This window comes from Misgurnus anguillicaudatus, chromosome 23 (assembly GCF_027580225.2).
Source record: "Misgurnus anguillicaudatus chromosome 23, ASM2758022v2, whole genome shotgun sequence".
NCBI lineage: Eukaryota > Metazoa > Chordata > Actinopteri > Cypriniformes > Cobitidae > Misgurnus > Misgurnus anguillicaudatus.
The window spans coordinates 27,314,318-27,377,255 of NC_073359.2; the positions used below are offsets into that span (position 1 = coordinate 27,314,318).

At 35.0% G+C, this 62,938-nt stretch overlaps 5 protein-coding genes and 1 long non-coding RNA gene across 6 annotated transcripts; all 6 read right to left on the reverse strand.

The window, feature by feature from the left end:
* Positions 1-25,472: 25,472 nt before the first annotated feature.
* On the reverse strand, positions 25,473-26,452 carry LOC141359272 (uncharacterized). Its single transcript, XM_073861444.1, has 2 exons — positions 26,123-26,452; positions 25,473-25,818 (listed from the first exon to the last, which is right to left on the reverse strand). Exons 1-2 carry the CDS (start codon positions 26,406-26,408, stop codon positions 25,496-25,498), a joined length of 609 nt encoding a protein of 202 aa, XP_073717545.1. The 5' UTR covers positions 26,409-26,452; the 3' UTR covers positions 25,473-25,495.
* A 6,239-nt stretch (positions 26,453-32,691) lies between these two features.
* Positions 32,692-35,121, reverse strand: LOC129452938 (natural killer cell receptor 2B4-like). Its single transcript, XM_073861768.1, has 5 exons — positions 35,086-35,121; positions 34,066-34,441; positions 33,188-33,490; positions 32,958-33,068; positions 32,692-32,753 (listed from the first exon to the last, which is right to left on the reverse strand). Exons 1-5 carry the CDS (start codon positions 35,119-35,121, stop codon positions 32,692-32,694), a joined length of 888 nt encoding a protein of 295 aa, XP_073717869.1.
* A 422-nt stretch (positions 35,122-35,543) lies between these two features.
* Positions 35,544-37,266, reverse strand: LOC141359268 (uncharacterized). Its single transcript, XM_073861434.1, has 3 exons — positions 36,951-37,266; positions 36,238-36,558; positions 35,544-36,089 (listed from the first exon to the last, which is right to left on the reverse strand). Exons 1-3 carry the CDS (start codon positions 37,234-37,236, stop codon positions 35,887-35,889), a joined length of 810 nt encoding a protein of 269 aa, XP_073717535.1. The 5' UTR covers positions 37,237-37,266; the 3' UTR covers positions 35,544-35,886.
* A 681-nt stretch (positions 37,267-37,947) lies between these two features.
* Positions 37,948-38,978, reverse strand: LOC141359278 (uncharacterized). Its single transcript, XR_012365691.1, has 3 exons — positions 38,681-38,978; positions 38,272-38,334; positions 37,948-38,187 (listed from the first exon to the last, which is right to left on the reverse strand). It is a non-coding gene; the product is annotated as an uncharacterized lncRNA (long non-coding RNA).
* Positions 38,979-39,570: 592 nt separating this feature from the next.
* On the reverse strand, positions 39,571-60,437 carry LOC129453815 (uncharacterized). Its single transcript, XM_073861769.1, has 8 exons — positions 60,404-60,437; positions 58,119-58,451; positions 57,824-57,857; positions 56,008-56,264; positions 50,734-51,066; positions 50,355-50,654; positions 43,345-43,363; positions 39,571-39,891 (listed from the first exon to the last, which is right to left on the reverse strand). Exons 1-8 carry the CDS (start codon positions 60,435-60,437, stop codon positions 39,759-39,761), a joined length of 1,443 nt encoding a protein of 480 aa, XP_073717870.1. The 3' UTR covers positions 39,571-39,758.
* LOC141359271 (uncharacterized) lies at positions 40,043-41,115 on the reverse strand. The gene is made up of 2 exons (XM_073861439.1): positions 40,463-41,115; positions 40,043-40,382 (listed from the first exon to the last, which is right to left on the reverse strand). Exons 1-2 carry the CDS (start codon positions 40,815-40,817, stop codon positions 40,051-40,053), a joined length of 687 nt encoding a protein of 228 aa, XP_073717540.1. The 5' UTR covers positions 40,818-41,115; the 3' UTR covers positions 40,043-40,050.
* Positions 60,438-62,938: the final 2,501 nt, after the last annotated feature.

Genomic DNA, 62,938 nt, shown 5'->3' on the forward strand with positions numbered 1-62,938 from the left:
ACCGACTCTTCTCTAAAAGCATTGCAACAGTGTTTTTGCTTGTAGCAATTACAACTTGTTTGTTGCTTGAGGAAGGAGAATTGTCTGTGATGTCATATAAGCTTAGTTGTTTTTATGTTATGCTGTCTAACATTTAAATATGCAATGATAAAATAAGAATAATGAACTGAAATGTATAAGAGTGAGACTGTATGCTGATCTAAAAACACAATGTATTGAATAAGATGGCTGAAAATGTGTCGGCTGTGGTTTTTGCTTCAGAGATATCAACACTTTGGATACAAATCTCAACAATGGTGAGAGTAAATGTTAAGAAAGAGCTTTCTACAATCCTGGTACCCAGCATGCATTGCGGCATGAAGCTTTGTGGTTGATTGTCACCATTGTTGCGTTTCATAGGCAGATTGAAGTGTCCATAAAGGTTACGGACAATGTTCTGTAAATCTACGGACAATGTTCTATAAATCTACAGACTGATCAGTTTTTGAATAAACGGAAATGTCTGTAAACATAACGGAAAAGGTACCGGTAATTTTCTGCCAGGACATTATCCGTTTTTTTACGGATTATTTTTTTAGAGTGTATATGCAATGCATGATATCATACAGTTTACAGTCCACAATTGTAAATTTACAATAAGACCACCGGACAAAGTACTGTGTAAATATGAAGGAATTTTCCGTATTTATGTTTTACAGGCATTTATCTGTTTTTTTTTAATAACATGTTGCATTATGGGTGCAATAACTCCTGCTGCAATCTTTCACTTTTGCCTCTCTATCACCATCTCTGTTTGAAACCTAAAATTACAACTTGCTAGCAGAGTTATTTTCTAACATGGATGATGTTTAACTTCTAAACAAATGCTGTCAGAACAAGATACAAGTGTTAAACTATTCCAGCATCGACACATGTGATTTAGGCTTAGTCCACACGGACACGGGTATATTTATAACCAGAGTTTTCTCTAAAAAAAATCCCGTCCACACATGCTCGGTTTAAATTAAATATCCATCCACACGATAAAGCAAAAGCACTATCGCTATCAAGCGCTGTCAAGAGCATGCCACACCAGCAGGCGGGGATATAACCCAAATCGTGTTCCGCAATATAGTGAGATAACTGAGCATCTATCTGTATACATGTTAGAAGGCCTGTTAGCACAGTTATTATTAGCAAGATACGTCCGCAATTGCACAGAATCATCAACAAAGCAGTCAGCGGCGCACAATCTTGACGTCAAACACAGTGGATAACGGCGCACACACTGACGTCGAAAGGCAAAACCCCCGGTTTTACTCTTAACACGACACCACTGTAACCGGGGTTTCTTAAAAAGCTCACCCTGGCCGGGGTTTTCAAATATGCTCGGTTTCAGTGCCCTGATACTGCGGTTTTATGTGGACGAACGGCCGAACCGCGTGAAAAAACTCACGGTTATAAAAATACCCGTGTTCGTGTGGACTAGGCCTTAGTAGACGAATCTTCTTTCTGACGTGACGTGTAAGTCAAATGGATATTTGCCACAACATTTATCACATTAAATCTTCAGTTTGTGTTTGTTTTAGATTCATTTGAAGTCACCACTATGGTGATCAGTGTTCCCTTTAGTTAGGCATTTGTCCCTTGACCTCACAGAACTGACTCTGCTCTTTTAGCATTACAACAGTGTTTTTGCTTATTATAATTACAACTTGTTTGTTGCTTGAGGAAGGAGAATTTTCTATGATGTCATATAAGCTTGCTTGTTTTTATGTTATGCTGCCTAACATTTAAAAATGAAATGATAAAATAAGAATAAAGAACTGAAATGTATAAGAGTGACACTCTATACCAGGGTTCCCCAAATCTTACCCTGGAGGGCCGGAGCACTACAGAGTTTAGGTCCAACCGTAATCAAGCTTACCCACCTGTGATTTTCGAATGATCATGAACAGAGGCGGGTAATCCATGTGCCATGAGTAAAAGTCCTCTCCATTATTTTGTTCCAATCAGCTGGATTTGCTAATTAGCACAGTTTTTCAGCAGGAGGTGACCTCCTGACTCGTTGGTGTTTTAAGCCCTCAACGAAGCCTTCAAGGCACTCCCCGCCCCCCAAGTGTTTCAGCCAATCACAGCACTGGTGCTAGATATCGAGCCTTCCGCCAGCTTCTGGCAGTTCGAGCTCACCGTTGGTCAGGTGAGTAGTGCAGATATGGTAAGATAGGAATGTGACTGAATTTGAATTTAGCTCTAAATGTTTTGAGGGTTTAAGTGACGTGTTTCTGTGTTTACATGTGTCCGTGGCGCAACTTTTCCTCGTGCCAGTTTCATATATTGGTTACTCAATTGTTTTTCCTTTTTTCAAACCCTTGTTGCTAAGTATTGGTGTTAGATTTGTGGGTTTTGTCTGATTTTTAAACTGTTTTCACGCAAGGATAAAGTTGTGTTTGGCATAAGTGCAGATGTCATTTAAGCATTGGTTTATATTTTAATTTGTCAGAATTTTAAACTGTCTTCGCTTGGGGTTAGAGTTGGGTGAGGATGTTATTTTATGTAAAAGAAAGTTGTTTTAACCCCAATGCCAAGCTACAATGGTAAAAGAATTGGGAAAAAAATTGAGTAACCAACAGTGACACTGGCACGCAAAAGAAAGTCATGCCACAAAAACGTGGAAACATGTCTCTCAAACATTTGAATTGAATTCAAATACAGTCACATTCCTATCCTTCCACATCTGCGCCACTCACCTGACCAACGGTGAGCCCAAACCGCCAGAAGCCGGCGGAAGGCCCAACATCCAGCACCAGTGCCGTGATTGGCTGAAACACTCGGGGGACGGGAAGTGCCTTCCAGGCCTGCTGCCTTGAAAGCTTCGTTGAGGGCTTAAAGGGGTCATATTATGACATATTTTTAAGATGTAAAATAAATCTTTGCTGTCCCCAGAGTGTGTATGTGAAGTTTTAGCTCAAAATACTCCACAGCTAATTTATTATAGCATGTAAAAATAGATAATTTGTAGGCCTGAGCAAAAGTGAGCCGTTTTTGGGTGTGTCGTTTAAAATGCAAATGAGCGGATGAAGTGCAAACACTGATCACAATGATGGTGATTTGTTGTAATTGAAACTCAATTGTGCTGTCAAGTACCTTTTCCTTTCTCTCTTTCTCTCTGCACTATGGCAGTGCTGTGGTTGGATATTGCAGATAAAGGGGGCGGTATTATTGTAATTCGCCTTACTACCTACCTCACAAAACAGGCAAAATCTGAACGACCTAATTTTTCACACGCTTGCAGAAAATGGCTTACCCAAACAAAGTTACTGGGTTAATCTTGATTACATTTTCTAGGGTGACAGAAGCACTTGGGACCCAATTATAGCACTTAAAAATGGAAAAAGTCTGATTTTCACGCTATGACCCCTTTAAAACACCAACAAGTCAGGAGGTCACATCCTCCCGGAAAACTGCGCTAACCAGCAAATCCAGGTGATTGGAACAAAACACCGGAGAGGACCCCCACTCATGGCACATGGATTACCCACCTCTGATCATGAAGACCTTGATTAGCTGCATCAGGTGTGTTTGATAAGGGTTGGAGGTAAACCCTGCAGTGCTTCGGCCCTCCAGGGTAAGATTTAGGGAACCGTGCTGTAGCATCACATTACTGAGAGAGACCAATACATCTGCTAAATGAGCAAACACTAAATGAATTTAATCATTTTCTAGATGTTCAACATTACGTATCAACCAACATAACAGAATTGCAATATGGTCTCTTCTTTACCATAACAAATACAACACACAAAGTTATAGCAGGCAGAAAAAATAAACAAAGATTCAAGAGTCCAAATAAAACAACCACTGATCACAATAATGGTGACTTTAAATAAAACATCTAAACCTAACCCTGCAAGTAAGCTTACGATGGGCCTGTATGGGCAAAGCCTGGGGGCCCCGCGCGGGTTTGCTCACTGGCGGAGCGTTGGCCCCTTGGCGCTGGCCCTGCATGGGCGGCCCTCGCTTGGCCCCCGGGGGGCCCTCGCGTAGAGAAATCCCCAGAGTTAAACAAACACTGCTGGATGTATATATTGTCCCATCTTACAGAGTGTTAAAAAGTAACAATGAAGCAGAATTTAAAGCTCTGTTATCCTCTTTCTCAACATCTCTGTCTGAAACCTAAAATTGCATTTTACATCTTACTTGTAGAGTCATTTTCTTACTTTAGGTTGAGATTTTGTGATCACTATTGTGATCAGTGTTTGTTTTAGTTGGAATTGACTCTTGACTCTTGCCTTGTTCAGTCTTTTGATTGCTATAACTTTGTGTGTTTAAAGGGGTCATATGATGAAAATGTTAGCATTGCCACCCTGCAGGTGTGAGCAAAAACAGGTCATTGAAATTTGGCTTTCATTATGATGTCATAAGGATATCTTATTAGAATAATACCGCCTCCTTAATCTAAACTCTCCAACCACTGCACTGCCGTTTAGTGCAGAGAGAAAGAGAGAGAAAAGAAGGACTTGACAGCACAATTGAGTTTGAATTACAACAAACCACCATCATTGTGATCAGTGTTTGCACTTCATCCGCTCATTTGCATTTTAAAAAACACACCCAAAACGACACATTTTTGCTCAAACCTACAAAGTGGCAATGCTAACATTTTCATCATATGACCCCTTTAAGACATGTTTGTTATGGCAGCATGTGATCCTTTGGTGGTGGTCAGTTCAGTAAATAAAGTCTAAACATCATCACATAAAAACTTATGTATTAAAGGGGTCATATGATGAAAATGTCAGCATTGCCACCCCGTAGGTTTGAGCAAAAATGTGTCGTTTTGGGTGTGTTTTTTAAAATGCAAATGAGCGGATGAAGTGCAAACACTGATCACAATGATGGTGGTTTGTTGTAATTGAAACTCTATTGTGCAGACAAGTCCAAAAATGTGTCGTTTTGGGTGTGTTTTTTAAAATGCAAATGAGCGGATAAAGTGCAAACACTGATCACAATGATGGTGGTTTGTTGTAATTCAAACTCAATTGTGCTGTCAAGTCCTTCTTTTCTCTCTCTTTCAGAGTTCAGATTAAGGAGGCGGTATTATTCTAATAAGATATCCTTATGACATCATAATGAAAGCCAAATTTCAATGACCTGTTTTTGCTCACACCTACAAAGTGGCAATGCTAACATTTTCATCATATGACCCCTTTAAATTATTGCTTGCACACTTATCAGAAGTATCTTTCTCTGACAATGTGATAGTATAGTATGAGATCGAGCTCTCTCTTAGCAGTTTGTCTTTCTGAAGAATTTTGAAACACTGACACTTAAAATTAACTGCTCTACAATGTAGACACACAAATATCAAGAATCAGAGTATGAATCACAATGATGGTGACAATAAAATGAAAAGCTTCATGCTGCAATGCATGCTGGGTATCAACAAATTACAAATCTCATCCAGGACTCCCAGAATGCACTGCGGCATGAATAAATAATGACCTTTTTTACCATTTTCTTTGTCACCATTGTTGAGATTCATACTCTGATTCTTGATGTCTGTGCATCTACATTGTTCAGTGGTTAATGTTTATGTGCACACTATCAAAATCCTTTAGAATGATAAACTGCTATGAGAGTTCTGGACCTTACACTGAGTATTTCATTATTAACAGAAAATGATGCATCTGATGAGGGGGAAAAACTATATTAATAAATTAGTTCATTAAATGATTATGTTTGACAATGTTTTTGTATCAACCATTAATATTCAATCACAATTGCCTTTTCTTTGCTATAACAAGTGTCTTAAACATACTTAGATATAGCATCCAGAAAACACTTACAAGCCAACAGTCAAGAGTCAAAGTCCAATTAAAACAACCACTGATCACAATAATGGTGACTTTAAATTAAACAAAATCTCAATCTAAAGTAAGAAAATGACTCTACAAGTAAGATGTGAAATGCAATTTTAGATTTCAGACAGAGATGGTGAGAAAGAGGATAACAGAGCTTTTAATTCTGCTTCATTGTTACTTTTTAACACTTTGTAAGATTGGGACAGTATATACATCCAGCAGTGTTTATTTAACTCTGGGGATTTTTCTGTATGAGGGCTTCCTGGGGGCTAAGTGAGGGCTGCCCGTGCAGGGCCAGTGCTAAAGGGCCAACGTTTTGCCAATGAGCAAACCTGCGTGGGGCTCTTAGACTAGCCCTAAGTGGGCCCATAAAGGGCCATCATAGGCTTACTTGCAGGGAAGTTAATAAATAACTCTACAAGTAAGATGTAAGATGTAAAATGCTTCGAGTGTTACTTTTTTAACACTCTGTAGTGTGGATCTATATAAACATTAACCCTCTGGGGTCGGACCCTTTTTGGACACAGTCAGAGGTTCTGAGATGCTCTCACATTTGGTCTTTTTTCAGTTGCTTTAAAACACATTAATGGCTAATATCACATAACACTGTATTCAGCACAAACTGTGCTATAATAATATTTAAGATAAATGTATGTACATGTTTGTATTTTTAAGTAAATGATGTTTATGCGTGGTTAGTAAAAAAAAAGAAAACTAAAAGTTGCTGAAATAAGGCCAAGGAACACATCCTAAACATTTGTTAACAAGCAAAAAAGTTATCTACTCTTGTAGAGTAGAGAATTTGCTACAAAAAAGATGTAAAAACCATTTAACCCACTCATTCACGTGAAAAAATACATTGATTTAACTTTTGTAAGACACTTTTTGCTGTGTAAAGGCAATATGCATGGGAGGGTCAATGGTCATGAATATTGATGTGTTTTACACCTGAGGAGACCCAACCCCCTAATGGCTCAGTGAGGAATGTTGGGACAAAAGAATGAATGTGGGGAGACTTAAAGGGGACCTATTATGAGATTTTTTTTAAGATGTAAACTAAGTCTAAAATAGGTCTGAGCAAAAGTGTGCCGTTTTGGGTGTGTCATTTAAAATGCAAATGAGCGGATGAAGTGCAACCACTGATCACAATGATGGTGGTTTGTTGCAATTGAAACTCAATTGTGCTGTGAAATATTTTATCTCTCTCTTTCTCTCCATACTAAATGGTTGTGCTGTGGTTGGATAGTGCAGATAAAGTGGGCGGTATTACCTTATTCTGACATCACAATAAGGGCCAAATTACAATGACCTATTTTTCACATGCTTGCAGAAAATGGTTTACCAAAACTAAGTTATTGGGTTGATCTTTTTAACATTTTCTAGGTTGATAGAAGCACTGGGGACACAATTATAGCACTTAAACATGGAAAAAGTCAGATTTTCATAATATGTCCCCTTTAAATAGAAAAACTTTTGCTTGAGACTTAAAGAGAAAAACTTTTGCTTGTAGTTAAAAAAAAATAGGTTAAAATAAAGTACAAAAGGCCTTTTTAGTAAAATAAAAGTCTTACAGGGTTGCAAAAAATGCTAACAACATGAACAATACAATAGATTTAAGAAGCTTTATTGTAATTATAAATAAAGAAGCTTAATTGTAATTATAAATAATAAAGTTACAATATGTATACATGTAACAATATTCTATATGACCAGTACAATATGGCTCTAATTAAAAGAAAATGATTCTAAATGTCAGCTGTGAAAGTTTGGTGTGCATCTAAAAATACTTCCAAATATAAAAAATAAGGTATACATTTGTAAACCATCACACACTGTAACTCTTTGGGAATGGAGTTAAATGTTGTCGTGCCATTGTTCAAAACGTGCGAGTACCAGACGAAGTTGGTGTTGCAGACACATTCCTGAAAACATATCTTAATTAATATCATGTATTTTCAAAGTACAAAGCAACACATCAGCATTACTAATATTGAGAACTTTTTTTAATAATTAATAGGGGTGACCCCGAATAGTTGAAGATTCGATGCATCGGAGAAGCCGGATTCGACTACCAATCTCACAGTCGAATCGTTGCAGATGTGTTATGAAATGAGGATCATTCAATTTTGGCCGTATATGGGTGCACACATTATCTGATTTCGCACATAACAGCTTTCTCCCAATATATTGATATACAGCATATTATTATAATGCTGCCAATAATATGTGATGTAGCAGCTTTCAATAAATATTTTTAAAATGCGTTAATAAATCCAACAATCCCTGTGACAGGGCTACACGTCCAAAAAGAGGTTCATATGTTAATAAACCATTGCCTCTTTGTTTCTACATTTAAAAGACGAAGCTGGCAATTCTGGCAATACTTTCGTTTTTTTATTAATTTCTTTATTTTATTTATAAATCACTCTGGTTTATCTGATTTATCTATTTGGCTTGTGTTTTGTTTCCGTGCACTTGAGGCATTTTGCACATTTGTTCTGCACGTTGTTACTTCTGACCTTATTTGATTTAAAAAATGTATTTATTATAAACGTAAATTCTGATATAATTTAAGTCTGTACATTTTGGATTGTTTTTCGTTCTATCGATGTTGCGCTATTGCGTTCTGGCCATGTTTGCGCATGCAATTTTGCCGAACGTGCTATAGGTGCTCTGCGTCTCATATTTAGAATTTCATCAAACTAAACATTACAAAACGGATGTTTTGCAGCGGGCATAAGTTTTAAAATGTATTTAAAACCGAGTGGTTATCTATTATGGTCGGTGTTCACTTTCAAATGATAGCAAAGAGATTCCTGAAATAAATAATATCATCAGGTCTTTCCGTATCTAAAGTGAATACAGAGATGATCAAAGTCAAAGCAAGCAAGCAGGTATTTCTGTGCTAAACAATAACGCGGAGTGTCTATAAAATCATTAATTTCAGTGTTTTTCTTGTTATAAACTAACGTTTAATGAATTGTATACATTATAGCTTATAGTTTTTATCATTTACAGTAACAATCACAAATTATTTGTCATTTGTCTTTTTTTGGTCATGGCTTTGACGCGCTTAATCTCCGAATTAAATAAAAATACTAAATTGTAGCCGGGGTTTCCAAGGCAGGATCACCTTTGTTATTTTTTAGGTTTAGTTCTCAAAATGTTTTTTGTGTGATGTTCTGTAGATAGTGGCATTGAAATGTTATGAGGAATAATTAAACAAATTTTGCCTTACATTTTACCTTAAAAAATATATATATAAATTGTATCACTTTATTTATTTCGGGTTCGTTTCTGCATGCCCCCGTGCGAGTAAATGATGATGAAGCCACGTTACTAAAAAAAAATTAAAAACATTATTTGTATCATGTATTCTCGGAAAATACAGATATGTTTATATATACATCTTGTATTTTCCAAATTACTACGCAAAACATCAGTAAAAGTCTACTAATTAAACAGAAAAGCCCGCAAATGTGACTTACCCTTTATGAATGTCCGTCGCATTTCTGCAAATGCCCGCTGAAGAGGAGAGTGATGCTGCCACATTCCTACAAAAGTTTTTAATAATTAATATAATGTATTCTCCACAGTAACAAACTTATAAAGCAATACTAAGGCGGTAAAGCATAGTTGAGATAAGATAATTGGGTACATAGATTCGGTATATGTTTGTTAACGGGCCATTACCGGACATATTTATGGCTAAACATTAACACATTACATATCTCCGGACACATTTACAGCACATCGATACTACATCGTTACACCCGAACAGATAGTCGCGTAAACAAGACTTGTTGAGGCATAAACACACTAGTCAAAATATATTCTAAATAGTGATATTGTTTTATGACATATTGAATATTTACACCATACACTGTAAAAAATGTCTGTAAATTAAACAGTAAAATACCGTATAAGTGATACAGAATAAAACCGTATTTCACAAAACATGTGATAACCGTAGGATTCACTGTGAAAAACTTTAATTAGTTTTACAGACTAAGACCTTACATTTAACAGTAAAAAACATATAAAAATATGGTTTATTGCAGTAAAATTAACAAGATACTGTATTACCATAAAAATGAAAAAAAAAAATTCTTGATCAATATCAGCGTAATAGATATGGCATTATGCGTTATTGGTGTAACATTAAACCTTTTAGAGAATATTTGTTACCAATATTCTGAACCATCTGTTTATATTTTACTAAAGCTTGTTGATAGAGTTTAAAAATTAAAATATATCAGTCTGCACTATAGTGGTCATCATGCAGGCATTTGTCATCAAGTTCCTAATTTTATCACACTAAAATTACTTTTAAACATAAAATTACAATTATTTTCTAAACATGGACGATAAGTTTACAACTGCTGTCAAAACAAGATACAAGTCCTCAACTATTCCAGCATCCACACGTGATTTAGTAGACAAATATTCTTTCTGACGTGATGTAATCACAAGTCAAATGGATATTTTCCACCAAATGTATCCCATTAAATCTCCAGTTTGTGGTTGTTTAAGATTCATTTGAACTCACCATTATTGTAATTAGTGTTTCATTTAGTTAGGCATTTGTCCTTGTGACCTTTATTGACCTAACTCTCCTCTTTTAGCAATTGCAACAGTGCTTTATTAAGACCACTTGTTTATTGCTAGAGGAAGTAGAAAAAACTATCATGTGATCTATTGATTGCTTGTATGTCATGCATATAATTTTATATGCATAAAATCTTATAAATATTTTATGAACATGAAATGATAAAAGAACAATAAAGATATAAAGCACAAAAAAGTGATGCTCTATGCAAATGACACTGTTTTGAACAAGACTGCTGAAATGCTTTAGTTAGTTTCTTTTTTTTTTAGTTTCTTTAGACATCAACACTTTGGATACAAATCTCAACGATGGTGACAGTAAATGGTAAGATTTGGACAATTTTGTCATGTCACAATGCATGATGGGAGTTATGAATGAGTTTTCTACAATCCTGGTACCCAGCATGCATTGCAGCATGAAGCTTTGTTGATGAATGTCACCATTGTTGCGTTTCATAGGCGGATTAAAGTGTCTGTAAAGACTACGGAGAATGTACTGTAAATTTACAGTATTTTAAAGGAATTAAAGGAAATGTCTATTAACATAATGGAAATAGTACTGGTAATCTATTTTACTGATTTTTTTACAGTGTAGCATTTAAATTAGACAGTTCTGAGCTGTAAAATAGATGGTACTGAACCGTCATTTGTACAACATAAACCTTTACAATAAATAGTTTTGAGCTGTAAAAATGGTAATGAACCATAAATATTACAATGTTAACCCTTGAATTTGACAGATATAAACTGTTTTAGCAACATAAACATGTTAAATAGACAGTTATAAACTGTAAAAAAAACATTTAAAATTTGTAAAATATACAGTACAATGGGTGCAATCCCGTAAAACCAATAACATTGCTACCGTATTTTTGACGGTAAAGATCTGGCAACCACAGCTGCCGGTTTTCTACCGTAAAATGTACGGTTTATTTTTAACAGTGTATCAAATGTCTTAAAGGGGTCATAATATGACATATTTTTTAGATATAAAATAAATCTTTGCTGTCCCCAGAGTGTGTATGTGAAGTTTTAGCTCAAAATACTCCACAGCTAATTTATTATAGCATGTAAAAATTGATAATTTGTAGGTCTGAGCAAAAGTTTGCCGTTTTGGGGTGTGTCATTTAAAATGCAAATGAGCGGACGAAGTGCAAACAGTGATCACAATGATGGTGATTTGTTGTAATTGAAACTCAATTGTTCTGTCAAGTACTTTTTTCTTTCTCTCTTTCTCTCTGCACTATGGCAGTGCTGTGGTTGGATATTGCAGATAAAGGGGGCGGTATTATTGTAATTCGCCTTACTACCTACCTCACAAAACAGGCAAAATCTGAACAACCTAATTTTTCACACGCCTGCAGAAAATGGCTCACCCAAACAAAGTTACTGGGTTAATCTTGATGACATTTTCTAGGTTGATAGAAGCACTGGGGACCCAATTATAGCACTTAAAAATGGAAAAAGTCTGATTTTCACGCTATGACCCCTTTAAATCAACACTATTTGGTGTTTATATAATCCACACCAAGATCAGTGTTAAAAAAGACTGGTGTTAAAATTTAACACTGAAGCAGTGTTAAAGGGGTCATAGCGTGAAAATCAGACTTTTTTCATGTTTAAGTGCTATAATTGGGTCCCCAGTGCTTCTATCAACCTAGAAAATGTAATCAAGATTAACCCAGTAACTTTGTTTGGGTAAGCCATTTTCTGCAAGCGTGTGAAAAATTAGGTCGTTCAGATTTTGCCTGTTTTGTGAGGTAGGTAGTAAGGCGAATTACAATAATACCGCCCCCTTCATCTGCAACATCCAACCACAGCACTGCCATAGTGCAGAGAGAAAGAGAGAAAGGAAAAAGTACTTGACAGCACAATTGAGTTTCAATTACAACAAATCACCATCATTGTGATCAGTGTTTGCACTTCATCCGCTCATTTGCATTTTAACCAACACACCCAAAAACGGCTCACTTTTGCTCAGGCCTACAAATTATCAATTTTCACATGCTATAATAAATTAGCTGTGGAGTATTTTGAACTAAAATTTCACATACACACTCTGGGGACAGCAAATATTTATTTTACATCTTAAAAATATGTCATAATATGACCCCTTTAAATGAAAAACAAGACACAAGCACAATTCATACACAGGCATCAAGAATCAGTCTATGAATCTCAACAATGGTGACTACCAAATGAAAAGCTTCATGCTGCAATGCATGCTGGGTATCAGCATAGTGCAAAACTCATTAGGCCGATGAACTGTTTTCCCATTTTCTTTTGTCACCCTAGTTGAGAATCATACTCTGATTCTTGATGGCTGTGAGTGTCAGCCGAGACTAGTTTCAAGTTTGCAAAAGTCCTTATGTACAGTATACAACTTTATCAAGATATCAGATTACTGATAAACCAATAATTGTTGTAATGCTTCTGATTCAAATATGTAAATGTCACACCCAGGGGCTGGCTATGCTTTATGGCTAGAGCCACGCCCCTTCTCAACTTCCACCTCGAGGAGGTCCCCAAAACCAACTCAATGACCAGACAACAACGAGGACAGGTAAGTATAAAAACACTCTTTATTTATTGGCTTAAATATTTAAAATGTAATGGGGAAATGAGGAAGGGAAATTAAAACTAGTATCTGGCTCTGTCCTCCAGGTAGGCCACGGCCAAGAGGGTGACAGGGAGGAAGGGGACAACGGGGGGTCCAAGGCCCGGTGGACTGGGGTAGGAGACTCAGGCTCCTGCCTGGTCTCTACTATCCCTGGCGCCCTCCTTCTCCTTCCTGGAGGCAGAAATCAAAGCAGTGTGAGTGTTAGAAGTAACGTCCTGTTTGAGCACCTAGCTTAATTCGTGGAGCCTTCTCCCTTGTTCGCACAGTTCTGAACGTGCCTCTCACTTTTCCTTTCTATTTCTCCACAGGGGCGACTGGGACACAAAGGTGCAACTAATCCACTTCGTATGACTCTCACCTCTCTGCTGGACACAGCGTACCGTAAGTACAGGTTTCACTCGTCTCCTTCTCGTGTTGTTCACTCTCTCTCTTTCCTTCTCCACAGGTGATGACTAGGACACAAAGGTGCAGTAAATTCGATTCGTATGGCTCTCACCTCTCTGCTGGACACAGCGTACCGTAAGTACAAGTTTCACTCGTTTCCTTCTCGTGTTGTTCACTCTCTCTCTTTCCTTCTCCACAGGTGATGACTAGGACACAAAGGTGCAGTAAATTCGATTCGTATGGCTCTCACCTCTCTGCTGGGCACAACGTACCGTAGGTACAAGTTTCTTTCTCGTGGCGCTCACTCCGTGCCGATCGGAGACAGTGTGTTCTCCGTATCTGTCGATGAACGGGCTCAAAGAGGTTAGTATATATGACTTCTAGCAAATGTGGCAGGCTTACATCAAATGTTTGCGATGTGTCTGATGGGACAAGCAGTTCCTACGAGGCGTCGGGGGCGAACCCTCTCGACTGGCTCGATGGTTACAGAGGGGTGGACGTCACACCGTCTCACCGGGCCGAGCGCTGCCCTCTCCTCGCTACCGTTAGGCGATCGAACACTGGACAGGGGGGCCCCTTTGTAGAGGCCTCGGGACGGTGAAGTTCCTACACCTCTCACTCTGCAACAGCAATTCCTATACAGTTGAACACATCCAAAATGACAGCCCCTGATCGTACTCACACGTCTGCTAGTCCTTCTGTTCTCCACCGCCACTCTCTCCAATTTCACCCAATGTCTAGACGGGGAAAGATCGTTCCGAGGCACCTTACTGTTACCTTAGGCCTGGAGCACACTCACAACATATGCTGTACTGAAGTATATAAGGGCCGACAGCCTCTTCGTCCTCCCTCGACGACGTGTATGAAGGCGGGGGTTTATCTGACAAGACACACAATAATGCACAGCAATCCACAGCAATATACAGCACCACGTCAAAATAAAGGTTTCCACAGCACAAGGACTCACCCACCACACTTTAGTGAACACAAAGAACACCCGTCTTCCTCCACTTCGCTTAGGTTGGAGCTGGCGATGAAATGTACGGCCTAGTTGGTAGTATCGTCGTTGTGACTGCTTTAGTCTGGATTCCTTCGGCTCACCCACCGCGCTATTTTAGGGGTAGGGCCGCCCTCCTTCTCCTGGAGGTATCTATCACAAAGGCAGATAAATAGCAATGCGTTTCCAATATAATCTGAGTACTCACATCGAGGCCCGTCTCAGTTCCGTTTCACTTTGTCTCCGTTTACAATGTATTCCTTTCCGTTTCCCTTTTAGGTCCACGAATATCTTTGCCACCATACAACTTAAGCCTGTGGGAGAGAGAGTCCAGACAACCACCAGCAACACGCCAAACGGGCACGACACAGCGCTTCAACACACCAAACAACAACCCCAAACTGTGATTAAACTTTGTCTTAAATACTGCCCTGTTTAGCGTGTCCTCCAATCACCAACCGCTGTTCCCAACTAGGCACAGGTGCATCCAATTCGCTGATTTTCCCGCTCGCGGCGCTTACCGGAAGTCCGGTGTTCGTCTTTTCCGGTCAGGGCGAAAACACTTCCGGGCGGAACCAAACTTCCATAATTTTGGTTCCGCCCCAAAGAAAAAAAAGATCGTCACCTTGTGACATAAATACTTAATCATAAACATCCCTAAGTACTACTAATTGTTATGATTTAGCTTCACAAGCCAGAGGGCTATTTCATAAAACTCGCTTGGAAAAGCGAGGATTAAAGTTACAAACTCGACTTGAATTAACCTAACAAATGAGGCGAGGCTAAAGCGGTTTCAAAAAAGGCAAATGAAGCTTACGCAATCCAACTAATGTGATCCAGATTTCCCTAGTCAAGATAATTGCGCGTGCACGCTATTCTTGGGCAGCCCTAGAGGTCGAGCGTGGATCAAATCGATCAAAGTTAAAGAGAAAGCGGTCATTTTTGATAAAAATGTATGAAAATGTACTACTGACTGAAAATTATAATACTGCTGCAATAAACAAACCCATAAAATAGTTAAAAAGTCCTTATCGATTAAATCCCTGCACGCAGAAACTAAATTTAAATATATTGTCTTGTTGATAAATGGATCACATTAACAGTATGAAACACCGATAGAAAAGATGGCCCAGGGGGTAGTGCTCTCAGCAGAGCATGCGGGGCTCCGGGTTCGATCCCCGTCAATGCTTTGCTAATTTTTATATGCTGTACTTTTAAAAAATAACACAAATCTTAACTTTTAAAAGACAATTTGTAGTTTACTAAGTAACCTATATAATACATATTTAGCAGATGAATGATTTTAATACATTTACAGTAACTTTAAATGTAACTTACATTTATTTTTTTTATTTGGGGGTACATTTCAAAAGCAGCAAATTGAGTGGACAATAAAGTAACAGGTGATAATAAAATATAAATATATTGTTCATAAGAAGTGTAGTTGATTTAAGCATAATCATAGAAGTGTCTAATCTCATAATGTTAGCTGCCAAAGATGTTAACTGGCAATGAGGAGAGCACTGGCATCTATCAGCAGCACAGCTTTTACTCCTGCAGATGAAGTGTGCTTGAAAGAAAAAAATGGGGTCACTGAGAGCATGGTGGGTGAACAGCATATGCATTTCTGAATTTACAGTAGTACAAGAAATGATTGTGTAAAATCATATATGTTACACATATTCTTGACCAATCATTATTACTTGACTTGACTTGATGTTACTTAAAGGGGTCATAGCGTGAAAATCAGACTTTTTCCATTTTTAAGTCCTATAATTGGGTCCCCAGTGCTTCTATCAACCTTGAAAATGTAATCAAGATTAACCCAGTAACTTTGTTTGGGTAAGCCATTTTCTGCAAGCGTGTGAAAAATTAGGTCGTTCAGAATTTGCCTGTTTTGTGAGGTAGGTAGTAAGGCGAATTACAATAATACCGCCCCCTTTATCTGCAATATCCAACCACAGCACTGCCATAGTGCAGAGAGAAAGAGAGAAAGAAAAAAGTACTTGACAGTACAATTGAGTTTCAATTACAACAAATCACCATCATTGTGATCAGTGTTTGCACTTCATCCGCTCATTTGCATTTTAAACGACACACCCAAAAACGGCTCACTTTTGCTCAGGCCTACAAATTATCAATTTTTACATGCTATAATAAATTAGCTGTGGAGTATTTTGAGCTTAAACCTCACATACACACTCTGGGGACAGCAAAGATTTATTTTACATCTTAAAAATATGTCATAATATGACCCCTTTAAAACATTTTTGATGGCAAATTATGTGTGCGTTATAGAGCCACAAGTCATCATGTTAAACCCTGGGAGTATGAGAGATTTTAAACCACTGGTTTATTATCACACTGTTAAAAAATTAGCTGTAGTTATGCAGCTGTTTGCCAGTAACTTATGTAGATTTAAAGGTTTATTATTTACTGGCAACAGTTTGTTCAAAGTTAAATGAACATTAAACATTAACAAGTCTATGATTTTACAGCATAAAACTATAAAAAAACAGCCTCATGCAAAGCATTTTGTGAACCAGAAATCCTCATGAACCTTTTTCTGTTGTTTCCTTCATATTTTGGTTCCCAGAATGCTTTGCATGAGGCTGTTATTTGATGGTTTTATTCTGTAAATAAAAAGACTTGTTAATGTTTAATGTTCATTTAACTTTGAACAAACTGTTGCCAGTGAATAACATACATATAGGTCTACAGCAGGTTGCTGGCAAGCAGCTGACAGTAATACTGTAAGTTCTACATAATTTTTTAACAGTGATAGTGTTAGGTGTTGATAGATAAATAGAGTTTTATGAATGGTTACAGGGTGAGGATCAGTCGAAGAAAAGCCTGAGGTATAAGCACATTATACTGTAAGTCAGTACAAGCCTTGTGAGCTGAAAAAATATTGTATGCAGGACACTAACAATCTTCTCTGTGATAAAAAAAAGAATTTTAACTCATTACAACAAAATGCCAAGAGCATACCATCACATAATTATATTGTATTCCTTCAGCCATGCAGACACCATATATTTTTTTATTTCAAGAAAAATGTAACAACTAGAGAAAGATACAAATACTGTAGATCTTTAAAATAATGTGCATTTTTATGCACACCAACCATAAAAATTAAATGACTGTACTTGACTTTTGTGTGTTGTATATTTAAATTAAATTTCCTCTTTGTGTGACAGACAATCTTAAAAAAAAAAGATATATATATTTCATCAATACGTTGCAATTATATTAATTTAGATACATCTTAAATTTGTTAATGAACTATTATCCTTAGTTAAGATTATCATTTATATTCAACATTTGATAGGCCTATATACCATATTATGAAACACATGTCTATATTTTATTAATTATTATTGTAACAAAATGTATCAAATTTAATATATAAGTTGATTTTCTTTAATTGTTAGATTAATAGTGGTTAATAAAGTCAAATAAAATGTCAAAGAGTCAGCTGTAATATCATTGCATTTACATTTCAGTGTTAGTGGAAGTCTAGTTAAGCAACAACTGAGGCTTAGCCTGACAGTTAGCCTGCTCCGGACCAGGCTAGTTTGCAAGCATAAGTTTCCATAGTAACCGGGGTTGAGCTAGTTCAAGTTTGTTTTATGAAACGAAATCCACCGGCAATAAGCCAGACTTAACAAAATAAGCCTGGCTTATTCTGTAATCTAGTTTTATGAAACAGCCCTCTGGTAAGATAAACTACTGATCAATAACCAAACATACAACCTCACAAGAGTCTATCATCTCTTGGTTTTCTTTGCCATAATAAACATGCATCATAAAGACACAGTTATATCATCCAGACCGAAAACCAAGTCAAGAGCCCAACTAATGAAAACAGTGATCACCATAATGGTGACTTTAAAGAAAATGCTTGTAAAGTCTAGTAAACACCTGTTTGTTCTCAGTGAGAACTGTTGTAGATGTATAACAGTAAAAAAGTCAAAGTGGTTTATAAGTGAAGATGGTGTTTGTGTAAATGTTTAATTCTCATCTGGTGATATATGGAGAGATTTAATGTGTTGTGTTATTTTCAGTCTTTGTGTCTGTAAGTGTTTCTGCTCATCTCTTCTCTTTTTTTGTTTATGTTTTCTTCAGTGATTCTGTTTATTAGCAGCAGGTGTCCATCATTAATGCTTCAGTACTTGAACTCATTGACTTGATTTCAGGTGGTTCATTAGGAAACTAATGTAGGGAATAGTGAATGAGGGTGTAGGGTGTGATTTGGGACGCAGTCTTAAACGGTGGACTCTCAGGGCTGTAAATTCACATTATTCTGAAAACTGTTTTTTTAAAAACAGAATCATACTGTTAAATTTGGCTGTTTTTTAACAGCAATTTTTTACAGTGAACCCTACAATGGACTGAAACGACCCAGCTCAGGTTCAGTGACAACCCAATTGGTTGGGCTCATGCCACCTGTCCCTTTTGACACAACACCAGGTTGAAAATAACCGAGCATTTTTTTTTGACATGGAGCATATGAGATAGGACAACTACATGGCAGAAAACGTCATACGAGAAACGGTGCAATTCAGACTCCAACAAGAGAAGAAAGAAAGTGAAAATGACACAGTGTCTAATGTGTGGTGATCCATAATTGAAAAGTGACTTTTAACCAATCCCAAACCGATAACCTTCAGGTTACAAGCCCAACTCTCTAACTACTACACGACTGCTCCTATGTGGATGATTTGGCCCACACCTACCAGCCAACAAATTTAACGCCTGTGCCAAATTGCATGACATTTTAAGAAATCTCAGAGCCTTAAAGGGGTCATAGCGTGAAAATCAGACTTTTTCCATTTTTAGATGCTATAATTGGGTCCCCAGTGCTTCTATCAACCTAGAAAATGTAATCAAGATTAACCCAGTAACTTTGTTTGGGTAAGCCATTTTCTGCAAGCGTGTGAAAAATTAGGTCGTTCAGATTTTGCCTGTTTTGTGGGGTAGGTAGTAAGTCGAATTACAATAATCCAACCACAGCACTGCCATAGTGCAGAGAGAAAGAGAGAAAGGACAGCACAATTGAGTTTCAATTACAACAAATCACCATCATTGTGATCAGTGTTTGCACTTCATCTTCTCATTTGCATTTTAAACGACACACCCAAAAACGGCTCACTTTTGCTCAGGCCTACAAATTATCAATTTTTACATGCTATAATAAATTAGCTGTGGAGTATTTTGAGCTAAAACTTCACATACACACTCTGGGGACAGCAAAGATTTATTTTACATCTTAAAAATATGTCATAATATGACCCCTTTAAACATACCTGAATGTAATATTAAAGTTTGAAAAGTTGCCATGACATAACTATTTAAGATATCACAAAGCTTTTCAAAATTTCACATGTCTCTACATTTTTTTCCAACCATAACTCTATCGACTTGGGTATATGTGGACTATTTTAAAGTCTGTTTTAAGAGACACACTTCCTGTTGCCAGTTGGTGGCGCTATGCCTGTGACTTACAAAAACTACATCAATATGATCAGGCCCCATAACCAAACAAATTTCTCAAATGTGATTGAAATCACTCAATGTATGCAGTAGATATGAAACACTTCCTCTTTCCATGATTTTGCAATAAATGTATTTCCTCGCCATGGCCACATAGTTTGCAACATCAACATCCGTTTCGCAATTTATCATCTTTGATGTATTGACATCATGTTGACCAAGTTTGGTGGCCATCGCATGAAGCCCCTAGGAGGAGTATTTAAAGGGGACATATTATGAGATTTTTTTAAGATGAAAACTAAGTCTAAAATAGGTCTGAGCAAAAGTGTGCCGTTTTGGGTGTGTCATTTAAAATGCAAATGAGCGGATGAAGTGCAACCAATGATCACAATGATGGTGGTTTGTTGCAATTGAAACTCAATTGTGCTGTGAAATATTTTATCTCTCTCTTTCTCTCCGTACTAAATGGTTGTGCTGTGGTTGGATGGTGCAGATAAAGGGGGCGGTATTACCTTATTCTGACATCACAATAAGGGCCAAATTATAATGACCTATTTTTCACATGCTTGCAGAGAGTGGTTTACCAAAACTAAGTTATTGGGTTGATCTTTTTAACATTTTCTAGGTTGATAGAAGCACTGGGGACACAATTATAGCACTTAAACATGGAAAAAGTCTGATTTTCATAATATGTCCCCTTTAAAAGTTCTAAACCTGCAGATGTCCAAAAAAATATATATATATTCCATCTCTATAAGAACAATATATCCAGCAAGTTTTGGTAAAACCAAACCCACATTTTAGATCAGATTAACCAAGTTTAATGTCAATTTCATGAATCCCTTAGGAGGAGTATTTAAAAGTTCACTGCATACAAAAATTTAATTTTTTACTGATACTTCCTGGTGCAAGTTTGTGGTGCTATGACTGTGTGTTACAATAGCAATATCAATGAGATTGGACCAAAAATACACCCCAAGTTTGATCACAATCAGACACTATATGCAGTAGCTGATATTGGCCGTAAATGTGCCACCTTGCTATGGCAACAGCGTTTAAAATATCAAAAATCCATTCACAATTTAAAATTTCTAATGTCTTGTCATCATGTTCACCAAGCAAAAAAATAAGAAATCTCAGGCAATACAATAGGGCTTCGCACCTACACTGCAGGCCTCTGTACTTGAATAATCGGGCTCTAATAATAACAGATAAACTTATGTGAGCAGCACACTGAGTTTGATTCAAATGAAGTATGACAAAAACACATTTATGTAGAATCAAAGTCTTTCTTACCTGCTACAAAAACTAAAAAAATATAAGTCCACATTGTCTTCAGTATTTATCAGCAATCAGTGTGTGAAGTGCAGAGCCAATATGAGGAAGTTTAGTGAGAGATGATCATGAGTTAGTTCACAGAAGTTGTTTTAACATCTTGTTTCATTCTGTGGTACAAATTGCACAAGCCACAGACAGAGGCATGTGTTAGAAAAACTAAAGTCTACAAACTCAGTTTGCTGGGGTGGACATGCATAAAATATTAATCTATTTAATGACAAATAATTCACACAGACAATCTTGTAGCAACATATAAAGAGTGTTTACATTATGAGTCTGAGGAGTCAGTGATTGTAAAAAAAAATTGCCATCTAGTTCTCATGAATTGTATTTGGAAACCATAAAGCATAAGCAGGAGAATCTTGATTGTAGATCAATAAAATGCTTTATTGTGTACAATATATTACACTACATTACATTTGCATTAATTATATAAAATTACATTCAAAAGATTGGTATTGGTATTTGTTAAGAGTAAAGTTTATTCTGATCTGCATCAGTCAGTGTCTGAGCGTGATGTCTGATCTCTCTGCTTCATGTTCTCTTTTGGATCTGATGTCATAAATCACTATAGCAACAACGGCCACACCCACCAGAGCAGAGAAGACCAATCGAATCACAGCTTCAGTAAAACTGAAACATGGCCACAATCTGAGGATTAAGAAAATAGCAAAACTGAAACATCAGTGAATTTCAACAAACTCTTTTAATCAGATGCTGAAAATGTATTGGTTTACAAAGAGTCTAAAATACCAGTTTGACCAATAAAAAAACAACACCTGATTTTTCATAAACCCCTGGAAACACTTTAATATGAAATTAATGACTTTTGTATAACTGCTGACCTGAACACATCTGATTTTCATCAAACATTCATGCATGCGCACACACACATACACACAGTCTCATTGTCTCGTGTAAGCAGAAAAAAACCACACTGACTTATCTCAGATCTTAACCAAACTAACAGCTTGCAACATTACTGACGATAACTGAAACTGACCAACATTCAAACGCTTGTAGACAAACAGATTAAGTTGATCTATTCAGTTTATTTTAATGCCACATAAACATTTCTGCACTCTGGTTCTGCAAGCGAGGCTGTGATATCTCTTCCTTATAAATGTTTATATAATGTACAATATTTAATGAGCTTATTAAAGATACAATTACATTCGAATAAAAGCAACACATTTTACAGTTCAGTTTTTAAAACATATTTAATTGAGCACCAGTTTATTTAAAACTGTAAAAAATAACATAAATGTAAAATCTACAGTAAGTTACTGGCAGCTGGTTGCCAGAAATATTGTTATTTCTACAGATTTTTTTTTACAGTGTATAAGCACAATTATTTTTCACTAACTCAGTGATGTTCAAACCCACCTGTTAAAACCCATACTGTATACCTTGTAATCCACTATAAGTCGCTTTGGATAAAAGCACTTGCCAAATGCATAAATATATCAGAAAAACAGAAACACATTAAACTTCTGCTGTTAGAATCAAACTTTTAATATGAGCTGACAGGGAGCAAATGAACAGAAGTCAATGTTTATTATAAATGTGAAATTAATGTGTGTGATTTTGAATCAGTGACCTGTGATCTGTAGATGATCTCTGTCATTGTCTTCTCAGCTGAAAGCACATGCTTGTGTTGTTAGTTTATATCATGTTTATTACACAAAGTGATGAATAAGTTGAAAGATAAACTTACTGTCCTGTCCAGTTGGGCTTTTCCAGATCAAATATATCATTACACTTAATACAAACATCACAGATGACAGAGAAATCACAGCATGAAGAAATAAATGCACTCCTGTAGAGACTAAAACAGATAAAAATCTCTATTGAATAAATCACAAAAAGACAAATAAACCTAAATGTAAGAATCTTCACTGTAAAAAATTTCGCCGTAATTTTACGGTAAAGTACTGGCAGCTGGGGTTCCAGCAGTGAACCGTAATTTTACGGTTTAATTACCGTATTCTAAATTGTGCCGTTAAATAACAGTAATCAACTGCCAGCTTGGTTGCCAGATAATGTTAATTTACGGTTCTGCCTCTGTTAAAATACAGTTCTACTTCCGTTAATTTACAGCTCCCCTATTTTAACAGTATGTTAATGTTATAATGCCCTGAAAGCAACTCACTTAATTTAGGAAACCAATTGCAGGATCCATTCAAGTTTATAAATATATATATTTATATGGTGGTGTTAGTATTGTGAACGTAATTCATTTGAGTCCACTGAAAACAAATATTACTTCTAAAATTGAACTCCAAACATTTAAACTTTCACACAAATCTCATGTAGTTCATCACGAGCAAACTACACAGTTACTGCTTTTAAATAAAACAACAGGCAGTATAACATCAATGATTTACTGCCCATCCTTGACCTAAACAACCACACTACTCTTCAGCACAATGGTAACCCAAAAACTGAGTCAAATCCTAACAAAACAAAACATTAAACACTAAGAGATCTCTCACATTATAATATTGTGTAAATCCCCTGAACAGTTTTTAGGTTAACATGATTTAAAAAAACAAAATACAAGGACTTTTCTCTAATGTCTGTGTGAAATTAACATATTTCTGTATGCAAATTTGACTGTTAGGTTTTCTGTTTTTTAACAGCACATTCTGTTAAATAACAGTAATCAACTGGCAGCTTGGTTCCCAGTAAGATAATGTTTTTTTACGGTCTCCTTCGGACTGTTAAAAAACATTAGCATTCTGTGTTTTTATATCTTACATATTTAACCCTTTAAACCCCATTGCAAAATCCTTGGTGTCAAAAGAACACTGCTTAATGTGTCCACACTACAAAGAGTAAAAGAAACAGAGCCAATGTTGAAGTTAATGAGATAATGAAGTGATGATTGAGTTAATGATGAACAGCTGCTGTTAACAAACACAATCACTGAATGAAAGATGAACACGAACCGAATTAAAGAGAAAACAAGCAGAAACTCAATTTACAGACTTAGATATGTACATTAGCTCAGAAGTAAATCATAAGGTGTGGTTTCCTGAACAGGGATTATCTTAAACCAGGAATAGTTTAATTAGGAAATATAACCAGTTTTAACAAAAATGCCTAACTAAAAACATTACTTGTGCATTTTCAGGCAAAACGAAGGACACTGATGTTTAAGATATGTCAGTGCAAGTTGTTTTGAGTTTGGACAGCTCTAGTCTATAGTTTAATAGTCTAATCCCTAAATAATAGTTACCATTCTCGTGATCAGCGGTTGCTTTAGTAGGTCTCTTGATCCTTGGGTTTGCCTTTTGGTGTTATATTTATTCATGCTTTTCAATGTGATTTGAAAGACATTGAATATGGCAAAAAAGTATAAATAATTTATTGTCACTGACTTACAATTGTTATGGTGCTAGTGTCATGAGTTAAAAGTAATTTATTGACTTCATAAAGAAGCTCATAAGTGATTAGATGGTAGGCAACCCCTGGCTGGTAAGACAAACTACTGATCAATAATCAGACATCCAACCTCACAAGAGTCTATCATCTCTTGGTTTTCTTTACCATAATAAACATGCATCATAAAGACACAGTTACAACAACCAGACTGAAAACCAAGTCAAGAGCCCAACTAATGGAAACAGTGATCACCATAATGGTGACTTGTAAAGTCTAGTAAACACCTGTTTGTTCTCAGTAAGAACTTTTGTAAATGTATAACAGAAATAAAGTCAAAGTGGTTTATAAGTGAAGATGGTGTTTGTGGAAATGTTTAATTCTCATCTGGTGATATATGGAGAGATTTAATGTGTTCTGTTATTTTCAGTTGATGTTCATCTAAGTCTTTGTGTCTGTAAGTATTTCTGCTCACGTCTTATCTTTTTATTTATCTTTTCTTTAGTGATTCTGTTTATTAGCAGCAGGTGTCCATCATTAATGCTTCGGTATCTGAACTTATTGACTTGATTTCAGGTGGATCATTAGGAAACTAATGTAGGGAATAGTGAATGAGGGTGTAGGGTGTGATTTGGGACGCAGTCTTAAACGGTGGACTCTCGGGGCCGTAAATTCACATTATTCTGAAAACTGTTTTTTACAGAATGCAGAATGTAACAGTATACTTCTGTTTTTGTTAAAAAACAGAATCATACTGTTAAATTTGGCTGTTTTTTAACAGCAATTTTTTACAGTGTGTATTTGTACAATAAATATCAGATCATCTCAGTAAAGAAACAATAATACTGTTAACATACCTGAACACATCTGACAGAGATGAGTGATGTTGAGATATTGAGTTTGGTTTGTGATGGGATTGTTCACCACACAGCTGTATGTGTTGTTATCATGATATTCAACCTCCAGAGGTAGAGAGAGTCTGATGTTGAGATCAGACACACTGATTCTGGACAATAAACTGTTTCCTTTATACCAGGACAGACTCACATCTCTCATATTCAAACCTGAACACAATAAGGAACAGTTTGAACTTGATGATGATGATGAAGAACATGAGTCTCTGATGATGACAGGAACCGGCAGAGGAGCTGAAAAACATGATCATAAATAATATGTTTTTGCAAATCTATCAAATATTTTAATAATTTGTATCAGCAATAATTTCTGAAAGTTAAAATATATAATTACATTCTTTTATGAGATGAATTACTAAAACAACATGAATTTCAGGATTTAGTCAATGACGGGACTGCTGTATGTGTGATGATATAAACAGATTCAATGCATGTGATCAGAAAGCAGTGCATGATGTTAACACAGATATGAATTCAAAATATACTCACATATAAAAATAATTCACATTAAATAAACTGTGAATGATATTAAACTCACCATAGACAGTAACATTGAATCTCTTGTATGAAGTTCCTCTGTTACTGATGATAGTTAGTTTATAAATTCCAGAGTTTGTGGTTGTGATGTTTGTGATGATGAGAGATCCAGTCTGACTGTCCAGCTTCAGTCTGTCTCCAAATATCTCATTACTGTCATCCTTATAAGTGCTTTTCTTAAAGATGTGAGCTATACGAGTCTCTTGAGATCCAAACATCCACACTATGAGATCATCTCTCTGTATGTCAGTAATATTAGTGTGTAGGGTAACAGAATCTCCCTCCATCACTGACACTGATGTCACTTCATCTCCATCAACACCAAACACACCTGAAACATAAAAAACATAAAAATTGATTTAAATAATGAATTAATTTAGATTCATATTACATTATTTGTAACACTTAGTATATATTTGTTAATGTTAGTTAATGCCAAGAATAGTTCATGTTAGTTCACTATGCATTAAATAATGTTAACAGTTACAACATTGGATATTTTGTAAATGTATTAGTAAATTATGAAATAAACATGAATTCATGTTAGCTAATGCATTAACTAATGTTAACAGTTACAAGATATTTATAAATGCATGAAATCAAGATTTTAGATTAATAAATGTTGTAGAAGTATTATTTATTGTTCATGTTATTTAATGCATTAACTTATTATATGCTTATAACCTTATTATAACAATATTTTACTTAAAATTTTCATCATATGTGATATAAAAAATGACAGATGATAAGCGATTTAAAGCAAATAAACATTTTATATCTAACAATCAAAATCTTATCTTATCTTAAAGATTTTAAATTCAGTCTCATTTCAGATTTTCACCACTGAAATCACCTGGATTAAATAATGATATAAATATAAAGTCTGTTTAAATATACATCATTTATACATTTATGAAAACAATTTCTTTACTCACCATTCAGCAGGAACATGAACAGATGAGAGAAAATCATCCTTATAAACTTTTATTGTGTTTCATTAAACTTTTACTTCTGAATGAAGTGAATAACAGATTAAACTCGTATTTCTGTTCAGTTCACTTTGATCTTTCACACATTTGTGTTCTCGTGATAAAGTTCAGTTGTGGACATGAGTGGAAACTGCACATCTACAGATACACATACCCACATCTACACAAACACTCTGGTTTAACTGTTTAACTAACCAGCTGAATAAACCACAAACATTCAGCTCCGAGACTCAATTCACTGTGACCTCAAAAACAACACAACAACTGTGCACTCTAAAAAAATAATCCGTAAAAAAACGGATAATGTCCTGGCAGAAAATTACCGGTACCTTTTCCGTTATGTTTACAGACATTTCCGTTTATTCAAAAACTAAACATTCTGTAGATTTATAGAACATTGTCCGTAGATTTACAGACCATTTTCCGTAGTCTTTAGGGACACTTCAGTCCGCCTATTAGACGCAACGATGGTGACAATCAACAACGAAGCTTCATGCTGCAATGCATGCTGGGTACCAGGATTGTAGAACACTGTTTCTTGGCATTTGCGCTCACCATTGTTGAGATTTGTGTCCAAAGTATTGATATCTCTGAAGCAAAAACCACAGCTGACACATTTGCAGCAATCTTATTCAATACAGTGTGTTTTTAGATCAGCATAGAGTGTCACTTCTATACACTTCAGCTCATCATTTTATTTTATCATTTCATATTTACATGTTAGGCAGAATAACATAAACACAACCAAGCTTATATGACATCATAGAAAATTCTCTTTCCTCAAGCAACAAACAAGTTGTAATTGCTACCAGGAAAAACACTGTTGCAATGTTAAAAGAGCAGAGTCAGTTCTGTGAAGGTCAAGGGACAAAAGCCTAACTAAAGGGAACACTAATCTCCATAGTGGGGACTTCAAATGAATCTAAAACAAACACAAACTGGAGATTTAATGTGATAAATGTTTTGGTAAATATCCATTTGACTTACACGTCACGTCAGAAAGAAGATTTGTCTCCTAAATCACATGTGTCAATGCTGTAATAGTTGAGCATTTGTATCTTGTTCTGACAGCATTTCTTTAGAAGTTAAATATCATCCATGTTAGTTGTAATTTTAGGTTTCAAACAGAGATGGTGATAGAGAGGCAAAAGTGAAAGATTGCAGCAGGGGTTATTGTACCCATAATGCAACATGTTATTAAAAAAACGGATAAATGCCTGTAAAACATAAATACGGAAAATTCCTTCATATTTACACAGTACTTTGTCCGTTTTTTTACGGATTTTTTTTAGAGTGTGTGTGTCGTCTTTATTAACAAACAGTTTTTCCACATTTTCTTTATTTCAACAACATTTTAATAAAAACATCACACACTCTAAAAAAAATCCGTAAAAAAACGGACAAAGTACTGTGTAAATATGAAGGAATTTTCCGTATTTATGTTTTACAGGCATTTATCCGTTTTTTTAATAACATGTTGCATTATGGGTACAATAACTCATTGTTTTGCCTCTCTATCACCATCTCTTTTTGAAACCTAAAATTACAACTTGCTTGCAGAGTTATTGTCTAACATGGATGATGTTTAACTTCTAACCAAATGCTGTCAGAAAAAGATACAAGTGTTAAACTATTCCAGCATCAACACATGTGATTTAGTAGACAAATCTTCTTTCTGACGTGACGTGTAAGTCAAATGGATATTTACCACAACATTTATCACATTAAATCTCCAGTTTGTGTTTGTTTTAGATTCATTTGAAGTCACCACTATGGTGATTAGTGTTTCCTTTAGTTAGGCTTTTGTCTCTTTACCTTCCAGAACTGACTTTGCTCTTTTAGCATTGCAACAGTGTTTTTGCTTATAGCAATTACAGCTTGTTTGTTGCTTGAGGAAGGAGAATTTTCTATGATGTCATATAAGCGTAGTTGTTCTTATGTTATGCTGTCTAACATTTAAATATGAAATGATAAAATAAGAATAATGAACTGAAGTGTATAAGAGTGAGACTGTATGCTGATCTAAAAACACAATGTATTGAATAAGATGGCAGAAAATGTGTCAGCTGTGGTTTTTGCTTCAGAGACATCAATACTTTGGATACAAATCTCAACAATGGTGAGAGTAAATGTTAGGAGAGTTTTCTAAAATCCTGGTACCCAGCATGCATTGCGGCATGAAGCTTTGTTGTTGATTGTCACCATTGTTGCGTTTCATAGGCAGATTGAAGTGTCCCTAAAGATTACGGAAAATGTTCTGTAATTCTACGGACAGTGTTCTATAAATCTACAGAATGTTCAGTTTTTGAATAAACGGAAGTGTCTGTAAACATAACGAAAAAAGTGCCGGTAATTTTCTGCCAGGACATTATCCGTTTTTTTACGGATTATTTTTTTAGAGTGCATTGAAAGCTGAATAAATCATTATAACATAAACATTATTCAAATTAGATTTATACGGTTTACAAAATGACTGTTTACTTATTTTTAAGTTAATATTAAAATAAAATATAAATTATACACTGTTAGAAATTACCAGCATTTTACAATCATTAACAGTGTTATTTTACCATAACTTGTTGTAATTAAGTTTCCCTGTAATATCCCAATGAATACACTCTAAAAAAAAATCCGTAAAAAAACGGATAATGTCCTGGCAGAAAATTACCGGTACATTTTCCGTTATGTTTACAGAATTTCCAAAAACTGAACATTCTGTAGATTTACAGAACATTGTCCGTAACCTTTAGGGACACTTCAATCTGCCTATGAAACGCAACAATGGTGACAATCAACAACAAAGCTTCATGCCGTAATGCATGCTGGGTACCAGGACAGAAAACTTTCTTAACATTTACTCTCACCATTGTTGAGATTTGTATCCAAAGTGTTGATGTCTCTGGAGCAAAAACCACAGCTGACACATTTGCAGCAAATCTTATTCAATACAGTGTGTTTTTAGATCAGCATAGAGTGTCACTCTTATACATTTCAGTTCATTATTCTTTTTTTATCATTTCACATTTAAATGTTAGGCAGCATAACATAAAAACAACTAAGCTTATTTGACATTATAGACAATTCTCCTTCCTCAAGCATCAAACAAGTTGTAATTGCTACAAGCAAAAACACTGTTACATGCTGAAAGAGCAGAGTCAGTTCTGTGAAGGTAAAGGGACAAAAGCCTAACTAAAGGGAACACTAATCTCCATAGTGGTGACTTCAAATGAATCTAAAACAAACACAAACTGGAGATTTAATGTGATACATTTTGTGGTGGATATCCATTTACTTACACGTCGCGTCAGAAAAAGGATTTGTCTACTAAATCACATGTGTCGATGCTGGAATAGTTTAACACTTGTATCTTGTTCTGACAGCATTTGTTTAGAGGTTAAACATCATCCATGTTAGAAAATAACTCTGCAGGCAAGTTGTGATTTTGGGTTTCAGGCAGAGATGGTGATAGAGAGGCAAAAGTGAAAGATTGCAGCAGGGGTTATTGCACCCATAATGCAACATGTTATTAAAGGGGTCATATGATGAAAATGTTAGCATTGCCACTTTGTAGGTGTGAGCAAAAACAGGTCATTGAAATTTGGCTTTCATTATGATGTCATAAGGATATCTTATTAGAATAATACCGCCTCCTTAATCTGAACTCTGAAAGAGAGAGAAAAGAAGGACTTGACAGCACAATTGAGTTTGAATTACAACAAACCACCATCATTGTGATCAGTGTTTGCACTTTATCCGCTCATTTGCATTTTAAAAAACACACCCAAAATGACACATTTTTGGACTTGACAGCACAATAGAGTTTCAATTACAACAAACCACCATCATTGTGATCAGTGTTTTCACTTCATCCGCTCATTTGCATTTTAAAAAACACACCCAAAACGACACATTTTTGCTCACACCTACAAAGTGGCAATGCTAACATTTTCATCATATGACCCCTTTAAAAAAAACGGATAAATGCCTGTAAAACACAAATACGGAAAAACCCTTCATATCTACACAGTACCTTGTCCGTTTTTTTACGGATTTTTTTTAGAGTGTACCTGTGAAAACTATAGTATCCTTGGATTTTACAGCATTTAACTCTTATTTTACAGTAAAATCTTGCAATCTAAAACCTGCTGTTATATCACAAAAAGGTCTGTAATATCACAGCAACACAAAAAAATAAGGATTTCACAGCATTAAACTGTATTATTACAGTGAAATATTGTATTGAAATATGCTCTGGGGAGTCACATGTCATAACCGAACTGTTTTGAACCATAGACTGTATAAAACCATGGACATAGTCTGACTTATTAAAATAAATATGGAATCAGAAAAATATAAATTTATTTTAAAAAATATGGCACGTTGATGTAGATAAACCCAGCTAACAGAAAAAAGTTCTAAGAACGTTCCCTGAAAGTTCCCAAGGTTCCCAAAAACGTTTTGCCAACGTAAAAAGTGTCCAGTTTTCTTGACGTTCTAAGAACATTTTTGTGTTGGCTGAACGTTAGAGGAATGTTACATTTTACCATTTTTAAACATTATGTCATGTTTTAATGTTCACACAATGTTTAAAACCACAACTGTTTATTATATTGACTTGTTTAATTGTTATGTAAATGATAGAGAAACATTGCATTTTATTATTTTATAAAACATTATTTCTGAATGTTCAGTAAATATATTGCTGTAGAAAACACAATTCACTTATTAGGTTTAGATGTTGATGTTTTGTTTCATTATATAGTCACCATTATTGTGATTAATGTTTGTTTTAGTTGGACTCTTGACCCTTGACTCTTTGCTTGCTAGTTTTTTCCCTGGTTGTGTTAACTTTGTGTTAATACACCACATTTGTTATGAACATGTAAAGTTAACATTGTAATTCTGAGGTGGTTGGTACATAATGGTAAAGATTATCACCTAATTAATTTACTAATCAAAAGTTATTTTCTGTCGATAACGTAAATGAGATTCAGCACTTTCACAGCAGTTTGTCATTAAGGAGTTTTAGAAACTTTGGACAAAAAATTGCCGCTGTATAATTGGGACGCACAAACATCAAGAATCAGACTATGAATCTCAACCATGGTGACAATAAAATTGTAAAATTTGCCTTGTTGTAATGATGTACAGCAAAAGATTGTAATTCCCCAGTAATGTATTGTAATATCACAGTAATTGCTTTGCCATTGAAGCTGTGAAGTTACAGTATACAGTTGTGCTTTTACATCAATGCATTGTAATATCACAGATATAACATTACAGTAAATTGCTGTGAGTATATTTCACAGTATATTGCTGTAATCCTTGCTGTGAAAGTCATGCAAAATTTATCCAATTATTTATTGTGAATTTACAACGAAAAAATTTGCAGTGTACATATTATAAAACTATTATTATTATTTTCTGTTTTAAGTAGATTGATCAACTGACTGCCTTCATTTATAATCACATCTGTTTTTTTGATTCATCTCTGCTGAATTTGATATATGGTGATATGATTTCTGTTAAACTTTTTAGACGAAATCATAATTCACAATGTGAAGTGTACAGATGTGATGTTTCACTGAAGTCTGATCTGAAGTCTGTAGATAATCTCTGTGTATTCTGACAAATCTTTCTCATCTACAAACACAAACACATCAATGTGAGGAGATTTACAGTCTGTATGTATTATATCAGTTCAACTTTGAACTGATCATATTTTTATCATATTTAATACAGCAACTCTAAATTCTCTGAAATGTGCACTTTTTTTGGTAATAATTTTTTGGCAAACAGCAGTATAAACATTGTTGTTCAACATTATCATGTGTAGTTTTTACTTGCCTTCTTGTTTAGTTTGTTGATACTTTCTGCAGTAACAGTGAATCACACGTGAAGACACAAACACCAGCAGCACACCAGATATTAATATCAATACTATTAAAGCCGTGACACCTGTATTACACATATAGAAAATAATTATTAGTGTAAATGTGTCCTAAAAAACCTGACGTCACACAGACACTGTGAAAGACATGCATGATGTTAGAAATATTGCAGTAAATTAAACACACCTGATTCCTCTGAACACATCTGACAGAGATGAGTGATGTTGAGATGTTGAGTTTGTTTTTTGATGGGATTGTTGACCACACAGCTGTATGTGTTTGTATCCTGATATTTAACCTCCAGAGGTAGACAGAGTTTGTTTTTGAGATCAGACACACTGATGCTGGACAATAAACTGTTTCCTTTATACCAGGACAGACTCACATCTCTCACATTCATCACTGAACACAATAACACACATTTTGAGCTTGATGATGATGAAGAACATTGTGATGAGTTACTGCTGATGACAGGAATCGGGAGAGGAGCTGGAAGTATAAATATATTTTATTAATATTGCAAATAATATATACATATATTTTTTCTATATGCTTACAGGTGTTTAGTGGCATTCTTCATGAAATGCTTTTGCTATGGAAAAATCTAGACCTCTCATACTGTAAATCTCTCAATTTATAAAGAAGTGTTGAATATGTATACTCTTACAAATATTAAAATAACGGGTAGTAACTTGTTATTTACTCTGTTACATTTACTTTAACTTGCATACATTTTTTTATAAATCTCTACCTTCTCTAATGAATTTGTGCACAGTGTGATGTTTTCCTATCGTTACTTTAATAAATTACGAACTGTATCGTTTTTTTTTTCGCGGCTTCTGTCTCTACTGGGCTTTTGCAAATGAAGGACAGCTGTGCAGTATGTGTGATAATATAAACACATTTAATGTCTGTGCTCATAAAACAGAGGATGATGTGAACAGAGATTTGTACTCACAAATATGGACATTACATCTCTTATAAAAACAATTATGCTAAAATAAAGGTACTTAAAACAATCTTATACCTGCAGAATGACTGTTTCTGAATGATATTAAACTCACCATAGACAGTAACATTAAATCTCTTGTATGAAGTTCCTCTGGTACTGATGATAGTTAGTTTATAAAGTCCAGAGTCTGTTGTGATGTTTGTGATGGTGAGAGATCCAGTCTGACTGTCCAGCTTCAGTCTGTCTCCAAATATCTCCTTACTGTCAAACATATCAATGATTTTCTTAGAGATTTCAGCTATAAGAGTGTCTTGAGGTCCAAACATCCAAACTATCCGATCATCTGTCTGTATTTCAGTAATATTAGTGTGTAGAGTAACAGAATCTCCTTCCACCACTGACACTGACTTCACTTCATCTCCATCAACACCAAACACAACTAAAACACAAAAACATAAAAAGTGATTGAAACATTGAGTTAATTCAGACTCAAATTAAGTTATTGGTAACACTTTACAATAAGGTTGTATTTGTCAAGTATGAACTAACACTGAAGTGTACAGTTTTTAGCATTTAATTAATCTTTATATTGCCATGTCAATATAATAATTTAGGTTAGTTCATATTGTGCATTAACTAATGGTAACAGTTACAAGATATTTATAAATGTATTATAAACTATGAGATCAAGATTTTAGATGTATAAATGTTGTAGAAGTATATTGTTTATTGTTCATGTTATTTAATGCATTAACTAATGTTAACAAATACAACCTTATTGTAAAATGATTTTACTTGAGATTCACATTACATATAAAAATGGCAGATGATAAAAGATTTAAACCAAATAAACATTTTATGTCTAACAATTTATTTATTTTTATAGTTTTTAATTCAGTCTCATTTCATTAAGCTATTAACCCGTGAAAACAGACGTCACCTTTATACATTTATGAAAATAAAAATGTATTTCTTTACTCACCATTCAGCACAAACATGAACAAAAGAGAGAAAATCATCCTGATAAACATTTATTTTGTTTCATTAAACTTTTACTTCTGAATGAAATTCATCTAAAGTGAATTACAGATTAAACTCTTATTTCTGTTCAGTTCACTTTGATCTTTCACACATTTGTGTTCTCGTGATAAAGTTCAGTTGTGGACATGAGTGGAAACTTCACATCTACAGATACACAAACCCACAGCTACACAAACACACTGGTTTAACTGTTTAACTAACCAGCAGAATAAACCACAAACATTCAGCTCATAGTCTCTATTCACTTTAACCTCAATAACAACACAACAACAAAACTTTGACTCTTTTGATGTTAAAAAGTTCAAGAACAGTTTTCTCACACTCACTTTATTTTAAAGCATTTAAATATATACATTATAAGTGTACATCACATTGCAAAACTGCTAAAATACACAACAAGAATTATAAAATTGTACTCTGTACAAAATGACTGCTTGCTTGTTTCTATGTAATATTAAAATAAAAGATTTATTATAATTATAACTATTATAAGCATTTACTGTTCAACCACCAATTAGATTGATCTCTACTGAATTTAATATTGTAATGTCACAGTTGTTTACTGTAATTCAAAGATAAACATAAATCTGTTGAAGTAGTATGTTGTAAAATGTCATGTGAAATTTTTCATAATTTCATAATAAATGTTTCACTGAAGTCTGTAGATGATCTCTGTGTATTCTGACAAACTTTTCTCATCTACAAACACAAACACATGTGAATCAATGTGAGGACATTTACAGTCTGTATTTAACATCACATATACTCGCATGAACTGATCAACAAATCACACAAGTTTACCTTTACACCATTTATTATTTTTATATTATAGCTTAGATAACATAATGAGCTTATTTTGTTATCTTGTATTATATGAATCTGAAGTTTTGGTTTAAAAAAAATCTAACTTTGGTGATTCATTTTTTTTCATGCACTTTCCTCTAACAAAATCACTACATTCACTGCATAAATCATTCTTGCCTTGTTTATCTTGTTGAGATTTTCTGCAGTAAAAGTGAATCACACATGAAGACACGAACACCAGCAGCACACCAGATATTATCAACACTGTTATATATGAACTCAGAGAGACTTCTGTAATACACATAAAGAAAATAATCATTAGTGTAAATGTGTCCTGACAACCTGACTTCACTTTGCACAGACACTGAACAACACACATGATGTTAGAAAATATCTGCTGAAGTTGAAATATGAAAATGTTGCAGTAAATTAAACACACCTGATTCCTTTAAACACGTCTGACAGACATAATTGATGTCGAGATGTTGAGTTTGCTTTGTGATGGTATTGCTCACCACACAGCTGTATGTGTTTGTATCCTGATATTCAACCTCCAGAGGTAGAGAGAGTCTGATGTTGAGATCAGACACACCGATGCTGGATAATAAACTGTTTCCTTTGTACCAGGACAGACTCACATCTGTCACATTTAACACTGAACACAACAACAGCACACATTTTGAGCTTGATGATCTTTCTGATAATGTTGAACAGTTTGATGAATTACTTATACGAGTGATGACAGGAATCGGCAAATGACCTGAACATAAAAAAAAACGCAAGCAGTGAAACATTTATATAAAACAATTACTTCATGAAAATGAGCTACATGAACTTCAGTCAGTACAGTTAAACAGAAAGTGTTGTTATTATTATTTATGTATGTATTTTTAATATTCTCAGTGTGTGATGATACAAACACACCAGTAAAAAAATAAAAGGGAATTAATTGACAAACAAGCCCTGGTTTTCATTACTATCTGCAATCAATGTTCTAGGAGATATCTTTAAAAATAAAACACTTAAAAATATGCTATTTTTTAGCAGGTAATATGTAATGTTGAGTAAAAAAATTGTCAAAATGATTTTACAGTATATCTGTCATAAACAGTCTAAATTAAAAGCAAAGGCAGCATTTGTGAATAAACTCACCAAAGACAATAACATTAAATCTCTTGTATGAAGTTCCTCTGTTACTGATGATCACTAGTTTATAAAGTCCAGTGTGTGCGATTGTGATGTCTGTGATGATGAGAGATCCAGTCTGAGTGTCCAGCTTCAGTCTGTCTCTGAATATCTCATTTCTGTCTAAAATATCCATGCTTTTCTTATAGATTTCAGCTATACGAGTCTCTTGAGTTCCAAACATCCACAGTATCTGATGATCTCTCTGTATTTGAGTAATATCAGTGTGTAGAGTAACAGAATCTCCCTCCATCACTGACACTGACTTCACTTCATCACCAAACACACCTGAAACATAAAATTCTAATGTATTATTCCAGACTGAAACTAAATTAATTTCATTTTAGACTTTATTTCAAAATACAAGAAAAAGACAAATGAATAAAGATTCATACTTAATCAATATTTTATATATACAATCAAAGTCTTTAACCTAACTGTGAGCTGTAAAACTCAATCCTGAAATCTCATTTTACAAAGTCTGTTTTAATTCACAGTACACTTTTACTAATAAAAATTATTTCTTTACTCACCATTCAGCATGAAAAGTAACAGAAGAGAGAAAATCATCCTGATAAACATTTATTGTGCTTCATTACAATACTTTTATTTTTATTAGATTCACTCTGATCTTTCACACGCTTGTGTTCTCAGTTCTGAACAGACATGAGATGAAACCACATTTTACACACGCACGCACGCATGCACACTTTTAAACAAACACAGTCACACAGCCTCATGTAAGCAGAATAAACCACAAAGCACTTTTCCACGTCAAAAATGTCAACATTCCTGTGGATTATTGCGTATGCACGCTTAATAAATGAGGCCCCTAAACTCAGATCAGAATTTTCAGCATCATAAACAGTGAATGATCTTGATACAGACCTCATGTTGCTTAAATTTTATCTTAATGCTTTCAAAAATGTATTTCTTAATAATGACAGATACAACATCTCTTTAAATTTTGCATTTTCAACTTTATTTGGAATTTCTGTGTGTCACATCACATATACACAACAACACATAAAAGCACTGAAACCCCTTTAGGTGTCCATAAACATACATTACTATCGCCCTCTGGTGTCCTCTGATGTCTATGATCTCAGTTCATAAACCACTACAGTCACAGCAGCCACGCCCACCACAGCAGCGATGACCAATCGGCTCACAGTTTCAGCTAAACTGCAACAAGGGGTGTGGCCTAAAAAACATAACAGCATTAATGTGCACTTCTACACAAATAAACAAACATATAAATTCAGTAACACTGAACACAACAACACACATTTTGAACTTGATGATGATGATGATGAAGAGTTTCTGATGGGGACAGGAACGAGCAGACGAGCTGAAAAACATGACAAGGAACAGAACAGAAATTTAATTAAAAGTAATGTATCTAATCTAAGTGCAGTACTAAGTCTGTAATGCTGTATACTGATCAGACCAAATCAAATGTCACCAATATATCAAATGACCTGAGGGTGAGTATAAATAAACAGATTTTATTTTCAATTTTTGTGTGAACTATCTCTTTAAATTAAGAGTTGCTTCACTTTTAACTGTTTAAAAACATTTCAATGTCAGTTTCTAAACAGTTTCTCAGGTTACAAGCCCAACTCTCTTAGACCACCCACCTGATAATAACATTGACTTTTTCACATTGTTGTGTCTGTAAATGATATTAAACCCACCATTGACAGTAACATTAAATCTCTTTTTTGATGAGTGTCTATTATTAAAGATTTGTAGTTCATGAAGTCCAGAGTTTGTGATTGTGATGTTTGTAATTGTGAGAGATCCAGTTTGATTGTCCAGATTAAGTCTGTCTTCAAATATCTCATTATATTCAAACATATCAATAATTTTCATATAGATTCGAGCTATAAGAGTCCCTTTAGGTCCAAAAACCCAAACCATTTGCTGATCTCTCTGTGTGTCAGTAAGATCAGTGTGTAGAGTAACAGAATGTCCCTCCATCACTGACACTGACTTCACTTCATCTCCAAACACACCTGAAACACAACATTGTAAGAATAATAACTGATATATGTGAATGACACACATCAAAGCAAAAAAACAAACAAAAAAAAAAACATTTATGTGAAATCAAAGTCTTTTTTACCTGCCACACAAACTAAAAACAAATAAGTCCACATTTCTTCACTGTATTTATCTGTATTCAGCATCTGTACTGAAACACTTTGAGGAAGTTTACTGAGAGATGATCATGAAGTTTTATTCACATCCTCCACAGAAAAGGTATTTTAACATCTTCAGTTTCATTCTGTGGTAAAATAGCACAAACCGTGGGAATAAAAGGAGATGACAGGTGTGAAAAACTCATATGAAAGTCCTTTAACTCAGTTTGCTGTAAGGGGGTCGGTGAACATGCATAAAATATTAATGTATTGACTTACAAATTATTCACACAGACACTCTTATATCAACTGATAAAAACTGTTTACATTAAGAGTCTTTGGAGTCAGTGATTGTAACAACATTGCCATCTAGTGCTCATGAATTGTATTTGAAAACCATAAAGCACACGCATGAGAATCTTGATTGTAAATCAATATCAAAATGCTTTATTGTGTACAATACATTACATACGCATTAGTTATTTAAAATTACATTAAAAATAATTTATTATTATTTGCTGAGAATTGAGTCATATTTTATAAAATAATTTCATATTTGATTATTGTTTACAAAATTTATAAAACAGGAAATAAAGCAAACAAAAGAAAAGTTTATTCTGCTCTGCATCATTCAGGGTCTGAGCGTGATGTCTGATCTCGGCTTCTGTTCAACTCTTCTGGATCTGATGTCATAAATCACTATAGCAACAACTGCCACACCCACCAGAGCAGAGAGGACCAATCGGATCACAGTTTCGGTAAAACTGAAACACTGACCACAGTCTGAGAATTAAAAAACTGAAACATCAGTGAACTTCAACAAACTCTTTTAATGAGATACTGTAACTGCATTAGTGTCTAAAATATCAATAAATAAACAACACCTGATTTATCATAAACCCTGAAAACACTTTAATATGAAATTAATGTCTCTTACATAACTGCTGACCTGAACACATCTGACAGAGATGAGTGATGTTGAGATGTTGAGTTTGGTTTGTGATAGGATTGTTGAGTACACAGCTGTATGTGTTTGTATCCTGATATTCAACCTCCAGAGGTAGAGAGAGTCTGATGTTGAGATCAGACACACTGATGCTGGACAATAAACTGTTTCCTTTGTACCAGGACAGACTCACATCTCTCATATTCAACACCAACACTGTACACAGTAACACACAGTTTGAGCTTGATGATGATGATGATGAAGAACAGTCTGAAGAGTTTCTCTTGATGACAGGAACGGGCAGATGAGCTGAAAATATGACGATAGTACAAAATAACATTACTTACAGATAAAAATAAATGATCAAATGTGACTGTAGACGCACTCACCATAGACAATAACAGTAAAACAATTGTATGCAATATAGTGTCTGCTAATGTGTAGTTTATAACGTCCAGTGTGTTCAGTTCTGATGTTTGTGATGGTGAGAGATCCAGTCTGACTGTTTGTCTGTAGATGATCTCTAAATATCCCATCATTTTTGACAAACATAAAGTTTTTCTGGTCCCTTTTAATGATTTCAGCAAGACGAGTCGTATGTTCAAAAGTCCACAGTATGTGATCATCTCTCTGTCTGTCAGTAATATCAGTGTGTAGAGTAACAGAATCTCCCTCCATCACTGACACTGACTTCACTTCATCACCAAACACACCTGAAATACAACATTTTAAGAATAATAACATATCAACTATAAAAGATGTGAGCAACACATTGAGTTTGACTCAAATCAAGCCCAACAATCAAAGTCTTTCTTACCTGCCACACAAACTACAATCATGTAAGTCCACATCTGTATTCAGCATCTGAAGCACTAAACCACTATAGGGAAGTTTAGTGAAAGATGATATTGAGGTAGAGCTTTCAAGTTTATCAAAAGTTTGGAGATTACATCTGTTAGGGGAGGGGCCACTCGGGTATTTACATCAGCGGCCACTCGGCACCACCAAATTCTCTTGCTAGCAGTTCAATTTTACCAATTGTTCACAAATTATATTGGTAAATCTGATAAAAGACAGATACATTTATCCAAATAAAATAAATAGTTTTATATATTTAACTACATTCCTGGAAACATTTTAACTAAGAGAAAGTGAATATAACTGCTGAGTCACCTGAACACATCTTAATGTCAACACACATTCATCCATGTGCACACACACACACACACACACACACACATTCACACAGTCTCATTGTCTCATGTAAGCATAATAAAACCACACTGACCTATCTCAGATCTTAACCAAACTAACAGCTTGCAACATTTGATTTTACTGAAGGGAACTGAAACTGACCAACATTCACACGCATGAGGACACAAACAGATCAAGTTTATTTATTCAGTTCAGTGTAATGCCACATAAAATCTCTGCTTTCTGGTTCTGCAACCGAGGCTGTGATATCTCTGAAAAAAGCACAACAACATTCGTTCAAACTTCCTCATGCTTCAGTTCATCTCTTCCTTATAAATGTTTATACTGTATAATGTACAATAATTTAGCTTATTAAAGGGACATTTCACAAGACTTTTTAAAGATTTAAAATAAATCTTTGCTCTCACCAAAGTGCGTATGTGATGTTCTAGCTCAAAATACCATATAGATGTGTCTTTTTAAATGCAAATGAGCTGATCTCTGCACTAAATGGCAGTGCCGGCGGTTTTATCCCCTTCTGACATCACAAGGGGAGTTGAATTTCAATGACCTATTTTTTCACATGCTTGTAGATAACTAAGTTACTGGGTTGATCTTTTTTCACATTTTCTTGGTTAAAGGGGTCATATGATGAAAATGTTGGCATTGCCACTTTGTAGGTGTGAGCAAAAACAGGTCATTGAAATTTGGCTTTCATTATGATGTCATAAGGATATCTTATTAGAATAATACCGCCTCCTTAATCTGAACTCTGAAAGAGAGAGAAAAGAAGGACTTGACAGCACAATTGAGTTTGAATTACAACAAACCACCATCATTGTGATCAGTGTTTGCACTTTATCCGCTCATTTGCATTTTAAAAAACACACCCAAAACGACACATTTTTGGACTTGACAGCACAATAGAGTTTCAATTACAATAAACCACCATCAGTGTGATCAGTGTTTGCACTTCATCCGCTCATTTGCATTTTAAAAAACACACCCAAAACGACACATTTTTGCTCAAACCTACAAAGTGGCAATGCTAACATTTTCATCATATGACCCCTTTAAAGGAACAGTGTGTAAGAAATTTATATCAATTAAAGGATTGTGGCCAAAACTGGTATTGCAATCACAAAACTTGTGGCTTAAACTGGTACTCCAATCACACAACTGGTGGCCAATACACGACATGACAACATAAACATCAGTTGAGGGCTGCAACTCCACTTTTTAAATGACAATATCCTGGCCAGACCACTGCTGTCAGTGATATAAGTATTTGAAATGAAAACGATTTCTTAATGTCTAATGACATATCAGGGCAATAAATGTATCTTATTTTATTAAGATGTGAAACCAGTAAAATATGTTTAACAAAGTCATATTAGAAATATTAATGTCTGTTTAAATTCACCTAAAATAATTTCACTCACCATTCAGGACAAACAAAACCGAAAGAGAAAAAATCATCCTTCTAAATATTTATTGTAGGGCTGCCAAAAGATCAATCGCGATTAATAGCATACAAAATAAAAGTTTTTGCATAACTTACGTGTGTGCACTGTGTGTAATTTTATATATATATATATATATATATATATATATATATATATATATATATATTATATATATATATATATATATATATATATATATATATATATATATATATATATATATATATATATATATATATATATATATATATATAAACAATACACACACGTTAATGTTTGTATTTAAGAAACATTTACATAATGTATATATAATTAATTATAAATAAAAAAAATATAGAAATTTTTCTTAAATTCATACATGTATGTGTGTATTTATATACACATAATATATACACACAGTACACACACATATATATATATATTATGCAAACACAAACTTTTATTTTGTATGTGATTAACGCGATTAATCTTTTGACAGCCCTACTTTATGTGTTTAATAAACATCTGTCAAATTAATTCATGAGCTTCACTTTGATCTCTCACACATTTGTGTTCTCAAGATAAAGTTTAATTGTGGATATGAGTGGAAAGTGCACATCAGATACACAAACCCACAGCTACACAAACACTCTGGTTTAAATGTTTTAACTAAACAGCAGAATAAACCACAAACATTCAGCTCAGAGTCTTAATTCACTTTGACCTCGATAACAACACAACAACAAAACTTTGACTCTATTGAGGTTAAAACCGATCCGAGTTTGTACACATGTAGGTCGTACACATCACATTGCAAGCTGCTAGAATAAATTATTGTAACATTAGCATAAAATTAGATTAACACCAGTGTTGGGAGTAACGCATTACAAAATATAATATATTACAGTAATATATTAGTTTTTGCTGTAACGCAGTAATATAACGCATTACTCGTAAAATTTTGGTAATATTTCACTCGTTACAGTCTTAGTAACGAGCGCGTTACAACAATGCATTTCAAAATTAGACCGTGTTATTTTAAATTTTTATTTTTGACCAATGCACGCGACCAGCATCCACACATGAAAAAGCTGTGTAAATGGCTGCGTCCCAAACCGCATACTTCCATACTATATAGTGGGCGAAAAGCACTGCTTCTCGTACTCTTTGCCTACTATATAGTATGGAAGTAGGCGGTTTGAGACGCAGCGTATGTCTATTTCCACGGGCTGTATGCAACAAGTTCTTTAACTTTGTATTTGAAATGCGATTTGGACGCGGTGCGCGTCAAATATAGAGATGTTTCTTAAAGAGCCGAATCTGGGAAGTCCGCGGCTGTATTATAAGCATTGACTAAAGTGGTCGCAATCAGGTCCGGTAGCGCCGCACACGCATAATTTTGCGAATAAGAGCACTAAGTAAGAGCAACAGAAAGTTTCTATCTGTCTCCTGTGCTGCTTGAACCTCAGAAGTAAAGAGACTTTTACATGTTGCCAGTAAAATCCATATCACACCAACAATGACAAGGTAACCCAGATAGCATGCAAACCATTGAAACAATGTTAAAAACAGTTGACCCGTCAATGTCAATTGCATTGAATCAACATCAGGTTTGCACCCTCCATTAATATTGAAAAAATATTGAAATTTCAGCGGATCACCATTGTTGTGATCAGTGGTTGCTTTGGTTGGGTCCTTGACTCTGGGTATTCAAGTTAAATCTTTCTTTTCTTCTACCCGTTTGTGTAGTAACATATGTGCATCGGAAATGAAAGATGTGTTTCAAAGTTAGGTTGAAACAGATTGCTTTCTTTGAAGATGTCAAGATGATATAAAATTAAGCTGCTTTACATGATTATGTTGATCTATTTTTGGTTATTATAATTGTTCTGGTTTGTAAATACACTGTGACAAGATAAGCAGAAAAACTGCTGACACATTCAGATATCATTACTCATCCTACGAATCTCAATAACGGTGACAATCATCAAACAAATTCATATAAAACGATCAACTGCAATGCATGCTGGGAATTATAAATTAGTTTAGTACTACGATGATACCCAGCATGCATTGCAGCATGAAGCTTTCTTTTGTTGATCATCACCATTGATGAGATTCATAGACCGATTCATGATGTCAGAGATAGATTCAGTAGTTTAACTTTTTAAATGTGTTTTTATAATCCTCAAAATAACAGACCTGCCACTGTTTCCAACTAGTACCATAATAACAACTTCTGCAAAACTTTAACAGTATTTCATTAATATAATTTAGAGATGTCTACAAGAATTAAACTACTTGATAACATTAGATCTTTGTTTTCTTTGCAATAGCAGATGTACTTTAAAACACTGCTTCAACAGCCAAAGAAAACTTGACATTAAAACACAAGAGTAAAGGGCCCAACCAAAGCAAACACCGATCACGACAATGGTGATTTGTTGAAATTTCAATATTTTTTCAATATTAACGGAGGGTGCAAACCTGCACTCTAAAAAAATAATCCGTAAAAAAAACGGATAATGTCCTGGCAGAAAATTACCGGCACCTTTTCCGTTATGTTTACAGAATTTCCGTTTATACAAAAACTGAACATTCTGTAGATTTAGAGAACACTGTCCGTAGATTTACAGAACATTTTCCGTAGCCTTTAGGGACACTTCAATCTGCCTATGAAACGCAACAATGGTGACAATCAACAACAAAGCTTCATGCCGCAATGCATGCTGGGTACCAGGATTGCAGAAAACTCTTTCTTCACATTTACTCTCACCATTGTTGAGATTTGTATCCAAAGTATTGATGTCTCTGAAGCAAAAACCACAGCTGACAAATTTTCAGCCATCTTATTAAAATAGTGTGTTTTAGATCAGCATAGAGTGTCACTCTTATACATTTCAGTTCATTATTCTTATTTTATCATTTCATATTTAAATGTTAGGCAGCATAACATAACAACATCCAAGCTTATATGACATCATAGTCAATTCTCCTTCCTCAAGCAACAAACGAGTTGTAACTGTACAATCAAAAACACTGTTGCAATGCTAATAGAGCAGAGTCAGTTCTGTGAAGGTCAAGGGACAAAAGCCTAACTAAAGGGAACACTAATCACCATAGTGGTGACTTCAAATGAATCTAAAACAAACACAAACTGGAGATTTAATGTGATAAATGTTGTGGTAAATATCAATTTGACTTACACGTCACGTCAGAAAGAAGATTTGTCTACTAAATCACATGTGTCGATGCTGGAATAGTTTAACACTTGTATCTTGTTCTGACAGCATTTGTTTAGAAGTTAAACATCATCCATGTTAGAAAATAACTCTGCAAGCAAGTTGTAATTTTAGGTTTCAAACAGAGATGGTGATAGAGAGGCAAAAGTGAAAGATTGCAGCAGGGGTTATTGTACCCATAATGCAACATGTTATTAAAAAACGGATAAATGCCTGTAAAACATAAATACGGAAAATTCCTTCATATTTCCACAGTACTTTGTCCGTTTTTTTATGGATTTTTTTTAGAGTGTGATATTGATTCAATGGTATTAACATTGACAAATCAACGATTTTTAACATTGTTTCAATGGTTGCATGCTATCTGGGTAAGTTAACGTTGCTATGGTTACAGTCCATATACATAATAGATTGCTAGGCTATTCCTATGCTATCTACAGTTTTATTACAAACAGCAACCTAAACTACAACATAACATTAGTGAAGACTTAAACATGGTTATCTAAATAGTACATGTAAACATCACTGTTTAAAGTTTTTACCAGCCTTTGTATGGGAGCCTATATTCATTGTTTGGCAAAAAGCAGTGTTCCTCTGTTTGTCTGTTTTATTAAGCAATGATGTGTTAGCCTACATGTAATCCTTATATTGGACTGAAATGAGCTGTATTCCTTGAGGCCTAATCCTCCAATAGGACTTTTTGATAAGTTGTGTCAACCCAGTGCATGCCAGGTTTGTGCTGTGAATCTGAATTAAAAGTGAATTAAAGAATAGAAATGAAAAGAGGTTGCGTCTCTTACCATGTTATTAGGCTATACTATAGGTTGCATTATAGTGGGCTCTATTGTGTTTGGTATGTGTACCATAATTTACCAGACTTTTACCAGATCATTTGTCTATGTTTATGATTATGACAGTAATTGTTACTGTATTTTGCCATAAGTCTTCACTTTGCCTATTCAAAGCTCGAGGGCCAACACATAACTTCTAGATTTATAAGCAGCAACAAACTACATTTTAACATTTTATAATGCCTAGTCATACTTCTGTTCTTTTGATGAAAGTAACTCAAAAGTAACGCAAAAGTAGTGTAACTCATTACAGTTCAGAGACAGTAATATTGTAATGTAACTAATTACTTTCAAATGACAGTAATTTGTAATATATAATGTATTACACTTTGGAAGTAACTTGCCCAACACTGATTAACACTTTGAAATGTTGTGATGTATGTGATAGTGAAAGATCCAGACTTCATTTTTTTCAGTGTTCAGTGTCTATAATACAGAACCACTATGAGGAAGTTTACTAAGAGATGATCGTGAGGTTTAATTCACATCTGCCAATAGTTCACATGAAAGTAATTTTGACTTCTTGTTTCATCCTGTGGTAAAAAAAAAATAGCACAAGCCACAGATGGAGATGTAGGTGTTAATCTGTGTAGGTGGACACGCATAAAATTTGAAAGCCCCTATTTTCCTTCTCAAGATTTTCTTTGGTGTGTAAGCATATACCATCTGCAAAGTTACAAATTTCAAAGTCTACAATGATGTGAGTTATCATCTCCAAATAAAATCTTTTTTCCTTGGACTACAATGAATGCAAATATTGTAGGCAACAGTTTTCTTCCACAGCGACTCGACATGGACGCAACGGCCTTATCATAATTCCTCCCGTTTCTGACTCACAGCCTGTAAGTAGTCTATGTTTTATTATTTAAAGAATTTAGTGACTAAACCACGACTCAAACACATCACATTTCCAGAACAAGCTTGAGGTGTTCGGCCAATCACAATGCACGCAATACACAATTATAATTTTTTTGCAATGTAATGGGGCACTTTAACAACTAACTTTATTATAAAGAAAGAGATCTCGTATCTTTACTGTGGGTTCACACCAGCTGCGTTTGAGGCATCAAATTCAGTTTGCCGCTTGAACATTTTGATGGGGCATACACACCAAACACGAGTTCAACGATTTGCGCGAGTAGATTACATACAAAGTCAATGCAAAGACGCGAGTGACACGATATGGGCGGCGCGCTTGCTGCGAAAACACACGCTTTTTGCCTCAAACGCGTCTTCCCCAAGTTGATAATATTCAACTCAAGCGAAAAATTCTCATGACATGAAGTTAAATCCTGCGAGTAATCTAGAGCGAGTAGCGCAATGCAATACGAGAGAGTAAAGATATCTTTACTTAAAATTTTTTATGTTTGTTTACTTAAAAAAATGTATGTAATCAGTTTCAACAAAATTTTTGAGTACTCTGAACTTGTCGGGTTTTGTAGCATTAGTTTACTTCATTTGCACGTAAAATACTATTCATCAAGACATTCATGACATCATCAAGACATTCATGTGACTCTGCTCGCTTCCTGTAATCACATTACTACTAGAGCATGCTCCTTATTGGTTAGCGCGGTGCAGCAATGCTCAATACGTGCCCTTTGCGTGAACTAGATGGAATCGCGTCTACCACTCTGCACTAAACGCCTCATTTGCGCCACGAGACCTCGACACGAGCGTCAACGCATCTTCACATTGACTTAACATTGAAATCACTCGCGCTTGACGCCTCTACTGCGGCTGGTGTGAACACAGCATTTTAATGACATCAACAAACTTGTTAGTGCCACCACCAGAGGAGACTCTACACATCTCCCAGACCATCATCCAATGCACTACAGTGTCATCCATTGTAGGGATCAAAGTATGAAACATTATTTGTAGACATTTGTTTATTTATTTATTTTTTAAATTATAGAATATTGAAATGTTAATTGCAGTGTACATAGTATAAGCTGATTTTTTTCTTGTAAAAAGCAACAGACAAACCTTACTGAACATAGTTAATACACTTACAGTTATTCAAGTTCATTTATGGTCATTAGACTGACAACATGTGATATGATACAACAAGAGACTCAACATAACTCCCATCTGACTGAGTGAACAAACGAACTACTAACTACCACAAATACTTATGATCGTGTGTATTCAATAATCATTTAGTAACATTGAACTTTTCTAAGAATTTCACTTTTCGATATGGAGAAAGAATATAAATGAATTCAATAGTAAACTGTAATGCAGAAATTATAATACTGATATAGAGATCTCAGACATAGTATAAAACATTTTGTTTGTTGCTGTAAATACTTGTTTTTTCTAAAAACAAAGACCGATTACAAAACATTTTGCCTTTTTGCTGATTTTTATGTATAAATGTTTAAACATGCATGCATTTGCACATTAACATGCTTTTGCGATTGGTTTTCAGTTGAGATTCCCGGACAACATTATGATGTTGTTAACTCACAGTAACACATGAGTACACTGTGTTGACATCAGCTTTCTGTAGAAACAAGAAAAACTAAAGTTACGATCATGTTGAGTCATTGCATGGGTTTGGCATCAGTCATGGCCTAATGTTGAGAGTCAGTTTTCCCACACCTTAGTTAACTTCAAATTCAAGGACCTTTCAAGGACTTTCCAGGTCCAATACACTCAAATGGATTTTTCTCCAGAAAACTTCTTGCATAAAATAGTTTCAAGCACATTCAATGACCTGTATCTATGTACGTATATTTTCAAAAACTTCCCAGGGCCTTAAATTTTCCCCACCAGATTAACACACAGTCAAGGATTTCAAGGACCCGTATGAACCCTGATATATATATATATATATATATATATATATATATATATATATATATATATATATATATATATATATATATATATATATATATATATATACCCACTGAGCAATGCGTCTTAAAAAGACGTCATTTCGACGTCCCATGAGGAGCCAGAATGAAAGTTTTTATGACGTATATAAGCTTTAAAACATATATAGGAGCTCAAAGCAGGAACAGCAAACACATTAACACAATCTCTTACCGGAGTCTCTTTACGGCGAGCACAAAATGTTGTTTCGGCATAATGTATCTCTTCCTCATCAGTCTGAACTGTTTTTAAAATCAACAGTTAGAAATTGTGCTTAAAAGTAATATTGGGACACATCTTTACACACAAATGACTTTTAGTGGAATAAAAACTGATAATACTTGCCTTTTTGTCTTTTATGTCTAGAATAGAGAACGCATATCACACATAGAGCTGCAGAAACCACAACCAATACAACCACACCAACAACTATCCCTACCTGGGTGAGTGCTGCAATGTAAAAAAAAAAAACATTCAGTGTTTAAATTAAGAAAGTGTTTGACTTAAGAAACCACCACATACAGATATCTAAAACATAGTGAAGATTTTATACAACTTATAAAAATAATTTGAGTAAAGAAGAACCAAATATATTTGTTAATCAATTTTTGGGTCGTCCTTTACAACCATCAATACATCGACAAATATCTGTCACTGCAGTCTTACCTGAACACGGCTGACAGAGATGAGTGATGTTGAGATGTTGAGTTTGGTTTGTGATGGTATTGTTCACCACACAGCTGTAAGTGTTGTTATCCTGAAAATCAACCTCCAGAGGCAGAAAGAGTCTGATGTAGAGATCAGACACACTGATGTTGGACAATAAACTGTTTCCTTTATACCAGGACAGACTCACATCTCTCACATTCATCACTGAACACAATAATGAACAGTTTAAACTTGATGATGATGATGATGAAGGGCACTGTGATGAGTCTCTGATGATAACAGGAATGGGCAGAGGAGCTGAAAACAAACATATACTGTGTGTATACTATAGAGTTTTCACTAGATGAGCAACATAATTGTTCAAATATAAACTCACCATAGATAGTAACATTAAATATCTTGTCTGAATTTCCTCTGTCACTTTTAATCTGTAGTCTATAAAGTCCAGTGTGCTCAGTTCTAATGTTTTTGATGGTGAGAGATCCAGACTGACTGTCCAGTAATAGTTTCTTGTGTCCAAATGTCTTGTTACTATCAAACATATCAATGCTTTGCTTGTACAATTCAGCTATACGAGTCTCTTGAGGTCCAAACATCCAAAGTATGTGATCACGTTGCTGTATTTCAGTAAAATTAGTGTATAGAGTAACAGACTCTCCCTCCATCACTGACACTGACTTCACTTCATCTCTGGCAACACCAAACACACCTGAAAGACAAACACTATGAACCACATATCATGGCAAGTCAGCTTGCAGTGGGGAGTGTCTGTGTCTGGAGGGGGGGGGTCAGGGTCATCACAAAATAAAAAAACAAATTTTTTTTCCAGGGCTCAATGATTTTTACTACTGGCAGTGGTGGCCGGTGACTTTTTTTTCGACGGCGCTTGATGCAAAGTTCGTCACAACATGTATGTAGTCCGTCATGTGTGTGGTTCATAATTTCAAAATATGTGTTCTGCGCGTCGAGTGATCCTATCTGCATCACGTGTCATGCCAAAATAAGTGCCTGCTGCAGATGCGTCTAAAGGGTTTATGATAAAAGAGACGCTCACATTTGCCAGATACTCGCATAATCTCATGCATAATCAGAGTTTAGTGTTAAGTGAGTGTCTTGCATGTATTTTGTAAACGTGAGCGTCTCTTTTAACATAAACGGCTAATCTAACAGTAGAGGAGAGCGGGGTAAGTTGTCACACTGTTCACATCTCCAACACTAGAGGCACTATTTCAAAAATCAAATAAAAAACGAACAACTTCTATATTTAACTTCATGTTCAAATCTGGTCAAGATCGCTCTAATCAAACGTTAGCACAATTTTCATACTTTTGTCTTAACAAAGTGCAAATGTTTTTCTTTTTAGGTATTAATGTTAATAAATATTATTTTGCACAAAATTGAGAAGATAATAAGTGACCATTCTCTATTCAACAGTCTACAACTCTCTAATGAGATCAATGAATACAACATATGTGCCCAAGACTTTCTTGTTTTATTTGGTATGAGATATCTTTGATACAGCATCATGTATTTCATTTTACTTTGAGGAACCTGTAACCAGATCTTCATCATTTGCTAGGTATGCAATATTCTCATTTGATTATATTTGTTTCTTCGTGTTTTAATTGGATTGTGAATTGACTTTGAACTTTCCTACCTAATAAATTGTGTTTCGATTTATTCTAAGTTGCTTCAAAAGTTATTGACATGACTAATAAATTACGATGTATCCTTGTTATCACAAAATCAGGCTAGTACCGGACTAAAATCCCAGTCTAGATGGCATAGTGGTAATCAGCAGAGGATTTTGGAGATCTGACTTGCACTTGGCGTTAGTTTAAGTTAAATGCGTGGAGGCTAATTTCCTGTTTTGAGTAACATATAAATGTTGTCTGACCACTCTCAACCAGATGAGCCTCAACCTCTGGTTATAGTAATGTTAAAGTTGCATAGTAAGTTACGGCACGATTATACAAAGCTATCATTGGAGAAGACGGACAGATTGCTTTATGGTAGCTGTCGTGAACCTCTGGATAGAAATAACTATTGTAAAAAATTAAGTTGCACCTCTAAAGGGGACTAAATAAAGTGTTTAGAAATGAGCAAGCATAGGGTGACCTTCTGCCCTTACGAAAATTAACCATGATTTTACTACAGTTAAAAACAAAAAAACATGGTTACTGTAGTAAAACCATGGTAACCACAAAATAGCCAATTTTCAAAAACCATAGTTAAACCATGGTTGGTGTAGTAAAACCATTGCTGATAGTAATCAATACACCAAAAAAACATGGTTACTACACTTTTACCACAATAAAACCATGGCTAATTTTCGTAAGGGTGAGCATATGGTCCACCCTCTAGCAACGACCAAGCCTGGTTTGATTGTGATTGTGGGCCCGCATGATTATTAACCCTTGTGTGGTGTTCGTATTTTTGTTACTTAGACGATGTTTGTGGGTCTGGTGGACCCAGAGCATTATTAGTATCTTAAACCAATGCAGTCATACAAATTTATGTAATATTGTTTACATATGTTTACTTTAGCCTTATTGCAAGTAATATAGACAGAATTTATGGTTAATATTTGTCATTTACCACTGACAGAGGACTATTTATAAACTAAAGTGCCATTCGTTTTTGTGGTAATATAAAATAGAAGAATACAATTCTATTCTGATCCAGATATTGGGGGAACACATGTTTATCTTAAATAAGTATAAATGAAACAAAGTTTTTTTTTATCACTGTTGATGTTTAATTCTTTGAACTTTTTGAAATTGTACACATTTTTGTCAGTCTACACAGCACAGGCCCCAACTGAACAGATGCCGTATCATAAGATATTATCCACACTGAACACATAACTTGTTCATGCCAGCCTACACAACACATAAGAAGCAAATTTTTACTCTGTAGTTGTGTTGTGTATGCATTTCTTGCATTTTATACACATATATTGTGTCCATCGTATGTCCACACACATTGCAGTACAATGTGTTGCTATTGCCCACAACTTAGAATGATGAAAATACATGGATAATATTTTACTTTCTCTATTATTCACTCTCTCTCTCTCACACACATCTTTGTGGGACATTTGGTCCCCACAACGTGATAAATACCAGGTATACACACACCATAGGTTTTGTGGTAAATCCATGGTTTTACAAATGGTTATCAATATACCAAATTACCATGATTACTATTCTTTTACTACAATAAAGCTATGGATTTTTTGTAAGGGAGATAATGATAAAATGTAGAATGTTTCCTGTTGGAGAGAAGGTAAAGTGTTTGGGACAGTAGGTACAGACAAATGTTCATGCATGATATAGAACATGTTGTATTCTTGCGGTATTACAGCAAGAGCAGAAGGACAAAACTCTGACATGCATCCATCACATACATACAGGCATAAATACAAACACACTCATGCACTCACAGGAGTCCCAGATATGAGAAAAACAGAGTAAAGTTACATAGCACATTCAATTTTCACTCGTTTATTACCCCCGGGTCCAGTGGACCCGAACACCACATATGTAATATAAATGTGTAGGGGGGGTATACAGTGTACAGTAATTATAAAGTTAATTATTTTTATGTTCTTCATAGAAAATGAGCCAAGGCCAATGAATCTGAGGTTGAAACAAAAATGAATTGCATAATTTTTCTTTCAGTAAACCTTAAAAAAATGGGTCCCACAGACCCGAACACCACACAAGGGTTAAATATTAATAAACGGCCGGTGCGTGAGTCCGAAGCGACATGTGTTGCCGAACGAACGAACGGATGCCATAGCAAGTAGGGCTAAATCAGAATAACCAAACATCCACCCAAATTCTGCAATGGTTACAAGTAATGATCAATACAATTTGTATTAACTTTATCTTTTTGGAGTCATATAAAACTACCTAAACTGCGTGCTGCCAAAACGTCATCTGCAAGAATCTTTATTTCCGTCGTTGGGCCAATGGATGGATGGGTATTATATTTTTCCCCTAACATGAGTATTTAAAACAAACAGGTAAACTGATAGTTGTAAGTTACACATTGAATTTGACTAGAATCAAGAATGACAAAAAACATTTAAACAATTAAAGTCTTTCTTACCTGTCAGACAAACTAAAAACATATAAGTCCAGATTTGTCTTCTGTATATTTATTAGCATTCAGTGTCTGAATAACCACTATGATTAAGTTTAGTCAGATATGATCAGGAGGTTTTATTGACACCCTTCACTAGTTCACAGGAAAGGACATTTTTAAATATGTGCTCATTCTGTGTCACAAATAGGACAACCCACAGATATATGTAGGTGTAAGAAAAACTAAAGTCTAACAACTCAGTTTGCTGGGAGTGAAGATCCATAAAATATAAATCTATTTACTGAGCAATCTTTTACAGACAATCTTGTATATGACAAGGGCCGGCAGTACCTAGGCAGACTAGATGACAGACAGACAGGTTGGTGGTTGCTGAGCAGACATCAGCTGGGCATCACATTGAGTGAAGGTTAGTAGATCAGCGGTGTGATAATCTTCACAGCAGCAGGAACTGGCTCTGTTAGTCTCAGTGTCATCGGGTTCGAGACAGGGAAAGAGAAACAAAATCTTATTCGCATGGGGCCTATTGCGTGTCGCAAGCTGACTATTTTGACATATGTATATTTACAAGATGAGTTATGCGAATGCTTGTTATAGATATATGTCTTTATATAAGACTTAAATTGATCGACTGTATCTGATTCACAAACATTGTTTGGTTAACCATTCCAGAGTTAGTAAAGACACTTTTGATATTCTATGGATAATTAAACGAACATAAGTTTGTGACCGCAGTATACGCGATGCATTGTATTCTGATAGTAATTCCATTTAAGGCTTTATAGGCGATTAGCAGTATTTTAAAAATAAATGTATGTTACTGGTAGTCAGTGTAAAGATGCCAAAATTAGGCTTATGTGATCATACTTCTTAGATCATAGTTCTTCTGTTTAACTCTTCTGGATCTGATGTCATAAATCACTATAGCAACAGTGGCCACACCCACCACAGCAGAGAGGGCCAATCGGACCACAGCTTCAGTAAAACTAAAACACTAGCCAAAGTCTGAGGATTTAAAGGGGTCATGTGGTGAAAATGTTGGCATTGCCACTTTGTAGGTTTGAGCAAAAATGTGTTGTTTTGGGTGTGTTTTTTAAAATGCAAATGAGCGGATAAAGTGCAAACACTGATCACAATGATGGTGGTTTGTTGTAATTCAAACTCAATTGTGCTGTCAAGTCCTTCTTTTCTCTCTCTATCAGAGTTCAGATTAAGGAGGCGGTATTATTCTAATAAGATATCCTTATGACATCATAATGAAAGCCAAATTTCAATGACCTGTTTTTGCTCACACCTACAAAGTGGCAATGCTAACATTTTCATCATATGACCCCTTTAAAAAGAGCAAAACTGAAACATCAATGTGAACTTTAACAAACTCTGTTAAACAGATTACTGCATTGGTTTAAAAGAGTATAAAATAACAGTTTGACCAATAAATAAACCTCACTTGATTTATCATAAAGCCCTGAAAACATTTTAACTGAGAGATCAGTGAATATGATTGATTGTAATGATTGTAAAATAACTGCTGACTCACTTGAACACGGCTGACAAAGTTCAGTGATGTTGAGATGTTGAGTTTGGTTTGTGATGGTATTGTTCACCACACAGCTGTATGTGTTTGTATTCTGATATTTGACCTCCAGAGGTAGAGAGAGTCTGATGTTGAGATCAGACACACTGATGCTGGACAATAAACTGTTTCCATTATACCAGGACAGACTCACATCTCTCATATTCAACACTGAACACAATAATGAACAGTTTGAGCTTGATGATGATGAAGATGATGAACAGTTTGAAGACCCAGCTAGAAATAAAAAGTTCCAAGAACGCTCCCCGAAAGCCCCCGAATGCTCCCAAAAACACTCTGCCAACGTCAAAAGCGGCTAGTTTTTTTTAAGTTCTAGGAACGTTTCTGTTGTCTGAACGTTAGAGTAATGTTACATTTTACCATTTTAAACGTTATGACAATGTCATGTTTAAATGTTCACACAATGTTTGAAACAACGACTGTTTATTGTGTTGACTGGTTTGATTGTTGTGTGGATGATAGAGAAACATTGCATTTTATTATTTTGTAAAACATTATTTCTGAATGTTCAGTAAATATATTGCTGTAGAAAACACAATTCACTTACTAGGTTTAGATGTTGATGTTTGTTTCATTTTAAGTCACCCTTATTGTGATTAGTAATTGTTTTAGTTGGTCTCTTGACACTTGACTTTTTGCTTGCTAGTTTTTTCCTGGTTGTGTTAACTTTGTGTTAATGCACCACATGTGTTATGAACATGCCAAGTTAATAGTGTTATTCTGTAATTGTTGGTACATAATGGTAAAGATCATCACCTAATTCATTTACTAATCAAAACTTTATTTTCTGTCAAAAATGCAAATGAGATCCAGCACCTTCACAGCAGTTTGTCATTGAGGAGTTTCAGAAACTTTAGACAAAAAATATCTGCTGTATAACCGGGATGCACAAACATCAAGAACCAGACCACGAATCTCAACCATGGCGACAACCAAATGAAAAACTTCATGCTGCAATGCATGCTGGGTATTAACAAATTACAAACCTCATTCAGGACTCCCAGCATGCACTGCAGCATGGATAAATAAGGATTTTTTTTAACAATTTTAATTGTCACCATGGTTGAGATTCATAGTCTGATTCTTGATGTTTGGGCATCCCAACTATATAGCGGATATTTTTTGTCCAAAGTTTCTAAAACTCCTTAATGTCAAACTGCTGTGAAAGAGCTGGATCCAACACACAATATTGGCAGGAAATAAACCTCTGATTAGCAAATGAACCAGGTGATGATCCCCACAGTCATACCAACCACCACAGAAACACATCAACAACTTTTCACAACAAATGTGGTGCACCACCACAAAGGTAACACAACCAGGAAAAAAACAGCAGGCAAAAAGTCAAGTGTCAAGAGACCAACCAAAACAAACACGAACCACAACAAGGGTGACCCAAAATGAAACATCAACATCCAAACCCAGCAAGCGAATCGAGTTTTCTACAGCAATATATTTACTGCATACAGAAATAATGTTTTATAAAATAATAAAATGTAATGTTTCTCTATCATTTACATAACAATTAAACAAGTCAATATAATAAACAGTTGTTGTTTTAAACATTGTGTGAACATTAAAACATGACATTGTCATAACGTTTAAAATGGTAAAATGTAACATTACTCTAACGTTCAGACAACAGAAACGTTCTTAGAACTTTAAAAAAAACTAGCCGCTTTTAACGTTGGCAGAATGTTTTTGGGAACATTCGGGAACTTTCAGGGAACGTTCTTAGAACTTTTTATTTCTAGCTGGGGAGTTATGAGTGATGACAGGAAGGGGCAGAGGAGCTAAAAAAAATGACAAAATGTGTGAGAGAATGTTACTTACAAATTAAAACAAATACAAAATGATCAAAAAAGATGTAGATGTAGTCTCACTTTATGTGCATTATTAAATCTGTAATGAAGTCTATTAGCCTCTAAATTATTTTATCAGACAGAAAGTCAAAAACAGGGAAAATACAGTAATTAAAACTTTAATTTAGCCTTCACACACATCTACACTTCCAAAACTCTTTATTCATTTCTGTAATTAAACCCTTCACTCACCATAGACAATAACAGTAAAACTTGTGTATGATATCTTGTCTCTGATAATAGTTAGTTTATAAACTCCATTGTGTTCAGTTGTGATGTTTGTGATGGTGAGAGATCCAGTCTGACTGTTCATCTGTAGATGATCTCTAAATAACCCATCCTCACTGACAATCACAGAGTTCATCTGGTCCCTTGTAATAATTTCAGCTATAAGATTGGTTCGGTCAAAACTCCAGATTATATGTAGGTCTCTCTGTATTTGAGTAATATCAGTGTGTAGAGTAACAGAATCTCCCTCCATCACTGACACTGATGTCACTTCATCTCCATCAACACCAAACACAACTAAAACACAAACAGAAAATAATTGCATCACTTATGAACAAAATATCATGGCCAGTCAACTGAGATGGTTCTCACTGCGGAACACAACATCCAGGGGGCAGGGTTGGATCTAGATCCAACTCCTCCCACTTTATATACTTTGTTCCGCCAAATGAACCAGTATATTTGCGTTGTTGCAGCCCGCAATAAGTTGCAACCTGTGGTCGCCAACGTTTGCTCTTATCGGTTTAAGTGTACGTTTGATTAATAATATAGTCAAGAAAGATTCATAATTTAGAAAGTATCACAGTTAGGTGTAACGGGAAGGACACGTTCCTGACAATGTGAAATCACTGAAGGGATTTATTTGTACATTATCCAACTTATTACAAAGCTATTCCTATACGAGTAAATATAAAAACAAATGTATTTGATATCTTTTATTAGCAAATAAAAAAAGTAAACCATCTATGAGGGAAACCTGTTTCCTATTGGCTGTAAGACACGTTAAAACGTCCATAAAAGATAAACATTCAATTTATTAATTTCTAAATAACATGCCATAGCCTATATATTTTAATAATTATGCATATTTATACTGTATTCATTCATAGGTCTTAAACTGCATGTGGTAAGATTACTCGTAGTAGGCTTACTCGAAATGTTTTACTCCTAAACATTATAGCAAAAAAATTACATTTCACCCTAAAGGCACTACTTTTATTGTAGTCATAAGTAAAGTTCGTTTTTATGTCAAAAAATAACTTAATTACGTTACGAGTTAATGCGGAAATGGTAACGCAGCAACACGTGTATGACGTGTCTTTCTTGTGGTAAAACTGTCGTCCAATGGGATCTCTGGATCTGGATCCAGCTCCGCCCCTGGATCTGAATCCAACCCCGCCCCCTGGATGTCGTGTTCTGCAGTGAGGCGCTACTGGGTCAACTTGCAGTGGGGAGTGGTTGTGTGTGTGTGGGGGGGGGTCATCACAAAATAAAAAAACAAATATTTGGCTCAATGCTTTTTTTCTACTGGCTAGGTTGGGCCAGTGGTTCAGCTTTTAACTTGCACTGCCAACATTTTCAATCGCCCCATCACCAAAAACAGGCCTGGTTATTGTTTTCATTTATATTCATGACCCATGTAACCTTAATAAATAATGTTATGTCACCTAAACCAGCATACAAACATACAAATGACACAAAACAGCGCTGTTCAGGTTTCTCACGTTAATCCAGTGCTTCTCAATTATTTTCTGTCACGCCCCCCCTAGGAAGAAGTAAACATTTTGCGCCCCCCCAACTCTCTGCCGCGACTGTAACTAGTATAATTTGTCTATAAAATTACTCATCTGCAAGGCATTGCATCCTTATTAACATTGAGAAAACACAAAAAGAAAACATAAAAAAAGAAATATCGATCAACTTACAACAAATAATAACTTTATTAACATTGTTTTTTAGTCTGTAACAGAAAAGACTTAAAATGCATCAATTTGCCTGAAATAAAAAAATCAATCCTTATTTAAAGTATAATATTTTTTGACCATTTGATACTGAAAAATTAAATTAAATATAATCAATAAATAATAATAAAAAACACAAGCGGCTTATCAGCGTGATTGGGGTGTAATGTCTTTAAGTGACGATGCAAAAAAATAACTTCCTTAAAATTTATTTGCCCCGGGGTCTGGCGCCCCCCCCCCCCCTGGTGTCGCTTCGAGCCCCCCCTGGGGGTCCCGCCCCACTATTTGAGAAGCACTGCGTTAATCTAAGGGTACTGTACTTTACAGGTACAAAACTGAACTAAAAGTAATCAAGTAATGTGTAGTCTTCACTGTATAACTTAAATATATACGGTATTCAAACTGACCAATCAGAAGACTGATTAAAAAAAAGATCAAATAGATGTGAGTTTGACTCAAATCAAGTATGACAAAAACACATTTATGTAGAATCAAAGTCTTTCTTACCTGCTACACAAACTACAAACATATAAGTCCACATTTCTTCACTGTATATTCAGTATCTGAAGTACAGAAGCATATGAGGAAGTTTAGTGAGAGATGATCGTGAGGTTTTGTTCACATCCTCACAGTTCCCAGGCAATATTTTCACATCTTGTTTTATTCTGTGTACAAATAGCACAAGCCACAGAAAGAGATGTGGGAGTAAGAAAAACTAAAGTCTAACAACTCGTACAACTCTAATGTTTGCTGAGGTGGACATCAATAAAATATAAATCTATATACTGACAAATCATTTACAGACAATCTTTTATGGACAAGGGACGGCAGTACCTATCGGCAGAGTAGACAATTCCCACTGAGCAAAGCGTCATAAAAAGACGTCATTTCGACGTCCCATGAGGAGCCAGAATGAAAGTTTTTATGACGTCTTTTTATGACCTGTTCTGAACATCCAATATTGATGTCAAGGGGACCTCCACGCAAAGTAAAACTATTTAAAATGTGGCCATTTTAGACATCAGATGTGTATATATAATCTTTATATATGAATAAATGTTAAAAATTTTTGCTTATAGATAATTCCCAAATATACCAGTTCCACCTTAACTGTCTTGCTCTCTCTCTCTCTCCCTCTCTCTCTCTCTCTCTCTCTCTCTCGTTCAATAATTGAAGTGAAGTGACGTGAACTTCACTCTCCCTCCCACACTTGCTCTCGCTGGATAATTGTTACATGTACATTCTCTAAAACAATGTCATCACCATTACAAAAAGTTGTTTTAACAAAGCATTGTTTTAAAGTAGGACCATACTGACTAAACAAACCAAATTCACTCTATCTTTTGTCATTTCTACCTGCTCGTTTTTGAAAATTTACAAGATTCTGATGTTTTATTGAACATGTTTTCTCACCATCATGGTGATCAGTGTTTCCTTTAGTTGGGTAGTTTGACTCTTTGTTTTTATATTGTAGTGTGTGTGCTTGATGATGGTGTGTTTTAAAACACATTATTATTGCACAAAGTGTTTGTTACCAATGAAATTTACTTGTGGCTTCACATTAATTACCTTGATGGTCAGAAGTGATGGTATAATATAACATAACTGAACTAACAACACAGATAAGGCATCATAAATTTAGTTTAGAAGTAAACCTCTATCTCAGTTTTGATTGGAGCTGCAATGAACATACTTCTGTGCATACTGCTGCCTACTGTAACTGAAAATGAAACCTCGTGGCTGTAATCAAAAATCTAAAGTCTACATTTTTTGACACAGATGCAGACATCAAGAATCAGCTCATGAATCACAATGATGGTGAGTTTTCTAAATGTTGCAATGCATTGCACCAGCGTATTATAAAAACTCATGAGCCCAGAGAGTGTCACCACTGTTGTGATTCATGGGCTGATTCTTGATGTCTGCATGTGTGACAATGAAATCCGGACTTTTAATTGTATATAAGCGCTCCCAGTGGTGGTATGAACCTAAATAATAAGTTGGATGTGACACCTCAAATCAACTGAGAAATTGAGACAATTCTACATGGTTTAAAAAATGAATTTATAGACTTTACATATGTGGTATTACTCTTGGTAAACTTTGAATGAAGTTGTAAGATCCACATGTGAGTTTTGTTTATAACAAAATTTCTTTGCAACAAATAACATGCTTTAGCAAACACTCTTACAAAGACCACACATTCACGTGAAAAGTCAAAGAGTCAAACTACCCAACTAATGGAATCACCGATCGTTATTATGGCGACAAAACATTTTCAATAAGCATATACATCTCTGTTAATTAAAGAGAGAGAGAGAGAGAGAGAGAGAGAGAGAGAGAGAGAGAGCATTTAAGGTGGAACTTTATCTATGAGCAGTGCTATGTTTTTGAAAACTCATTCATATATAAAGATTCAATTATTTTATCAGCTTAACAAAATATTCTTCAAAAATACACGTGATGTTTATGTTTTTTGACTCAGAACTCATTTACCACATTTGTATAAAATATTTTTGTATTGATTTCCCGAACCCCTTTTGGACGTCTACCTGACGTCCAAGAGGGGTCATAGTCAGACGTCCAGATACTGTACCAGATCTGCACGTTGTATAGACATACAGATAAGGGCCTGGACCAACCGACCTAATATAGACATGATCTGCACGTCGAGCGGACGTCTCATGTTTAGTGGGTTGTTAATTGAGCTTTGAGGAAATATATTTACTTTATGATAGAGATGTGTTGCTGTAATTGATGCAAAAGGTAGACATACCAAATATTAAAGTCAAACTATATCAGATTCAGACTATTTTTTTAGACTGTAGAGGGCAGTATGATCTCATTCTAACAAACTTTTTTGCAGACACCATGCTTGTCTTAATGTGTAGCACAGTGGTTCCCAAACTTGTTCCACCAGCCCTTTTGAACAGAGAAATATTTTCAATCCCTCCACATGCATCCCTTACAAAGACACTATCAGATATATAATTTGCTTTCAAAACTCCTTATAGCAAATAATTTAGGACAAATTTAAAATAG

Excerpts from the sequence above, each read along its gene's own strand:
- LOC141359268 (XM_073861434.1), bottom strand. The coding sequence starts at position 37,236 with ATGGAGGGAGATTCTGTTACTCTACACACTGATATTACTCAAATACAG. Across the intron at positions 36,559-36,950 it reads ATTTAATGTTATTGTCTTTG|GTCATTTGCCGATTCCTGTC; the intron begins GTGAGTTTATTC and ends TTTTATGTTCAG. Across the intron at positions 36,090-36,237 it reads GACGTGTTTAAAGGAATCAG|AAGTCTCTCTGAGTTCATAT; the intron begins GTGTGTTTAATT and ends TGTGTATTACAG.
- LOC129453815 (XM_073861769.1), bottom strand. The coding sequence starts at position 60,437 with ATGTGGACTTATATGTTTGTAGTTTGTGTAGCAG. Across the intron at positions 57,858-58,118 it reads TTTTACTGTTATTGTCTATG|CTCCTCTGCCCCTTCCTGTC; the intron begins GTGAGTGAAGGG and ends CATTTTTTTTAG. Across the intron at positions 50,655-50,733 it reads ATTTAATGTTACTATCTATG|CTCCTCTGCCCATTCCTGTT; the intron begins GTGAGTTTATAT and ends GTTTGTTTTCAG.
- LOC129452938 (XM_073861768.1), bottom strand. The coding sequence starts at position 35,121 with ATGTCCACAACTGAACTTTATCACGAGAACACAAAT. Across the intron at positions 34,442-35,085 it reads TTTATCACGAGAACACAAAT|TCTGAATTAACTCAATGTTT; the intron begins GTGTGAAAGATC and ends ACTTAATTTGAG. Across the intron at positions 32,754-32,957 it reads TCAACAAACTAAACAAGAAG|ATGAGAAAGATTTGTCAGAA; the intron begins GCAAGTAAAAAC and ends TTGTGTTTGTAG.
- LOC141359271 (XM_073861439.1), bottom strand. The coding sequence starts at position 40,817 with ATGTTATTATTCTTAAAATGTTGTATTTCAGGTGTGTTTGGTGATGAA. Across the intron at positions 40,383-40,462 it reads TTTTACTGTTATTGTCTATG|CTCATCTGCCCGTTCCTGTC; the intron begins GTGAGTGCGTCT and ends TCATATTTTCAG.
- LOC141359272 (XM_073861444.1), bottom strand. The coding sequence starts at position 26,408 with ATGGAGGGAGATTCTGTTACCCTACACACTAATATTACTGACATACAG. Across the intron at positions 25,819-26,122 it reads ATTCAATGTTACTGTCTATG|CTCCTCTGCCGGTTCCTGTC; the intron begins GTGAGTTTAATA and ends CATGTTTTTCAG.